The 72,089-nt window shown below is 45.1% G+C and overlaps 6 protein-coding genes across 6 annotated transcripts; 3 read left to right on the top strand and 3 right to left on the bottom strand.

Moving 5' to 3' along the window:
- Nucleotides 1-6,465: 6,465 nt before the first annotated feature.
- On the top strand, nt 6,466-7,527 carry PtA15_6A433 (uncharacterized protein; the record flags this gene model as incomplete). Its single annotated transcript, XM_053170138.1, has 3 exons — nt 6,466-6,675; nt 6,944-7,216; nt 7,315-7,527. The coding sequence occupies 3 exons, from the start codon at nt 6,466-6,468 to the stop codon at nt 7,525-7,527; spliced, it is 696 nt and encodes a 231-aa protein (XP_053021359.1).
- A 19,837-nt stretch (nt 7,528-27,364) lies between these two features.
- Nucleotides 27,365-28,444, top strand: PtA15_6A432 (uncharacterized protein; the record flags this gene model as incomplete). The annotated part of the gene is made up of 6 exons (XM_053170137.1): nt 27,365-27,398; nt 27,524-27,558; nt 27,687-27,786; nt 27,922-28,012; nt 28,170-28,282; nt 28,395-28,444. 6 exons carry the CDS (start codon nt 27,365-27,367, stop codon nt 28,442-28,444), a joined length of 423 nt encoding a protein of 140 aa, XP_053021358.1.
- Nucleotides 28,445-41,047: 12,603 nt separating this feature from the next.
- PtA15_6A431 (uncharacterized protein) lies at nt 41,048-43,823 on the top strand (the record flags this gene model as incomplete). Its single annotated transcript, XM_053170136.1, has 6 exons — nt 41,048-41,495; nt 43,056-43,299; nt 43,383-43,507; nt 43,576-43,601; nt 43,687-43,704; nt 43,776-43,823. 6 exons carry the CDS (start codon nt 41,048-41,050, stop codon nt 43,821-43,823), a joined length of 909 nt encoding a protein of 302 aa, XP_053021357.1.
- A 4,179-nt stretch (nt 43,824-48,002) lies between these two features.
- On the bottom strand, nt 48,003-48,294 carry PtA15_6A430 (uncharacterized protein; the record flags this gene model as incomplete). Its single annotated transcript, XM_053170135.1, has 2 exons — nt 48,003-48,067; nt 48,201-48,294. 2 exons carry the CDS (start codon nt 48,292-48,294, stop codon nt 48,003-48,005), a joined length of 159 nt encoding a protein of 52 aa, XP_053021356.1.
- A 389-nt stretch (nt 48,295-48,683) lies between these two features.
- On the bottom strand, nt 48,684-52,119 carry PtA15_6A429 (uncharacterized protein; the record flags this gene model as incomplete). Its single annotated transcript, XM_053170133.1, has 9 exons — nt 48,684-48,903; nt 48,981-49,029; nt 49,104-49,406; nt 49,481-49,534; nt 49,602-49,880; nt 49,943-50,233; nt 50,294-50,376; nt 51,717-51,929; nt 52,004-52,119. 9 exons carry the CDS (start codon nt 52,117-52,119, stop codon nt 48,684-48,686), a joined length of 1,608 nt encoding a protein of 535 aa, XP_053021355.1.
- Nucleotides 52,120-61,739: 9,620 nt separating this feature from the next.
- PtA15_6A428 (uncharacterized protein) lies at nt 61,740-62,936 on the bottom strand (the record flags this gene model as incomplete). The annotated part of the gene is made up of 5 exons (XM_053170132.1): nt 61,740-61,790; nt 61,879-62,066; nt 62,158-62,196; nt 62,279-62,314; nt 62,726-62,936. 5 exons carry the CDS (start codon nt 62,934-62,936, stop codon nt 61,740-61,742), a joined length of 525 nt encoding a protein of 174 aa, XP_053021354.1.
- Nucleotides 62,937-72,089: the final 9,153 nt, after the last annotated feature.

The following is a 72,089-nucleotide window of genomic DNA, read 5'->3' as shown; positions in this document are numbered from 1 at the left end:
TTTTGGGTACCTACAAACAATACCTTCTTCGAGTCCTCCATTGCCACATTTCCTTATTTGAATCAATCTTCTATTAATCCTCCTGAACCCGTACGCACTACTCCAACAACTTCAAACTCTGTGAACAGAATTCTTAACAACGGGCCGGAACCTACGGCAACCAACAATGATGCTCTTTGTATACCTGGACACAATGAGGAACTGACAAAAGATTCGAGCAATCCGCCAGTGCGACGGTCTATTGACAGACTACTGAATACTGAAGAGACTTCTCCCATGATTTTCAATGCTGCTTTGGTGCTTGGCACGGAATCTGCCGAGAAAATCATTGAGGCGCAGTCCCCTGAGAAGACGGGACTCTCAACTATAACTCAAAGTCAGCTTCTGCTGCGAAATTATGCTCGGGCAGTTGCGCGCAAGGACAGGGACCAATGGGCAGACGCTGTGGATACCAAACTGTCTAACATCTGGAGCATGAAAGTTTGGCACTTCAAACACGTGCCCCCTGGCAGAAAGGAGACTGATGCCCGCTGGCTGTTTGACATTAATAGAAACCAGGATGGAACAATCAAAAAATACAAGGCAAGGTATATTGTCCGCGGTTTCAGTCAAATCTTTGGTCAAGACTATCACAATACTTGGGCTCCTACGGCGACTTTTGCTTCACTCCGGATGCTGTTCACGGTGGCTACTGCGAACGGGTGGTCAATTGAATCTTTCAATATTACGGTGGCATACCTGCACGGCGAGATTGATGAAGACATCTGGATCAAGATACCGGACGGCATGATTGTGCCGGAGGAGCACCGTGGGAAGTCTCTGAAGCTGGACAAGGGACTTTATGGCACAAAGCAGGGCGGCAGGTGCTGGTGGAAGCACTTTGTTCAAGTGATGCAAGATATTGGGTTCACCATCAGCCATTATGATGATTCATTCTATCACATGCAGCGTAGCGGCGAGACAATTTTGGTTTGGATTCACGTTGATGACGGGGTCGTGACGGCATCCTCAGCTGCCATCATGCTCTCAAGGCCAAGCTCAGGACAACCTGGGAGGGAGCAATTCACAACATTGTAGGAATCAAGGTTGAACAACCATTGGTCAACAAAATTGTGCTTTATCAACCATTCTTGACACGCAAGATACTCGAGACTTTTACCACCGATGCAACTCTTCCGCGTGCTGTGCCGATCAAAGACACTAAGTCCCTAACGTCATCACAGTCGGATGAGGAAGTTATTAATCCCAATGGGTACTTGTCCATTGTTGGCTCGCTGAATTATCTAGCCGTAGCTACGCGTCCGGATCTGTTGTTTGCCGTTGGTTTCTTGTCTTGTTTCTCTAAGGCTCCTGTCAAGCGTCATTGGGCGGCAGTGCAACAAGCTCTAGGGTACATCAAAGCTTATGGGTGTCGAGAACTCGTGATCGAGCCTCATAAGGATGATAACAGGATGCTAACGTGGGTGGATGCTAATTGGGGTGGCGAGTTCGCCAGGTCTACTCACGGCTCGGTGACAACTCTCTTTGGGTCGCCGATACTCTGGGCAAGTAAGTGGCAACCATCTGTTGCAACATCAACTTGTCATGCAGAATTCATGGCACTTGGATGGGCTGCACACCACTTGGTGTGGTTGAAGGAATTGTTCTTTGACATGACCAATCAAACCATCACCCCTACATTGATGTGCAATAACAACGCGGCAGTAAAGATCTCCAAAGACAATTCAGCCAACAAAAGGAAACGTCACTCAGATCGTGAATATTTCTATGTGAATGAACAATTGCATCAAAAACGGCTTGCCATTGAATGGGTTCCAACGGACCAACAACTCACGGACGTCATGACTAAGGCACTTGGACCCATGCCTTTCGAGAGGATCTTAGCCAGCCTCAAAATTTCACCCTCGGGACGTGGCATACGCGATGGCAAGTATCAGGGGGGATAGCATGCGCTAGCTGCAACAATCATGCGCCCCCCGCAATTGTCCGTCTTATTTGTTAACAAGAGTTTGTTTGATTAAGATAACGACACCCTTGTGTTTCTCTTTTGCCTTAAACCACAGGTCCCGGACGCCCTTGTGGATTTCCTTCTCCATTTCTTTTTATCATTTTTTTTTTCTGCTTTAATATTGTTTGTTCATTATCTTCTGAGGTTTTTTTTTCTATTGAATTTTTTTTCTCCTATTGTTTTTTTTTACTCTTTCTCATCTTCTGCTTGTTTTTGTGCTCAAATTTTTGATCAATGGTCGGAGTCTTTTCGAGGGGGTGGCTGTTACGTGTTGGGTATACATTTGTTATTAGCATATTAGTTGTAGTGATGCTTTTATTGTGTTTTCTGTTTGACTCTAAAAGCCTCCTTCCTGGGATGCCAGTGAATCTTCTTTTCCTCACTCTCTTTGCTTGTTTATCACCAACATCCCAGGTAAGCCCGTATATCCCCGGCCTGCCGCCTGCAACGTCAAGACTCAACACCATGGCGACCAAGAAAAAGGCCCAAAAGAAAACGACGACCCACCAGGCTTCAACTGAATCTTCCACCTCACCCTCAGCCTCCCGGCCTGGTGTGATCTCGCAAGAGGCTGGGCAGCCCAGCTCTTCTATTCCTGTCAACATTGATTCTGACGATTCTGATTCGCCTTCAACCCCAATCGCCAAAAAGCTCAAGCCACTGCAAGAAAAACTCTAGAAACTGCTTGCAGTTGAGATGCAGCAAGCTTCAATCAAGGCTCAGCTCAAGCTGGAGTCAAGCACTCAAATTCCGTGCTGGTGCACCTTGATCAAGTGTGTACCTTGTTCAGCATTTCAATGTTGAACATGCTGTAGTGCTCATGCAGTAGGCTGAGGCAAATGAGCATCTCCCTGAGCACCCTTTTGTTTTCTTTTATTAAACACTCCATGCGCCATTGAATCCAGCCAGAATAACATAAAAAGGGTATGTACACATGAAAGGGATATGTACAGATGAAAGAAATATGTACACATGAAAGGGGAATGTGATGAGGTGTATTAACACATAAAAGGGATATGTACACATGATGAAAGGGGTATGTATGCATGAAAGGGGTATTCATGCATGAAAGGGGGATGTGCAGTAAGGGGTATTTGCACATGAAAGGGATATGTAAAAATCAAAGGGGTATGTAAACCTGAATGATGAAAGGGGTATTGAAAGGGATTTAAACAACTCAAAGGGGACATGTAAACATGAAAGGATCATGAAAACATGATGAAAGGGGTATGTACACATTGTGAAAGGGATACATGCACATGAAAGGGATATACACACATGAAAGGGGTATGTGCACATAAAGGGCTATGTACACATTATGAAAGGGGTGAATGCATGCAAAAGGGATATGTGCACATGAAAGGGGTATGTGCACATGAAAGGGGAATTTTCACATGAAAGGGGAATTTGCACAGGTATCAACTCCTGTGCTCAGCTTTTTGTACCTACACTCACTCTTGCATAAATGAGGCAATGTGCATGGAATCAATCAGTGCTTGATTCATGCATGAGGCACAGCTTGCCTTGAGCTCTTGCATCTCAACTGCAAGCAGTTTCTAGAGTTTTTCTTGCAGTGAGCGGAAGCAACCCGAGAAAGACTCCTCTCCTAAGAAATCCGCTACCGCTACCAGTACCAACTGCAAGTCTGATTCCGATCATCCCGACAAGAGAAGAAAGACTACCAGCAAAGTTTGGGATCATTTCACTACTCAAGGACAAGGTAAGTGAGGTCTTATATTTTTGTATTGATATGTTTGATAATGAGAACACTAATCACTTCATCACAGGTGAAACTATCAAGGCGATCTGCAAATACTGCTAGACCGTCATGTTGGGAAAAAGCTCCAGTGGAACAAACCACTTACGCCGCCACGTCAAGCGATGTCAGAGCTTCACAAATCAAGAGAATCAGTCGCTCCTGAACTACTCAAGAGCATCAGGATTGTCAGAAACCCCGTGGATTTTCAGTCAGAAGACCTCTAGGGATCTCCTGACCCAGATGATCATTGCCGAGGCAAACCCCTTTTGATCAGTTGAGAAGCCTCTATTTCGCAAGTTCATTGCGTCTCTACAGCATAAGTTCAAGTTTTATGGGCGAATGACTGTCAAGGCCGATGTCATGGAGATGTACACCTCAATGAAATCAGATGTTGCCACCGAGCTCTCTCAAGCAAATTGAATTGCACTTACTACCGACCTGTGGACCTCCTTGAATCAAAATAGTTACATGGTAATTACTGCACACTTCTTGACACCTGACTGGAAGCTTGTCAAACGAATCATCTCTTTCAAAATCTTGCCCTCTCCGCACACGGGATTTGCAATATCTGAACAGCTTATCGCCACAATGCTTGAATGGAAAATCCAAAACAAAGTGGCCTTTTTAACTGTTGACAACGCAAGCTCAAACAATGTTGCGGTGAAACGAGTCCAATCTGTACTCCTCAAGGATCGTGCGGACTTGGCTTTAGATTTGGACGGCCAATTCTTTCATATTCAATGTGCAGCTCACGTCATAAATTTAATTGTCAAAGACGGCCTCAAAACCTCATCTTTGGCCATTGATAAAATAAGGGATAGCGTTAGGTATATCAAGTTAACCCCGGCAAGAAAGCAAGCCTTCAAAGAAGCTATTGAGATGTCATCGATGAATTTGACGGCCTGGCCATCTGTTGACGTACCGACTCGATGGAATTCCACCTACCTGATGATCAAGTCATCCCTGCCTTATAAAGCCGCATACAAGACTCTAGCGATGCAGGATGCAAATTATCTCTCCAAACCATCCAATGACGAATGGGCTCAGCTCGAGACTCTTGGCAAATTCTTGAGCATGTTCCACACAGGTGAGCAACTGTTTACAACAAGAGTTTATATTTTGTACATTACTGAGAATGATGATCAATCTTTTGATTCAGCTACTTTGGAACTTGGTGGAACCAAGTATCCAACTGCTACTTTAGTTTTCAGACACTTCAAACAAATCCATCAGGGAATAATCAATGGAAAAACAAGCGAACACATCCAAATTGCCAAGCTTGTTGAACCGATGGAGTCAAAATTTCTGAAGTATTGGGATGGCATGAAGCAATTTGCTTCCATCACCCAGATATTTGACCCCCGCTACAAAACCGAACTCATGGAATTCATGCTAACCGAGGAGCCCGGTGCAAATGCAGCGGCCAAAGAAATTGCCTCGACCAAGAAGACTTTGTACAGCTGGTTCACCAGCTACAGCAAGAATAATACCATTGGCTCAAGCTCTTGTTCAGCAGAAAAAGCCGGCATTCAGTGCCACAGCAAAGATACTGCCGACTATGCCTTCAAACGTTATCTAGCCGGGAAAAAATTAAATCAAGTTGTTTCAGCCACATCGGAAATCGACTTATACCTTCAGGAGCCAACGGTCAAAATAGAAACGGACAGTGCCCCAAAGCTCAACTTGCTAGAATGGTGGAAGGTGAACGAGCTCCAATTTCCAACACTGGCCAAACTTGCAAAGACAATTCTCATGGCCCCCATGACGTCAATAGCTTCTGAATCGGCCTTTTCAACCGGGGGTCGTATCCTTAGTGACTTTTGCAGCAATCTAGACCCCACTACCGTTGAAGCTTTGGTTTGCGGTCAAGACTGGATCAATCATTCATCCAACAACGAAAGTCCAGATGATTCCTGATTTCTTGTCTCTCACATTTTTTACATACATCCAAGTTTATTAAAGACAGAGAAACACAGAAACAAAGATCAAGGGTTCCCCCTAAAAATTAACCAAATCAAAAAAAAAAATGCAAGGGTTTCCCCTTTCAAAAAAACAAATCACAAAAACAAAATCCAAACACCACAAACTGGACCCACTATCCATCCCTGTCTAGCAGGGTTTAAAATAGTGGGTGGATGACCCCCAGCGCGCGCAGTAAAGGCATTATGCAAAGGGGGGCCACCGAGTAGAGCCCCTCAAACTGTGCAAGTGCAACAACAGAGGGGGTTGAGGACAAACCGCACGCTGGAATTACAGCGGCAGAGGATGCCTGGGGCAAACAATACTAATCATCAGGCTTGATTAAATAGCCATTCAGACACAACAAACCTGCCCAACTTCTCCCCTCCAGCTCAACGCCTCAACCCTGGTACCCAGTTTCAACCATTAGGCCGTTGCCAAGCTCCCTACACACAACAATGTTGTGCCATGATGGCCATTGCGGGCAAAAGCACTCAATACATATGTAAGCATGAGCACAACGATGAACTCTGCCAACTGTTGCATAACCTGACCAGACTATACTATTCTCTGACCACCGCTAGGCGGTGCCCTCGCCATTGGATGATCTCCCTGGGCGCTTTTGTTGCTCTCGCCAGGCTGGGGTGGTCAATCAACAAGTACTAACTCGGCGCCGAGGTAGCTTCAGTGGCTTGTTTGTTGTCTGGTCCCTCAATCTTCCACAATTGCTATGTGTATTATGGCTGACTTGATTTCTCTCATCCAACAGCTGTCTCGGCGACACAATGGTGGCGACCTCGATAGCAGGAGAAGCCCTGGCCGAATGTGCTGTGTCTGCGACTCTCAACCACGACATTGGGCTGCTGACGGAGCGGAGCAGGTGCTGCACAAGAACAATGCGGTGGTCAAGCAGCTCCCGCTCTGTCTTGAGTGCAAGGACTACCACCAGGTTGACATCTTCATTGCCTGGAATTTCTCCGTGCTCCCTAGGCAGTTCCCCAAGCCCCTCCATTGCCAAAGCTACTTCACCCCCTGCTGCCAGTGGTTGAGTGAGTGGTTTCTCCTCCTTAATCTTTTATTTTGGTAGTACAGTAGTATATGCTCATATTTTCGACGGGGGACAGAGCGATAGGCAGAGAGCCCCGCCGGACAGCCTCCTTCAAATCCTTGAAGGAACACACCACCACATTTGAGTTTTGATCCCGGCTCATGGCCAGCTTCTCCGTCTCTACCTTCTACACGCCTTCCTGAGCTCCCTCAACTTCTCCACCTGGGTCCACCGCCAGCTTCTCATCAGTAAACGCGCCGTCCGCAACCACTTCCTCTCTACCCACTCATCTGCCGCCGCCTCCTGCCCCCCATCGTTCTCTAACCCTCCATGTCCTTCCTCCTCCTCCCAACAACACCAACAGCATGATATCAACTTGCCAGCGGCGGCGACTGCTGGCCCCCTTTCCCATACCTTTTTGCCCCACAACCCGCTTGACCAGGTTATCAAGAAACTCCACTCCTGGGTCCTTCCTCCTCCTCCCCCCTCCTCTCACCATGCACCCTCATACCCCTCTATATGACCTCTGTGCGTTCTTAGCTCTTCAAGAACCCCTCCCCCTCTGCTGCAATGTTTATCATGGGCGTCCCCAGCCTCCGGAGAAAGAACAATAACTCAGATGAGGGCAGTGGCGGTGGGCAATGGCAGCGGCCGGGCCAAGCAGCCGGTCCCAAGCTCCCTCACCGCCAGCCATGTCTCCTGCCCCATTGGCGCTGTCTTTACCTCACCCTCATAAACCACTTCTGCTGTTGAGGATCGGGAGCAGGAAAAAGAAGATGAGCATGGGAAGGGGCTTGATGCCTGGCCTTGGGCTTGACGAGGTCAGGAAAAGCCGCTGTGGTGTTCAATCTGGTTCTAAGCCTCAAGATCAAGATTATCAACATTTTCACACCTCAAGATATTCATCTCAAGATCAAGATCCTCAAGACTCATCAAGATTTCTTTTGTTTCATTTTTTTTCTCTTCTTCATCATTAGTATTATATTATTATTCAGTTTGATCAAACTTGACTTTATTTGTTTTGGTGTTATTTTTTTTTTTTTTTTTTTGTTGCTTCTGACTTATCACCTCTTCATATTTCTTGGTCCTAACACATAGCTATGTGGGTTTTGTCTCTGTTTGTTGTGCTGTTTTCCTTTGTTTGTGGTTTCTTTCCTAGCTCTCTGTTGTGTGTAGTTAAGGATGTGATGACATGTCCTGTGGCATGTCACTCCCCAAAGTCCAAGTTCGAGTTCAAACTTGGAGGATGGGACGGCATGGGACTTGCTCTGATCCAAGAGAAATTACATCACCTTTTTTTCTGATCCGCTGGCAGTATCCCCAGCACTATTCCTGATCCTCTTATCATCATCATCCGATCCTCAACAAACCAACCACCGCCGACGGTATTCCATCCCCGTCGTCTCTCAAAAATCCCCCCCCAACGCTATCACTCTTTTTGATCCTCATCTCATTTCTAGGACCACCCACGAGGGCAGCCTCAACAGCACCTATCCCCTCAACGCTCTGCCTACCGCCTGGCACGGTAGGAGTTCCACACCGCACAATCAGCAGCGCACCTTGCATCCGGCGCACAGTGCCAACCATGCTCCAGGAGCAGCACCATCAACAGTCCCCAGCTCTTCCACCTCCAATTCTGACTCCACATTGCTGATGCTACTTATACAACTACTGACAGGGACAGCTGTCGCAGACAGTCACAGCTGTGTGAGGACGGCTTATCTTCAAGGAAGCTTTGACCTTTTGCAGTTTTTTTTTACTAATCTACTTCCCTCCCTACTTCAACTTTTCCCTTTTGGTTTCAAAGTTCCAACTCAAGTTGTGACAGATCCTCATGACCGGAACTTGAGAGGATGCTGACATCATCAAAAAGTGTATTGACACCCCTGTTCTATTTTCAAGTCTTTTCTGATCTTCCAACTCCCCAGTATGATTTTTCATTTGTATTTTTTAGTCTTACATCTATGCTTTTAGTCATCTATGGTTTCATTCTCCTTTACCAGTATTTTTATTGTCAAATTAAATATTTCGTTGCATGAACATGTTTTTCCTACAATGATGAGCTGAAATAATGGCACAATTCAAGCATCTGAATAAATCAAATTTACTGAAACAAACAAAGTTATACAGTTTCAAGTCTGTCTAGAATGGTGTGTTGCTACTTTACTCTAAAAAATCCAGGGCTGTAGAGTAAATTAGTGCCCTGCGCTTATCATTTTTGCAGTTATTGTTAATGCTAGCGCGCGGATAGCCGCATCACATTTATTGTAGACTGGCCACTTTTGTATGGCTGTTAGCCTGTTACTAATAAATTAATGTGTTGTTGAGCAAAGTAACACTTTATCAAGAAAAGTAGTGCATTATTGAGCAAAAAAGTTTAGCATAGAGGGGCCAAAAATTGCTACAATACCGTTACGTTAACAATAACTGTAAAGTAGCAACCCACTGTGGTCAGAAAGACACTTGAAAATTCTCTCAATTGGTGAAACTGGTGTCAGGTTTGGCTGGGGAAGGGACTGCACTGAACCCCCTCAAGGTACATCATCAAGCAAATGTGATGTGCTCCACATTGCCACCAATTAGTATCAAAAATCAAAGACTACAAAAAAACCTTTCAGTAAAAAAACTTAGTGGTTTGATTCTCATCCAAGTGTTAAATTTAATTGTATCCAAAAGCCCCCCATAGTTTTTTTGATCAAGCGTGGAGAACTACTACTGCAGTTCTTCTTGACCAGCCCTGTTTGACTATCATTTATTTTAACTTTGTTTCCTCCTTCCTCCTCTCACTTTTATGGAATCTGCACTCCAATAATGATATCTCACACTTGTTTGAAGTGCGTTCCTCATTGTGGTGATGAATTCAAACCTCTAGGATGAGCTCTGGCTGCCTTCCTTTTCAATGAAATGCAGTCACAGGCGTCATATTCCTCACTTCTTGGGATAGCCTATATACTTCAGGAATTTCATTATGCTTTTCAATATAACAAATAGTTGATCTCTGCTGATCAGCATATACACAATTTCTTTATCATAAGCTAACATCTTGCTCTAGCTGAGGAAGAATGTGTCAGGTTGTGGTTCTGCTACTCTTAGCTTTATCATACCTGCTGGTGTCACTCATTCATGACCTGTCATTTACAGGTCTTACCCTCAATTAGGGATCTTCATGTGACACCAGTGGATGTTCATTCACCCACCTGCAGCCATTCATATCCAAGCGTCCTTAGTACAGTGGTTAGTACACTTGACATGGATATAAGAGACATGGGTTCAACTCCCATAGGACACATAATATTTTATGGAGTTTCACAGAATGGGGGGTAGGGGGGTGAGGGGAAAACCTTTGGTTTGCAGCGGCGTAGCCGCCTTGGCCTCTAGTTAGCTTTAAAAACACGGTGCTACTCCTATCTAAAATATATACATGAATTAAGTGTGCATTCTGAAATATTAGTGACCTCAAGAGAAATAAGTGCCTCCGGGCCTCTAAAACCTAGATGCGCATGAGCTGGTTGACCTGCCAACCCAACTACATTACTCAGAGCCCATGGGCCAACCCAAGCCCAGCCCGACTACATTACTCAGAGCCCATGGGCCGGCCCGAGCCCAGCCCGAAGGCTGCTTCCTGGGCCATGGGCTGGGCAGAGCTTTGGTTCATTTTGACCCGGCCCAGCCCAGCCCGCCTTTCAGCGCGGGCCGGGCCTGGACACCAATTTTGGGCCCGGGCCCGGCCCACTTGCAACCTGACCTCAAGATGACACCAAATAGACAACAGGGATGGATTCTATGGCCAATTTCACCCCTAGCCACCACTGGAAGCACCCCTGGGCCCCTTTAGTGTGGAAGTTACACCTCATGGCACGGCCAGCCCCAGTAACCCAGCTGTCACCTGCCTCAACCCAAGTTCCACAGTAGTACACTTATACATATCACATGATACAAACATACATCTCCCTGTCAGGCTACACTCATTACATATTAACTACATACACTCCTTTATATACATAGTATGACATCATTTACACTGTTTCTGCAGCCTCAGACTTTGTGTATACACTAATTCCCCCTGTATGAACCTTTCATCTCAGTATTTCTAGCTTGGACTTCCATCCGCTTCCCTGTAGGTGACAGCACCAGCTCGTGGTGCAGCACATCAGGGGCCTGGTTAGCTATCATTCTCACGCAATCCAAAGACAGAGTGCACAGCTGTGTCGTGGCACCAATTCTTACGTACGCACATATGGCAGAGTCTCCTGTGGCCACCATGGACTTGCGCGCCACAGAGGTACTGCATTGCTGCAATATTAGGTCATATACGTTACAGGCGTACTTCCCCATAAGCGAGCAAAGGTCATGGCCCTGTTTGTTCACGGAGCAGGTGCCCGATGAGCCCATCATCTTTGACAGCTGAGAGGTAGCCGCGTCTACATAGCGCTCTGGACAGCCGGACACGTGAAGGGTAGCGGTGAACAAAACCGGTTGTCTTATGAAGAAGCGTGCAGACACATCCAGCGTAAGGGAGGAGAGAGATGCTATAACATATAGTCTTCTGCTCTCTCGGTCTACCTTCAAACGAGAGTTGCCAGTCAGATGCCTTAAGACCGTCTCTAATATGTCAGATTGGGTAAGCCCAAGCTCACGGCTGGGAGACTGAGCGCTGTAGCCTGACACTAACGTAGTAGTATGGTGTTGCGTAGAAGATGGCTGCGTATGAGCCGTGTTTCTCCTTCCGGGTACCTTGCGTTGTATTCCACTTTGGGACCGCTGATATGGCACATAAGTGGAAGACATAAGGGTAGGTGTGACTGCAGCTTGCTGCTTATGATATGGAGCGAGTGCCTCGCTCGGGCACAAGCAGACGCCATGAGTACAGAAAATATGTATTGCTATAGGCGCACCGAGACCATTGAGACCACCACCTAAAGAGTAGAGGGTGAATCCCTGGTAGCATCTGCTCTAGGCAATCTCGACTTGCCCCAATCCACTCCTGCTTCCACTGAGGTGAAGGTGAAACCTGTTATGCGCCCTCGGCCGAAGCCTAGAATGCCACCTCCGCCCTCTGCAGGAGCTCCATCTGGGCACTTAACTAGCCTGGTTAGTAACTACAGGAGCATAGTAACAGAGTCCATAGTCAAGAAGGCTACTGTTCCCAAGCTGGCGAGGGACACAGTGACTGTAACCAAGACTGCCCCGCCTACTACTGTCGCGGAAGGCTGCGGGCTAGACGCCAAGCCTAGTGCTGAAGCACCTGTTCCTAGGAAACCCATAGTCAGCGGGTCCCCAGGCAAGAGCTCTGGTGCCAATAAGCTACCAGACAAGACTTCTGGAGCTACGCCCTCTAAGGTGATGTATCGCATGTCCGCCCTTACCACCAGCAAGCTAGCTCAGTGTTTTTGTAATCTGGACTTAGTGTCTGAGTCCGGAGACAGCGTGTTGTGCAAGTTGTTGACTGATAACAGAAGGGCAGAGCTTGCAACTCCATCATACCTTTCACCATTCAGCAAAAGGGTTTCATTACCACTTTTGAGTCTTACACCAATAATTCATAAGCCCCCTCCACGCGGGAGAGATCACAGTGCTACATACACCACTGCTCAAATTCAAGCTTGGGTTGATGTGGGCCCAACGGCGCGGTCGGCAAAAGGTTGGCCCGGGTGGGCGCCAGCCTGCCCGCCCAGACTTTGAACGCAGGATTGGATTGTGTCGAAGATTGGTTGGGCCCCCCTTGACCCGGCCCATCCAGCACCGCGGGCAGTCAGATGGGTCGGCCGTGTCTAACCCAGCCAACCCATGCCGGCTCTGATCAGCGTGCCCACGGGGGAAGCTGGTTGGGCATGACAAGAGCCCAACCAGCTTTACTCAGCGGGTGGGCCAACGCAATCATGGCTGGCGCTGAGCAGCGCGCTAACTTTGTACTCTGGTTGAGCCCGCGTTAGGCCAACCAAGAAATGTTTTTTTTTTTTAAAAAAAAACACATATTTTCTGAGCCTCTTTCCATGTTTGGAAAAAGGCTACATAAGTGAGAAATTACAAAAAAAAAAAAAGAGTCTTGTCCAAATCCACAGACTTTGTCTCACAAAATTTGGAGAAATGGGGTTGATATGAGACAATAAACCGCATGATAAGCATAGAAATGTGTGATGTCTTACACAGCGGGCAATTGGATGTCGCACGCAGCCCGCAGCAACACCCAAGCCAAGGGGACCCCCTTTACGCGGGTGTTGCTGCGGGCTGCCTGCGACACCCAATTGCCCGCTGTGTAAGTCAGCCAGGCTGGTGCAGCGAGCTGTAATTCGCCGGTCTGCGAAGTGCAGTGATGTGCTGGGTTCGACTCCGGTAGCAAGCCATATTTTTGCTACCTGCTTACCGGACCCTGACCGCGGCGCCCACGGCGGGCCAACTTGAGGAATTCGCCGACCGCGGGCCCCGCAGGGCTGTCGCGGGGGTCGTCTCCACATCGCGTCCGACGTCAAACCGCGGTTGGGGGCGCTTCGTGGTGTACACATCTCTCAGAGCATCCACCACCGTCTAGGTAAATCTTTAGGTAGCCAGCAAGTCCCGCGAGGCTCGGTTGCTTACACCCGGGGAAATCACGCGGATTCCACGAGGACTCCATGTGGTGGCCGCGCGCGAGGTCGGACCAGCGGCTGATGGTCCACACGTTCATGTGACCTCCACCAAGTGGATCACGGGGGCACCTCGTGATGGCCCCGAGGATCCCACGGATACTTACAGATGTGTATCTGTGGAATCCACGTGGCCACGTAGGCGGGCCTTAAAAATTTGGTGGGAGCAGCTCGTTAAAAATTGTCATCGGTGGGACTCAAACTCAGAATCAAGGCAGGGAACGTGGATGAGAGGGAGTGCCACACAGCACATGCATTTCACATTCTTCAACTTCACTTTTTTACACGCTATCAAGCCCCCAAACAATGGTTTGCAAGAGGTTTTTTTGTGAAGTTTTTTTTTTTTTCAATTTTTTTTCCTCTCTTCAAAATCAAGTTTCCTTGGACTTTCAAAACCTCAGGACCAGCCTGAGGTGGTCTTAGCTGGAAGTAAAAAAAAGAAAAAAATTCCGTGGAACCGACGTGAGCAACAAGCTGACGTGGTCTCCACGCGTGCCAGGAAGGCACATTGTGGAACCAATGGGGAAAAGTGTGAAGCCCATTGGTTCCACGTGAAAAAAAAAAAAAAAACCGTTTTGTGGAACCGACGAGCTTACCAAGGGGTTACCAAGCCGATCCTTGTTGGTTCCACAGATTACCCTCCTCTCGTTGGTTCCACAAACGGGCGGGGCACGAAGTACCCCCGCCGTGTACAGCAATGTCAGAAAAGCTTGCGCCCAGCTTTTGGACCGCTGATTTTAGCCTCAAAGCCTGTATGGCTCCTGTACATCAGGAATGCCATCAGAAGAAAAAACCCCAGTTTCTTTGTTTTCTACTTTGGGGCCTTGAGGGCCCCACCATTGGATTCCTGGAGTGATTTTACTCCAATCCGGCCCTTCGCCGCCCCTGCCTCCCTTGCCCCTTGCCCGGCCCGGCACCCATCTCAAGCAAAACCAGCTGCCCAAACGGGTTTTGTCTGCCTGTACAGTGAAGCTGTACAGGCCTGGGGCTGAAATGCAGAAGGCATTTCAGCCACAAAATTTGGCAAGCTTTTCTGACATTGCTGTAGCTAAAGAAAAAAGCCTCCCTCGTTGCTAGGTATTGGCTCGGTAGGCAGCGCACGTTTAGATAAAGACACCATCACCACCCTTGGGTCCATCGGGGCCCGGGCTGCTCTGTAGTAAACATAAAACACAGCACTCTACTTCATGTATGTATCTCATACATATTCCAGGTCATCAAGTACTGGTCATCGAAAGACCAATGGACAGGTCTTTCATGAAAGACTCATCATCAAAACACTGATCATCGATAGAAGGGTCATTGAAAGACCGTTCATCGATAGGCGGTCTTTTGATTCTATGACCGTTCTATTGATGATCAATGGGTCTTTCAATGTGACTGTTCTATTGATGACCAACCCGTCAAAAAACCGGTCATTGATAGGGCGGTCTTTTGATCCTGCAATTGTTCTATCGATGACCGACTGGTCAAAAGACTGGTAATCAATAGAGCGGTCATGTGATTCTACGCCCAATTCTATTACCGTTCTGTTAGATAAATAATTCTGGCCGGCTGCGGTAGAGTTATGCAGTGTGTGTGCTCATCTTGCATGCGCGGAAGACAAGTTAAGTTTGCGGCCACGTGGCAAGTGTGTGAATCCTCAGACTCAACAAGAACCACGACTTCCGACCGTCCCAACTGTCATAGTACTGGACAACCCTTAATCCACTGTCAAATCAATCCTACCTGTCAGCCGGCTACGCAGCGCAAGCCAGCGTAACACTTGTATAAATAATTATAAATGATATTTAGAATTTTTTGTGACAGACAACTAGTTGATCTGTCACTTATAATATAAAGATATAAATACATATAAGTTTAATCTGAAAAGTAGTGAATATTTGAAATATAGTCAGGGTGAATATTAAACTACACCCGTGCGCGTGAGCTACATACAAAAATGTCAATGACATCCAGTTGACAGGTGTCACTTATAATATTGTGTCTGAGAAATAATATTCTCCAGACAAAATAAGGCCTTATCCGAGTTCGAGTGCGATAAACCAAGTTCTAGAGAGATAAGCCGATAGACCTCGATAACCAACCGCCCCATCCGAACTCGAGAAAGATAAACTGACAGAAAAGCAACAACCCCATCAAGAATCGAATGTCATTGAGAAATACTGTCCGCCCCAGCCCGCGAAGACATTCGAGTGAAATAGTATCCCCATCAAATCAAGATAAGGAAAGAATATTTAAGGAGGTCTGTTCGACCTCATTTCATTTTTTCCTCAGCTTAAGACAACCCACCGATATTCTAATACCAGTATCTCATCGATTGCCTCTCAGCTTTCGATCGATCTCGTCTTCGAACATTCGCCGTCTCTAGCCTTCCGTAAATTCTCGATCATCTCTCGCAGCAATAACAGATTGGTTCCTTATTATAAGTAAGTAAGAAACCATTTCTCTTTATTGCCGCTATTTCCTTTTAACTGTAAGACTGGGAATATAACTACACCTGCTAGCAGGCCCCAGCTATTATCTTAGGAGGGATCTAAACAACCCCTGTTCGCAGGCCCCTCCTTTAAAAATATATATTTCTTTTATTTATTCCAAACAAAACAACCTCAAAAACCTACCCTTTTATTCGCTATCACCCGGTGTAGCTAGAAGAAAGCTGTTCTTGGCATCACTGAGGCTGACAACTGGGGGTCTGGCCGGGAACGATCCTCGTAATCCTCATATTACTCGGCTCCTATCATACTCTTCTATATATAAAAAACCAAACCAACAAAAAATTATTCTAATTCATTTCTTATCTTTCTAATTCTATAGAAATAACATAAAAAATATAAAAATATTGAATTATTCTTTTATATCTATTTCTTCTAGTGAACCTAAAAGAAAACGCCGAACTGATCGCGTATTACCTTTGATATCTCAGGTTACGCAAAGAAGAAGCAGAACGCAATTACGTTCCTACTGCTTGGGAGTCTCTCACGAAAGAGGAACAAATCCAACTTGCGGTCTACCACGCGCACATACACGAGCAAGAAGACATTGAAGCTCGACTAGCTATCAACGAACTAGTTCGCAATCACCGCGCTTATCACCGCGAACAAAGGAGACTTAGAAGAAGTAAGCTCTATTCTTTTAAGTTTACTTATATCGAACTAACATTCTAATCTCTTTTTCTATTATTAAGTGGCTTCCAATAGCGAATCTATCCGCACCGCAGTCGGCGATATTGCTGCTACTCCTGGTATCGATATCGCTACTGAAAAAGAAGTTGATCCCGTTATAAGTTAGTCATCCTTTCTGAATAACCATATATAAACAGAAAGACTTATAGATAACTAATCAAAATGACTGTACCCACCAGATCAAACAAACCCGAACTCAGCGGACTCCTCCCCGATCCAACAAGACAGAGAGGAAGAAATGCTCCAAGAGCGCATCAAGAACATGAAATTCAAACAGTTGAATCGAAAGGACGCACCACCTCCGATCCCGGAGAAGGATTCGTCGAAGGATTCGGCGATGGATCTGGACATACCCCCGTCCACATCCTCGGCGGCTATCCCGGCACCCCCTACCACAAACGGTACTCCGGCGCTCCCAGCCGCGCCCAAAACATCCTCACCATCGGAGAAGGAGAAAGCGGTACGCCTGGTCAGAGAGCATATCGCTATCTGGAAGAAATGTCTCGAGGAAGGATTACTCGGAGCGACCCCGAACCTCCGAGCCCTCTTAACTCAAGCGCAAGAAAGCCAAAAGGCACTCCAGAAGATTATGCCGAACGACGAGATCGAAGCTTTTGTCAAAGGGTGGAACCCTTGGACCAAGAAGAAGAAGTACTTCCCAGCTCCTTCCAAGGAAGAAAGATTCGGCAAACGCCGCAGCTCGACTTCGATCAACTTTGAGAATCCTCACAAATGGAAGAAGGTATTGGACATGCTCAAGATAGCCAAAGGGTTGTACAAGAACATAAACTAAGTAATAGTATTGTTACTACATTGTTAGATTCTTTAGATGTCGTCAACTTAAATATTTCTACCTTAGATGCTAATAGTGAATCAAATTTAAAAACCATTGTAAACAAATTTGATTCATTGTTATCTGATCTTAAAAAAGAATTCAATACTAATTCTTCTGAGATATTAAATTGTATTGAAAAACCTTTGCCCATTGAGTTCCAACCCCAACATTTGGAGATATTTAAAAGATTGCTCAGAGAAACTGAGGATCTTAAGAAAATATCTACTAATACTGATGGTATTGTGAATAAAATATCACTAAGTATTAAGGAAAATGGAAAAGATTATTCATATGAATTGTTGAGTAAAATTGAATCAATGATATCTTCTCATTCTGACTATGTAATATCTTCATTGAAACAAGATATTATCATAAACCAAAAGAAAAATGCAGATGCTTTGGATGATATCAAAGATCTCTTAATACAACAAGGATCCCGTATGAATAATGTTGAGAATTTAGCTGAAGCCATGCACAAACAAGTTGATCAAGTCCAAATTGAATTGAAACAATTCAAATTAAATACAGAGAAAGTTTTTGCAGAGAAACCTGAACCTGTATTTACTCCAAAACCTGAACAATACACTCATAAATTTAATAATCCTTTTATGCGTGATTCTGCTCCCCACAAAGCTCAGGATAATAAATCTGGAAATCAAACTGAGGGAGAGATACCTACAGGGCGTAATAATGGCTCACCACCTAATAATGGTCCACGTTACGCTAATAGTTTCAGAACTATGGATAATGCTGCTATAAATAAATTACTTCCTCCTATAAAAGATTGGCCCAAGTTCACAGGTCAAGGTGACTATGATCATATTAATTTTATCAGATATATAGATCATATGTTGAAATCTTATAGAGCAGATGATGAAATAGCAGTAGTGAGATTACCCAGATTATTTGAAGGTGTTGCTCTAGACTGGTTTGTTAATAAACAAGAAGAAGTTGGAGATCAAACTTGGGAAACTTGGAAAGAATTGATCAAAGCCAGGTTTGGCACTAGAAATTGGAGAAATGGAGTGAGATTAGCTCTAGATAATGATTTCTTTGACCCTGGACATAATATTCCTCATGAATGGTGCTTAATTCAGAAAAGAAGAATAGATGCTATACATCCTTCTGCTACATTAGAAGAAAGGAATGATAGGATGCTTAATCAACTGAAATATACCATACAACATCCTATGAGATGTAGGTTGGGAGATAGATGTGTTGATCTAGCTGAATTCATTACTACCTTGGAAGAAGTAGTAGAACATATGGGTTTTAATAAGAAATCTAGACATACTCTAAGAGAAAAGATGATTTCTTCTCAAGAAGTACCTAGAGAAGATAAAGCTACTCCAGCTAAAGAGCAGGTTAGAAAACCACCACCTCAGCCAGAATGTTACAATTGTGGAGAGTTAGGACATAAAAGACCTGATTGTCCCAAACCCCGTAAAAAGATCATGAATGTAGAAGGAGCTGAAGTTAATACCTCAGACTCAGAAGAATCTGATAAGAGCTCAGGAATAAATCTGGTTATTAATGATGAGGAACCAGATTATAAAACTCTTGTTATTCAAGCTGATATAGGTAATGAACTTCATATCAATACCATTCATGGAGATTCTCATCTTACGCAGAAATGGCACCCTAGTATGGGAGTAGGACATGTCACAGATGCTAAGATTTTAACAAATAAACCTGAGCAAGGTAAGAACTATACTTTAGGTAAATCCAGCTACACTACTGTTCTTTTTGCTGGAACTGAGGTAAAAGCTTTACTTGACATTGGGGCTTTCTGTTCATGTACTAGCCAATCCTTCTTAGATAAATGTTATTCTGAATGGAGAGAACACTTATTGCCTGTACCAAAAGCCAAATTCAGCAGTTGTAACTCAAACATGCATCCTATAGGAATAGTTTCTATGCCTCTAATATTCCCTCACACTAAAGGATCAGTGAGACTTATTGTTGAATTTGTAGTATTGCAGGATGCTTTATGTGATTATCTTATTCTAGGAAATGATACATTTTGTATGTACGGATTTGATATTTTCCAAAGTAAATATAGGCATTATACTATAGGTGGTGATTGGAAGAGAAAGTTCCAAATTTGTAATATTAATTCTATTATAAGTGATCCAGTTACTAAAATGGATCCTGAAATACAGAAACAAATGTTATGTTTTAAAGCAGATTATTTAAATCAAGCAGCTGTTAATAATGAACTTAGTGACAGTCAGAAAATGGATATTTTGAAAATATGCTTTGATAATAAACAAGCATTTTGTACTTCAGATGAACCTATTGAAGATATCAAAGGTCATGATATGAGCATAGAATTAACTGTACAAACACCTTATCCCCCTATGTTAAGGAAAGCAGCTTATCCCTCAAGTCCTAAATCCAGAGAAGCTCTTGAGAATCATATCAATGAACTACTAGATCTCAGAGTTATCAGAAAAGTTGGTCATAATGAACAAGTAGAAATGACTACACCAGTTATGATAGCTTGGCATAATGATAAGTCTAGGATGGTAGGAGATTTTAGGGCCTTAAATACTTATACTAAAGCAGATCATTACCCTATACCAAGAATTGAACATGCTTTGCACAACTTATCTAAAGCAAAATACATTACTACAATGGATGTTTTGAAAGGATTTCATCAAATACCTATAGAAGAAGAAAGTCGTAAGTTTCTCAGAATAATTTGCCATCTGGGAGTATTTGAATATCTCCGTATGCCCTTTGGTATTAAGAATGCTCCCTCTCACTTTCGAAGGATGATGGATTCTATATTTGGCCAATATATCAGACAGGGATGGATGATGGTATATATAGATGATATTATAATTTATTCTGATGACTGGGATGATCACAAAGAAAAGGTAAGAATGATCTTAGAAAAATCCATTGAAGTAGGATTAAAAATGTCCATAAAAAAATGTAACTTTGGATATGGGGAGCTCAAAGCCCTAGGACGTATATTGTCTGGTCTTATGTTAGCAGTAGATCAACACAAAGTGGCTGCAGTATTACTAAATCCCATGCCAAGTAATAAAAAAGAAATGATGTCTTTTCTGGGATTTTGTAGTCATTATAGGCAATTTGTTCCACAGTTCTCTAATATTACCAAGTGTTTGTATGCAGCTTGTAATGAGGATACAATATTTGAAATGACCTATGAGAGAGTGCAGGCTTATGAACAGTTGAAGAAACTATTGACTAGTGCGCCAGTATTAGCTCAACCTGATTATACTAAACCATTTATATTGTACATTGATGCTTGCTTAGATGGGTTAGGAGCAGCTCTTCATCAAGAACTAGAGGCTAAAGCGGCTGCGCCGCTGCGGGGTCATGAAGGCGGCTGCGCCGCTGCAGCACTTAATGCAAAAGGGGCCAAGAAGATTGTTTTGTACAATAGGGCAAAATTTTATGTAGTGTTTTTGACAGTATGATTTTTCAAACCAAGGAAGGTGATGGCAAACTGGTATAGTCACCATCTATGTCAATCTTGTTTACTCAGTCTCATGGAGACAAGTCAAGATGTCAAATTCAATACAATTTCTCAGAGGGAGTAACAGTGAGTTCTGGAACAAATGAGAGCCCTAGGGTAATAAGTTCCATGAAAGGTTTTGATGATGTGATGATTTATATATGAATCAGAATCATTGAGTTATCAATTTGAACATTTCTTGCTGCAAATTGAGTTTCCTTTGTCTCTACTTGATGTGTTGCATAAGACTATCTCCATGGTTTATTTAAAAAAGCAAGCCTATTTATATCCAATTTTCAGTGCCTGATTAGAAACTCCTATGTGCAACATGCACTCATTTCTCAAAAGACAGATTCAATGGCACAGGCATATGGAACTAAAGTTCACTGATATAAATGTTCATTACATGGTAGTTTTCACCAATCAAAACAGTTGACCTTGAGTTTAGAAGTATTCACAGACTAACACAATCAACCTGAATCCACAAAATCGTTCAGCTGATCCCCCCCCCCCCCAAAAAAAAAAAAAAAAAAAAAAAAATCAATGTCAGTGTCGATGAGGATTGGTGGTGCCTACCGATGTGAGCAAAATGGGAAAGCAAGTGGAGAGACGGGACTGACCAAGACAACCAAGCCTGCCAACGCCACCGAAAAAAAAGAAGAAATAGTGAGACCGCGCAAATCAATAGGTACATGCATCCGATTCGAGACCAAGAATATATTCTGAAACGATGAAACGTCTGCCTTTGACCCAGCTATAAGTGAACGGGTCCAGATTAGCTTTGGTATATACAAGCAGAGAGGACGCTTTGGAATATGTGAGCGAGGTGAGAATGTCGTCTGCTATGCCTGTACATGTACAACACGCATCACCAAATCATCCTTTGTCAGCTCATTTATTCTTCTCTCGGAGTAAGGACGGGAAGCTTAAATCTTCGTTGGAGTAGCCTGACAGCCGAAACCCATCCGGAAGAACAGCGACATGCACGCGCAAGACCACGATTGTTTTTTTTCCATTTTACATCAGTATATGTCCATCAAACAAAAACAAGGGGAAAAAAACTGAACTTGTAGTTGATAAATTGTCCCCACGTGTGGTTTGTCGGTCTCAGTCTTGAGAGGGACCGAGTTGCGAGCATGCGCGAGATCTATAGCTTGGATAATCTCATCCGGCCGATCTTTCAAGGCGCGAAAGCCCAGCACCGAAGACGGAGCAGTATGAGCACATCTTCCCCAAAAATAGCTAATGCAACGAACAAAAAAAGTAGCTGACCGGTATCGTATAAAGTATGATCTGATTTCAAAAGAATGAAAAATAAATAAAAACTCAGGTAAATGCAGGGGGGAAGAGAAAGAGAGAACTCAGGACGAAGAGCGCGAACCATAAGAGTCATCGCGTTCCCAATCCCAGCCTTGTTCAGGAGGCTGGCCCATTCGATGGATGATGATGAACCGGACCTGCTCTTTAAGCAGGTCTCCGATCGGCCGATCAAGGTCCGCGGGCCCGCCGACCCGGATTACCTTCCTCACCCCCATGAGCACTATACTATGTCTTCTCATGCATATAAGAAAGACCTCAATGCAGGCTCACCTCACCCCACGACGGCTCAAACTTCGTCTAAATTATAAATGAGCCAAACAAACCTCAAACTACATTGCGACAGAAGACACCCAAAAAACGCGTCTTTGCAAGTTGAATGAGTGAGTAAACTCAGGAAACCGACTCAGATAGACGACAAGGCCTACGTCTTGTCGTTACGCAATCCTTTCGGGCCAAAGCTGAGAGGGAGGATTCGTTGGGGTGCAAGGGTTCCAGGGGAGGTAGGGAGAGGATCGAGTCTCGCAGGGTGTCTAGCTAGTTTAGCTGGAGTCGTCAGTATTGGTAGGGCTGAGTCGGGCGTGGCAGCCCGGGCTGGGCGACGGGGTAGGCGGGCGATGCGGGAGGAGTGAGTAGACTTACTGGCGGGCAAGGGTTGGATGACAGGGATGTTGGGTATGGCCTGAAAGGTTGCTAGGGCCGAGGGACCGCGGTGACATCACATGTGGGGCAGTTGGGTCGATAGGTTACTTCGCCAGGCTGGTCGAAGCGGAGTTACACGGCGGCCAGGTGAGGGTCTGGTTACTGCGAGGCGTTGGTGGGCAGGTTACGTATAGGCATTGTCCGTAGGCTTGACGTGGCGTGGGGGGGTAGTTCGCTGGTGTTGAGTATTGTGGCTTTCGGGGTCTAGGCGAGGATGGGGCGGTCGACGGGGCTGAGGTTTGGCGAGACATAAAAGGGTGGCGAGTTTGCGGAGGGTTGTGTTCCCCAGCCGAGTGCTTCACTCGGCTCACTCCCTTCCGCTGTCGCATTTGCACAGTTTGAGGGGTTTAAAAAATTGGTGGCCCCCCTTTGCATAATGCCTTAACTGCGCGTGCTGGGGGTCATCTGTGTTTTGTCTTTTAAACCTGCTAGGCAGGAAGGGACAAATCACACATTTTCTTTTTATTATATCAGTTGTATTTAGATATTGTACTATAAATTTTCTCTAATTATTTAAGGCTTGTAATTTTTTTGTAAAAGCCTTTTTGTAGGGGGAACCCTTGATCCTGAAATCTGTGTTTTGCTGTCTTTAATAAACTTGGATTTCTTATAGATGATCAGGTTGTTGAGAAACCTATCCTTTTCATATCTAGACAAATTAAAGATTCTGAAAGGAGGTATGGGGCTAGTCAAATGGAATGTTTAGCACTAGTTTGGGCTCTCGAAAAATTGCATTACTACCTTGAAGGTTCTAACTTTGTAGTAATCTCGGATTGTATGGCTGTTAAGACTCTAATGAACATGAAGACTCCTAATCGTCATATGTTGAGGTGGCAAATTGCAATACAGCAATACCGTGGTCATATGACTATAATTCATAAGGAAGGTAAGAAACATAAAAATGCTGACGGATTAAGTAGATGGGCTTTACCAAATACTCCGGATAATCCTGCGTATGATCCTGATGATGAAGATATTTTTCCCATATTAGGTATTCATGTGTGTGATTTGGATGAGGCTTTTTATGACTTAGTCCGTAACAGTTATGATCAAGACTCGAACCTGTTAACACTGGTAGAGATCTTAAAAAATGATAATTGTCCCCCTGAGTTGATTTCTAGCTTACAATCTGAATTACTGGTAGATTATAAGTTAGGAAAATGTACTCTGTTGGATGGATTACTGTATTATAGAAATAAACACTCTAGTGTACTAGTACTCTGTGACAAAAATCAAATAGTTGATATACTAAAGGAGTGTCATGATAGTATAACTTCTGGGCATTTTTCAGAAGATAGAACACTAAAAAGAATTCGTAATACAGCTTGGTGGATCAATTGGAAGAAAGAAGCCCAAACTTATATAAAATCTTGTGACATCTGCCAAAAAGCTAATAAGCAGACAGGAAAAAGATTTGGCCTTCTACAAAAAATTGCTGAACCTAAATCCCAATGGGAAATTATTAATATGGATTTTGTAACTGGTCTCCCTCCTGCTGGAGCTTATTCATATAATTCTGTATTAGTAATAGTAGACCGTTTCTCTAAGAGAGCACGTTTTATACCTAACCATAAGGATGACACAGCTATGGAAATTGCTATGTTGTTCTGGAATAGAATCATGTCTGATGTAGGCATTCCTAAAATTATTATTAGTGATAGGGATCCAAAATTTACATCTGAATTTTGGCGCAACTTGCATGACATGTTAGGGACAAAACTTGCTTTTTCTACGGCTTATCACCCTCAGACTGATGGATTAGCAGAGAGAATGATTCAAACTTTAGAAGATATGCTCCGCAGATTCTGTTCATTTGGTTTTGAATTTAAAAATCAAGATGGTTATACACATGATTGGGTTAACCTTCTCCCTGCTTGAGAAGTTGCATATAACAGTAGCAAACACTCCACAACTAAAGAGGCTCCTTATGTCTTAGAACGTGGGTGGATACCTAGACTGCCTAAAAATACTGTTAATGACAAATTGCCATATATTCATCCAACTTCTTCAGATTTTAAAAAGATGCTAGATGCGGCCCATGATCATGCAAGAAATTGTGTAACAGAGGCTGTAGAGTACAACAAGAATAGGTGGGACAAGAGTCATAGAGAACCAGAATTTAAGGTTGGAGATAAAGTAATGTTATCCACGGTAAACTTCAATAATCTGGGAGGGAATAGAAAACTCAAGCCTTCTTTTGTTGGACCTTTTGTCATCAAACAACTACATGGGAAAAATGCAGTTGAGGTAATTCTGAGTGAAGAACTTTCAAGAAAGCACCCAGTATTTCCAGTAAGTTTAATTAAACCATGGATATCAAGACCTGGAGAATCTATAGATGTTCAACCTACTATTCCTGTAGAAGAACCAGTTGAGAATTCAAAATTACAAGTGCAGAAAATTCTAAAAGATAAGAAGGAACGTATTAATGGTAAAGATGTGCGTCTGTACCTTGTACGGTACAAAAATAATTCAGCAGATAGAGATGAATGGTTGCCTGAAAACAATATTCCAGATGGAACTATTCATCTCCGTAATTATAGACTTTCGAAAAGGTCTAAAAACCTCTGATTTTTTTCTATAGTCTCATCTTAAGGGGTAGGAAATGTCAGCCGGCTACGCAGCGCAAGCCAGCGTAACACTTGTATAAATAATTATAAATGATATTTAGAATTTTTTGTGACAGACAACTAGTTGATCTGTCACTTATAATATAAAGATATAAATACATATAAGTTTAATCTGAAAAGTAGTGAATATTTGAAATATAGTCAGGGTGAATATTAAACTACACCCGTGCGCGTGAGCTACATACAAAAATGTCAATGACATCCAGTTGACAGGTGTCACTTATAATATTGTGTCTGAGAAATAATATTCTCCAGACAAAATAAGGCCTTATCCGAGTTCGAGTGCGATAAACCAAGTTCTAGAGAGATAAGCCGATAGACCTCGATAACCAACCGCCCCATCCGAACTCAAGAAAGATAAACTGACAGAAAAGCAACAACCCCATCAAGAATCGAATGTCATCGAGAAATACTGTCCGCCCCAGCCCGCGAAGACATTCGAGTGAAATAGTATCCCCATCAAATCAAGATAAGGAAAGAATATTTAAGGAGGTCTGTTCGACCTCATTTCATTTTTTCCTCAGCTTAAGACAACCCACCGATATTCTAATACCAGTATCTCATCGATTGCCTCTCAGCTTTCGATTGATCTCGTCTTCGAACATTCGCCGTCTCTAGCCTTCCGTAAATTCTTGATCATCTCTCGCAGCAATAACAGATTGGTTCCTTATTATAAGTAAGTAAGAAACCATTTCTCTTTATCACCGCTATTTCCTTTTAACTGTAAGACTGGGAATATAACTACACCTGCTAGCAGGCCCCAGCTATTATCTTAGGAGGGATCTAAACAACCCCTGTTCGCAGGCCCCTCCTTTAAAAATATATATTTCTTTTATTTATTCCAAACAAAACAACCTCAAAAACCTACCCTTTTATTTGCTATCACCCGGTGTAGCTAGAAGAAAGCTGTTCTTGGCATCACCGAGGCTGACACTACCTGCCTGTTCTTAGCTCCGACTATTGCTCATCTTCAGACAACCAAGATTCAGGAGGAGCTCGGAAATAATCAAGTGGAGGTATACCCTATTCCGGCATTTGATTACTTTTCCTTCCTTCCTCTCCTTTTGTTTGATATTGATCATGTCTCTCTTTTTCAGGCTTGTTATTATTTCTCTCTCCTATTTAATCTCTCATTGTCTAAATTTAGAGTTGCAGATTGGACTAGAACATCAACAGGTACTTAATGAATTCCCTCTTTTATCTCATTATGTTTCCGTGCTCATTTTCTTTCCAATCCCTTTATTGTTAAGCTCTTACTACTATTAGCATTTGATATCAGTTGCAATAAAGTGTATGATCTCAAAAACCTACACGTTCAATCGATGACCGACTGGTCAAAAGACTGGCCATCGACAGAGCGGTCTTTTGATTCAATGAACTTTCTATTGAGGAATCAAATGGGGCACAACCTCAAGGAGGTGTAGCTGGGGTGATGATGAGATTGGTGCTGGAGGGATGTATGTACTTAAATGTATGGGGTACACATGAAAAAGACATATGGCCCATGGGGGTGCGGGGGGCAGTCGGTAGACTTGTTAAAATTTCCCTTACAGAGGCTCTGTAGCGATGGGTAAATCTAGCGAGCCCTAAAGATTTACCGAACGACTATTTAGCTAACGAGCCCTAAAGAGGGCACGGGGGTGGAAAATGGCTTACATACTCGGTAAATATGCCTTACCGAGCGGGCTTACAGGCTGCCCGCGCCGCAGCGTGGACGGGGGCTTAGTTAAGTTCGAGGTTGGTGAGGAGTGAGGAGGGAAGCCCCCACCTCCAAACTTCCTATTCGCCCAGGTCGGCGCCGCATCGAGATGATCCAACATGATTTGGTGATACCCTTTCTCGGTCAGTCTACCACAACGAAAGCCCCCCAAAAAAGGTCCCAGCGCCAGATCCGGGATTAGTTTGCCATCGGGGTATTCTTCAAGTAGGCTGATTAGCAAATACTCGTTCCATGCGTGTATCTCCAGCTGGCCTCCCTCCACACCCAGGATGGCTACCTAAAGTAAGTGGACCCCTTCCGAACTAATGTCCAGGATGAGAAGAAGATTTCTGCCTGATCAGTTTACAAAAAAAAAATGACCACCACTTACGTTGACCGATCTGTTGTTTGTCGGAATTTCAAAAACGCAGTGGATGGTCTTGATCGCAGGTGTATCGATCCTCAACGGACTCCAGAATTATTTCTCTCTAGCTGGAGCTCGAAAAGTGTACAATCGTCGGCCCGATCGCGGTAAACATCCCTCAAACTTCCTACCTCTCATCCATCGATCGGAAAGGACCTTAGAAAAGACAGAAGCCGTGGTTTTGATTTACCTTATGACTCTCTCTCTCTCTCCATCTTGTATTATCGATCGTCCTCGTTCAGTCACCGCTCTACAAAGTCGGAACTTCGGAACCTGGACTATCACCGCTGGTCTGGTCCGATTATATGCTGCCTACAATATTTCGAATCCAGGGTAAGGGCCGCAACCAAACTGATCCACTACTTCCTCTGTGCACGTTCCCCCAAAATCCATTCCAAATCGGCGCTGACTCTTTTTTATTGTTTTCTTGCTTGCTCTCCCCATCACAAAACAAACAAACAAACAAAACACAAAATACGGCGTCATGAAGGCTATACCATTTGGCACTAGGAACTTACGCGATTGCCCTGTCACATTTCTTTATCGAGGCTGTTGTTTACAAGACCACCGGGTGGGGTGCCTTACCGCCATTCATCGTAGCCTGTAAGTCTATTCTCACACCCCAATTACCAATTTGGACCTATCCCCCGTCTTGTCAATCTTCAATCAGTCAAAGTGTTGACCATTCATCGATTGTCCTTCCATTCTCCGGTAGCCGTTTCTCTGGGCTGGATGATTAAGCAATACGACCATTACCTATTTTAATAAATTTATCCCCCTTTTCTTGATTGTCGAAATAGGTGATTCGAAAGATACTAGTAATGATGAGGGCAGGGAACTGGAGCGCAGCCCAGCGAGGTCTCGACTCAAGCTGTAGTAACAGGCCTTGAGACGGGTCGCCTGCGCCCCTTTCCCTTCAAAGGACATCTGAAGCAGACACGTGTGAAGGTCCACCTACTCGTTGTATCTCAAATGGCAAGATAGCCTAGCATAAGTGAGAGGGGAAGTAGAGAACACAATTTGGAAAATACACACATCAGTTGAAAATATTGCAAAAGACCCAAAGGCCCTATGGATAACCCTTGAGTGGTGCTGTAGCAACAAGCAAAAAAGGGCCAGTTGTGAAAGACTCTGTCAAAGAGATGTCAAGGAGGGGCCTAATCAAGCAACTAGGGGCAGACATAACCAGAACCCCCGGGGGAAATTCCTGCTTGACATGGTGGCCTTCCTATATACCTGCTTGACCTCTTGCCACGCGTAGATATCTGGCCGCACTTGTCTCCACAGCAATGTTCTTCCCAGCTCAACACATCACGGACCAAACCAGCTCAAAAGCACCGTCTCTGCCACCATGGCTATCCTCCTCCAATGGAAAGAAACCCACCTAACTTTGACCTTGCACTCTTCCCTTCACCACTCTCCTGGCAACGGTGGGTCGCTACTTTACGGTTATCAATATCGTAACATTATTGTAGTGATTTTTGGTCCCTCTACGATAACCGGACCAATAGCACTGGGGAAATGTGGTGCGATATCGATATTGCACCAACCGGGTGTTTTTCTTTTCAAGGCCGCTATGATATCTATGGGCAGAGCAGGAGGTATTTATCAATATATTGAGCAAGAAAAGGCCATTTCAGGGCTGATTTGGCCTTTCACTGCTCAATAAAGTGTTGCTCTGCTTGATAAGGGCCAATTTGACCCTTAATTGCTTAATAACATGTTAATTTTCTCAATAACACGTTACTTTACTAGTAACGGCTGTACAAAAAAGGCCAGTTACAATAACCGTGACGCGGCTATCTGCGCGCTAGCGCTAACAATAACTGTAAAAATGTTAGGTGCAGCTCGCTACTTTACTCTACAGCCCTGGTTATCTTAGAGTAAAGTAGCGACCCACCGTTGCTCCTGGTCCTGCTCCCTCTCAAATTCTTGCTGCAGCATACTGATCAAAGAGTATGGGAGCAAACACTATTGCTTCAAGGCCCTAGCAACTGCCACCTGCCACACCTGTTTAAGCCGCTTCTTTTCCTCCGCTGGCACCTCCACTGTCTTTACCATAATTCAAATCCATCCAAGAGAAAATTTTCAGTGACAAAACATTGATTTTCCTTAACCATCTTCTGTCTCTCATGAAAATTTCCTGACCATCTATTCCAACTTCTATGATGGTTCTTCTTTTGATCAGATTGATTCAAAATATTTTGACAAATTTGCACTTGATACATTTTTGGGGTTGAAGGTACCCTCCAAGGTCTAGAACCAGGAGCAGTAAAGACATTAATTGTCTGGGAGAACCTTGATATCACACTTCAAACCTTGAAATCCTTGAAAAGAGGACCAATTACCATTCACACAAATTCTCCACCACCAACGGCCTCAAAAAACACAAGTGCAGGCCAATCTGGGGGTAAAATTGTAGGAGCCTTGCTAGCATTGGCCCATTTACCTGAAAAGGAGCAAGGAAAATTTATCGATAAGGCTACCGGTCTGGAGATTGAACAAGCTTCCAAACCTCAATCTTTACTCAAATGGTTGGCTGGAAAGTATCAGGAGTTTGGACTGGCCTTAGAGTTTGTCACAAATCAAAGTAGAAAATTTTCCCAATTTGTCCGTGGTTTTGGTGGGATTGGTGGGGTCCTGAGATACAAAGTTGAATGTGGTTTGATTGCTGACACCTTTGAGGATTTCAGTTTTTTCCCTTCCATCTTTTGTGATAATCTCAAACATTGAGCTAACCCTACTTGCACTGTGATTGAACTAGGGTTAGTAGTGCAAATTTATGACAGACTCAGGTAAATAAAACAATCCAACTCCCCTCTCTATATTTCCTCTTTGTTACCTAATTTTTGGCATCAAGCAAGAAAAATTCAATCACTGTTTTTGGGACCTCTGTGAAGCTCCACTCATCTGTCTTTTGTCATCATTAAATTGTATTCTTTTTGCTCCCCTACAAAGATTTGCTCACAATTTGTTTTTGGATTCTAACACTTGCCCTTCTCAGTCGAGTTCATGATTTATGATAATTCTCTATGTTTAAGATCTGTGCATACACATTCTTTACACTAGACTCTAATTCAGTATCACCATGAAAAAACTGAGGGGAGTAGGTGGTAGGTGACGTGAAGCTGACTCCAGCCTTAAAACCAACCATACAATTATGTAAAAGTGGTAGAACCCCCTGATGATGACAGAGGGACCTTTGTTATTCAAGGGGAGTAATGTTGGAGTACCGCTGCAATTTCAGTATATTTTACTGAATGTCACCTGACACCTATTCACATCAATTTTTTCATGGTGCATGATGCTCCGCGGTGTGGGCCAACTTTTCACCAAATTAACTGTTTCAGGGTTCATCCTTATCCAGCTAAATTCTATCAACAGTCCAAGATACTCCACTTCTGGTTTGAAGAATTCACACTCTTCAGTTTTTAACAAAAGTTGGTGCCTGCTCAGGTTTTCAAGGATGCTGTTGACTGCCTCTACGTCATTATTGGAGCCTTTTTGTCCCGGATCATGTGCTCCCTCTTGGAGCCGGACAGGAGGCTCCTGAAAACCAAGATTTCCATTGTGTTGGGTCCCAGTGCCATTAGATTTGGGTTCAATGTTCCCATGCCTGCTCTGTTGATCTCCAGATGAATCTTGGTTTCAAAGTTGGAGATCTACGCAAGGGTGGAGAAGACGGCATGTGAGATGACCACTACTAGTCAGACATCCTTCTCCAAGCCCTGCTGGTACTAATACAGATCAATGAGAGTTGGAACCTCCCATTTGGCGTCGGTGGGTAGGACAATGTGTCAGAATTCTGCACCTCTTGTCCGCTCACAGTCTCTCATCTCTGTTTAAAAAATTTCCATCACTCTTTGTGATGTCTATTTCATGTTCCATCTCAATCGAGATTTCTTTCCATCCCCAGTGGGATGTCTTTCCATCTCAAGTGATATGTATCTTCTCCATCAAAAGTGTGATGTTTACTGTCCATCTCAAGTGGTATGTCTCCTTCATGTCTAATTTAAATAAGTCTAGGCCCCTTTGGCTCTTGCAAGGGGCTCTCTAGTTGTCTCAATATATATCTGCTCCTGATATTTGAAATATCATCATTGATTCAGAGCTTCTTCCAACCTTGTGTTATGGTCTGTTCTATGGAGAGGAAGATGGAGTCTGGGGTCTGGGGTTCTGGGGGTTCTGGTTCCAAGATGGTAGATTGCAGGATGAGGAAGAGGCTTGGATCTCCAGCCTCTCAAACCTTGAGTATGGCCCGTGACATGTAAATGTAGTCTATGTACATGTGAGTCTGCTCTGCGGAGCCCAAACTATGTTGCATAATTTATGCAAGAGTGAGTCTAAGCTCCAAAAAAACTGAGTACAGGCTCCAAAATAATGAGTTGATACCTGTGCACATACCCCTTTCATGTGTACCCCTTTCATGTGCACATACCCCTTTCATTTGCACATCCCCCTTTCATGTGCACATATCCCTTTTTATGCATTCACCCCTTTCATAATGTGTCCATACCCCTTTATGTGCACATACCTCATTCATGTGTGTGTATCCCTTTCATGTACATGTATCACTTTCACAATGTGAACATACCTCTTTCATCATGAATTCATGAACCTTTTCTCTTTTGAGTTTTTTACATCCCTTTCAATACCCCTTTCATCATTCAGTTTTACATACCCCTTTGATGTTTACATATCCCTTTCATGTGCAAATACCCCTTACTGCACATACTCCTTTCATACATAAAAACCCCTTTCATGCATACATACCCCTTTCAGCATGTGTAAATATCCCTTTTATGTGTTAATACACCTTCTCACATTACCCTTTCATGCTTACATATTCATTTCTTATGTACATATCCCTTTCAGGTGTACACACCCCTTTTATGTTATTCTGGCTGGATTCAATGGCACATGGAGTGTTTAATAAAATAAAATAAAATAAAATAAAATAAAATAAAATAAAAGGGTGCTCAGGGGGATTTTCATTTTCAAGGTTGAACATTTGCCTCAGCCTGCTGCATGATCAATACAGAATGTTAAGCATTGGGATGCTGAACAAGGTCTACACTCAAGGTGCACCAGCACGGAATTTGGATGCTTGCCTCCAGCTTGAGCTGAGGCTTGATTCAAGCTTGCTGAATCTCAACTGCAAGCATTTTCTAAAGTTTTTCTTGCAATGAAGGGATATGTAAACATCAAAGGTGTATATAAACCTGAATGATGAAAGGGGTACATATTGAAAGGGATGTAAAAAACTCAAAGGGGACATGTAAACATGAAAGTTTCATGAACACATGATGAAAGGGGTATGTACACATTGTGAAAGTGATACATGTACATGAAAGGGATACACGCACATGAAGGGGGTATGTGCACATAAAGGGGTATGGACACATTATGAAAGGGGTGAATGCATAAAAAGGGATATGTGCACATGAAAGGGGTATGTGCACATGAAAGGGATATGTGCACATGAAATGGGTATGTGCACATGAAAGGGATTAGAGATGGTCGCTTTGAACCCGCTGCGGGTATCCGCTATCCGCTGGCGGGTATCCGACAGACTGGGCGGATACCTGCCATCGGATGCGGATGTCTGAGATTCCGGCAAAATACAGCGGGTACCCGTGTATTCCGCCGGGTATCCGCTCTCCCTAGGGTATGGGAGCTGCGCCGGTCGGCAGCCATAAAGCCGTTTTATGTTGCTGTCAATTGGGGGGAGTCCCTCCCGGTCGACAGCAACATGCAACAGTCTACCGGGATGAGTCCTTCCCGGTTGACAGGCATATGTATCAAGCAGTTGACCGGGAGAAATCCCTCCCGGTTGACAACTAGACATACCAGTTGACCGGGAGGGACAACTATACACACCAGTCAACCGGGAGGAATCCCTCCTGGTCAACAGTCATATCACGCAGTCGACTGGGAGGAGTCCCTCCCCAAATCCAGCAGTCAACCGGGAGGAGTCCCTCCCAGTCAACAATTGACAACTAGACATACCAGTTGACCGGGAGGAATCCCTCCTGGTCAACAATTATACACACCAGTCAACCGGGAGGAATCCCTCCCGGTCGACTGTCATATTGAGCAGCCGACCGGGAGGAGTCCCTCTTGGTCAACAGCCATATCAAGAAGTCAACCGGGAGGCGTCCCTCCTGGACGACGGCATTATGCAGCAGTCAACCAAGAGAAGTCCCTCCCAGTTGACAGCCATATAGAGCAGTCGGCCAGGAGAAGTGCCTCCCGGTTGACTGACATATGCAGCAGTCAACCGGTAAGCACGTTTTGAGGGGTGGGTATCCGCCCCAGAGAGCAGGTACCCGCTGTCGGATGCGGATGCGGATGTTGAGATATGGGTTAAAAACGCCGCAGGTACCCAGATGCAAAGTGACCATCTCTAAAAGGGATATGTGCACATGAATGGGGAATTTGCACAGGTATCAACTCAGTATTTTGGAGCCTGTACTCAGTTTTTTGGATCTTAGACTCACTCTTGCATAAATTATGCAATTTGCATGTAGGCAACCTGTAAGGACTCGGAATGAGTCCTTCACTGGATCAAGGGAGAAGACACAAAAGGGGGCGCTGATGCCTCTCGAGGCAACTCTATTTCACGGGGCTGGATTGCAAAAGGGATGACAACTAGCCGGGAGAGATGTGGGAGCAGGGATCTCTCAGTACATGATAGATGGGAAGGGAGGAAAGAGAAGGAAAAGGGAAATAACAAGAAGAAGTGAAAGGTGCTTGCTTACCTAGCCGGGAGAGATGTGGGAGCGAGGATCTCTGCCAGCTAGGACGTGGAAGGAAGCACGGGTTGATATTGCTTAGATGCTGTGACATCTCCTTGTGAAACCCCGCAATGCGCTGGGGCTTCACACAACCAGTGCTTGATTCTTGCATGAGGCACAGCTTGCCTTGAGCTCTTGCATCTCAACTGCAAGCAGTTTCTGAAGTTTTTCTTGCAGTGGCACAGCTTTTCAGTCTTGTTGGCTTGGCCCATGATCTGGCAGCTCTGTTCAGGTACAAGACAGAGAACTTGAACTTGGATTGGTTTTTGGAAAACATGGCGGGGTTAGAGACAATTTACAGTGCTACTTGGGAGCAGTATGTATCCACCTTTTCTACTTGTTTCCTGTCTAATTTTTTAGGAACTCCAAACATTGTTCCTCTATGTTAAGGTCAGGGTCTGGGGGAGAAGGGCTGGAACGGGGTTCTCTAGCTAAGTAGGTTGATTGCTAGATGAGGAGAGCTTGATGGTATCCCCCCCAGCTCTCCCTAAGCCAGGAGAGCCGTGACCACTGCAAAAAAAAGTTGGTCAACTGCTTTCAGTTGACATGCAGAGAACTCAAGCCAAGCTGCCATTGTAACTCCACCTGAATGCACAAGTGTCTTTGTTGGCACAGTCACTGTGCAAGGTGCACAGTGACTGTGCATTAAAGCTTGGGTTGAGTCAAACCTTGAGTAAGGCTGGTGTAACACCACAAGCTTCCTCAGTGCTCACAGTTGACACAGTTTTCTTTGCAGTGGACTTGTATTAGAGATGGCACTTGGGTACCCGTTTGCGGGTACCCGGCACCCGCCAGCAGGTACCCGGAACACCCGCTCAGCACCCGCCGGCGGGTGTCGGGTGCAGGTGCGGGTGTTCAGTTTTTGGGCAGGAAAAAAATGGGTACCCGCCCATCTTGGTGGGCCAGATGGATTGGAGGGATTTCTCCACTTGGAGAGGTGGGAGGTGTACATACCACTTCAAGCGGAGCAATCCCTCCGCCCAGATTGTGCACCTCTTTGACTGGAGGGATCCCTCCGGTCAAGAAGGTACTATACCCCCGGGACTCCAGGAGGAATCCCCGGGTCAGCAAGTATATTGATGACCGGGAGGAATCCCCGGGTCAGCAAGTATATTGATGACCGGGAGGATTCTCTCCTGTTCATTGATATAATCGATGGCTGGGAGGACTCCCTCCCGGTCATCAATATAATCGATGGCTGGGAGGACTTCCTCCCGGTCATTGATATAATTGATGGCTGGGAGGACTTCCTCCTGGTCATCAATATACTCGCTGCGATGACCGGGAGGAAGTCCTCCCTCCCAGTCATCAATATAATTGATGGCTGGGAGGACTCCCTCCCATTCATTGATATAATCAATGTCTTGATGGCTGGGAGGACTCCCTCCCAGTCATCGATATAATCGATGGCTCAATGGCTGGGAGGACTCCCTCCCGGCCATCGCGATGAGCTTGCTGACTGTGGTAATCCCTCCCGGTCAGCGAGTGTATGTATTGCTGACCGGGAGGGATTTCTCACCGGAAGTGAGTATATCAGAGCGGGTACCCGCCCCTGCACCCGGCACCTGCCAGCAGGTACCCGGTATACCCGCCGAGCACACACCGGCGGGTGCCGGGTGCGGGTGCGGGTGTTGAGATTTTGCGAAATTTCAGGCGGGTACCCGCACCCGCGGTGGGTACCCGGGTGCAAGAGGCCATCTCTAACATGTATCTAAAAGTGTGACATGTCCTTGGAGTAGGCCATGGTGCGCGCTGGAGCAGCTCATAACACTACTCCCCCCTTAACGCCCAAGCCCCTGGCTCTGCGCTCTCTCCCTGGGTGGCTTTAAAAAACCCCTGTGGGTAAAAAAGCCAACCCTCATCATCACCAAAACCTCTTTCATTGCCTGTGCCGCAACACCGCCTTTTGGAAATTTTTTGTCAAATTTTTTCCTCAGTTCCTGAAAATGCTCAAGGTTGTCTGCCGGTTCCAACAAATTGTCTTCCGCGCCGTATCCCTTCCATCCCACAAGATATTCCACTTGTTTTCGCCGTTGCCTGCAGTCCAAAATTTCCCCCACTTCCCACTCTTTTTCTCCTTTTACCTCCACTGGCCTTTAAGGACTCGAGATGAGTCCTTCACTGGTTGTTGAAGAGGGGCGCGAAGACCAGAGCCAGAAGGCCTCTGAGAGCAATTCTAGTTCACGGGTGTGCTTCTTTGCATGTGAGGGAAAGAAAGGCTAGCCGGAGAGATGTGGGGAACAGGATCTCTCAGTATGTACAACCAGGGAACTGAAGGAGAAGAAGGGAAAGGGAGAAGGCTTAACTAGCCAGAGAGATATGGGGAACAGGATCTCTAGCGGCTAGGAAGGGGAAAACGGACTTGAACTAAGCGGGCAGGAAGTGTCACAAGCTGATGTGGTCTTGTGAAAGGTTCTTGTAAGACTCCAGGGATGGGGCTTACATGGCCCCAGATGTGCCGCCATTCTTCCGGCTATTGTATCCATTGTGTGCTTTCTAAGGACGGACACGTGAAATACAGAATGGACCCCTTTCATAGAAAGGGGCAATGTCAGTTTATACACGGAAGTCAACATCTTAGCAAGTATGGGAAAGGGTCCTAGCCATCTGTGTCCCAATTTTGGGCACGGTCAGGTTGTTGCAATGTTCTTGCTGTCCAGCCACACCATATCGACAACGTCCCAATTTGGGGTATCCCTCACTCCACGGTCAAACTGGGTTTTCATGGATGACTGGGCCAGTTCCAGTCTGTCAGGGCCTCTATAGTGGCAGCGCGCTGAATGAAACCTTTTAGTTTAATCAAGGTTTGAAAGCTGATCTCAGCTGTCACGACAGTCTGTTGGTGCTTGACTTGGCCACAGCACAAGGAGAAAAAGTGTCAGCCTTAGAGATACATTAAGTATCCAAAAGACTGCAATAACTTAGTAAATAATAATTATTATTAAATTATTATTGCAGAATCAGATTCCTCATTATAAATTAAGGGGGTCACCCACTTAAAGTACCCCCTTATTCCTATTCCTTCATGTACTAATTGTATAAATAAGAATTGGCCCCAGAAAGCGCCCAAAAATAGTATTACATACATAAATTTAGTAAAACAAACAATGTACATAAAATTAAACTGTTGTACATTAATGATTAATATTAATCGTGTAAAAATACCCCGTGAAAGTATTATGTAGACTTCTACTGAAGCTCTTTCACATGACAATTGGTTATAAACATGTCATGTGACAGAGTCAGGGAAATTAGTCTATCACAATACAATTAAATTACCCACAGCCAAGCCCTTTTCACGGCTACACCCCTGGATACTCCCATAGGGAGAAAAGGACTCAGTGTTTACGCCCACTGAAGTCCCCTCTATAAATAGAGGCCTATTTGGCCCTCAGGAAAAGATCCCCCAGACCATTCACCGCCCAGAAACTGTAAAGTTTGCCGTGAATATTCTCCCCTGCTACTAATGTAGCCCCTTTTCCTTTTAAACCACCCTTTGAACGCAAAATCCACTGGATTAAACCCTTTAAATTATCAAAAATCCCTTATTAGCATATTTAAAGCTTTATCCTTATAAGTAGTTGCCGTAAGACCTCCGCCTCTGTCAAGCAGCCAATCAGTTTAAGCGCTTACCACCTACTTTTACGCCAAATTAATTCCCTGTAATTAATAATTACATATTATTAATTACATAATTAATCCTTCCTCTGTTACAGAGTGTTTAAACCCTTGTAGTGGCCATATTTGCCACGTAACAAGCTTGGTAATTTATATTACCAGTGTTTACATCAGCACAGTTATAGTGCTAGGGCCCAAAACCCTTATTTTGACGGGTTTTTTGCCCTAAGATCCATAAACAGAGCTGTCATTTGGGGGCCTCATCGTGTCTTTTACCTGCAGTACCTGCCTGGGAAGAAACTGAGTTTTTTCCGGATTTCTTCCCTTTTGTAGCAATTATCCACAGATTTTTGCCGCAGCCACTTCAGTTTTTTACATAAAAAAACCCAATTAAAGCCAAAACAATTGTGAATTATTCCATTTTTGTTTTGTCTCATTGCGCAACAGAAAAAACCAGTAAAGAACATAAAAGTACATGTACATGTAATATACAAAACATATTTTTACCCGTTTTTTCTCCATCGGTCGAGTTCAGTGTCTGCCGAACTTAACAAAGTCCCTCGATGCTGCGGTCGTGGGACTCGCGAAGCGAGCCTCCGACAGCCCCCGGCAGGAGGGACTTATACCGTACCTCCCCATCCTGGCGCACGGGGAATGGGATTTTCACCCCTCTTTTTACTTTCCCCTTTGTACATCTCTCATACCACAACCTTTTTTTGTTTTTTTTTGCTCCAGGTCTGCCCAACATGCTACCGCTGAGACCTATATTTTTTTCCCTTTATGTACTGATACCAGTATGTCCTGAAAAATTAAACAAGACAAAAAAACCTCAAGCCTGTTACCGAGTCTGCAACCCAGAATTGCAGAAATTAATCACAGAACGAGAGCACGGACTCTCTGTTTAATACATAGCGTGTTTCACACGCAGCTAGCTTGAGGATGACCGGAATCAACCGGTCATCGAGGGGACTCGACCCTCTCAATGACCAGTATGTTCCGGTCATCGAGAGGATAAAGCCCTCTCGATGAACGGCACAGTACCGGTCATCGAGAGGGTTGAGTCCTTCCGATGACCGGTCGATCCCGGTCATCGGGTGTGTCAAGTCCCCTCGATGACCGGCACAGACCGGTCATCGAGAGGGTTGTATACTCTCGATGGCCAATCTGTACTGGCCATTGAGAGGTTCTACATATCCATTCGATGACCGGTCTGTACCGTTCATCCAGGGCGTTGTATATATCCCTCTCGATGACCGGTCTTTACCGGTCATCCAGAGGGCTATGCGGTCTCGATGCCGGGTCTGTGCCGGCGATCGAGGGCTCAGAGACTTGACTGTAAGTCGAAAAAAAAACTATATGTCCAAGTCATTGAGCACGGACCTCTTCTGCTACTCGGCTTCAGTAAAATCAAAGTTTTTATTTACTTTGATAATTTATTTCTCTTTGAAGGAGTTGTGTGGCGTAACTCAGATTGTATCTGATGACGCGCAAGAAGCAAGGCTTTGTGCCAAGCAAATATTTAAGGTTTTAAGTTTAGAGGGCCAGGAACTGTGATGGTTTGAAAAAACCACCCAGCCAAACTCAAATTCTAGGCTCTGCGAAAGGGGGTGATAGCGCGCAAGTCCCTCCTGCCGAGGGCTATCGGAGGCTTGCTTCGCAAGACCAGACGCCCGCAGCAGCGAGGGACTTGGGTTAAGTTCGAGTGTCTGCTATCGTGCCAGCCGCCCGAACCACCACCAACCAACCGGATCATAACAAAGCGACCAATCCGAGCAAATCCGCTAAAGAAACTAAAACAAAGAAACCGGACGCAGAGTCAAAGGAAGTAGCGAGCACCAAAAAATCCAAACGCACAGCCTCACTCAGGTCCCTTACTCAGCCGTTTCAAGACAAGAAACGACCGCACCCATCTAAGTTATCCGCCAGGATCATTGAGACGGACTTCAATCCAGAGGAAGATGCCTTGAATCTCTTGAACAATCCGGGAAAGACAATACCGCCAACCCTTCCCCAACCATACAAGGCCGACGAAGGGAAGAGGACAAGGAGGAAAGTCTCGATGTGATCATCGAAAAACCCCCTCCAACCTTGAAAAGACGCCGTCGTTCAAACCGTGACTTAGAGGACGTATTCTCCGTTTCGAAGGCCCTCTGCCAATCCAAGATCAAGAGTCAGTAGACTATTGAATTCTTTTTTTTATAAATCCAAGAACTAGGATTTGTTGGGTAGCTCGCCTTTTAGTGTCTGTAGCCCCCTCCAAGCTTACCTACGCCGGAGCCTTCAGATCTACCACTCCTCCGGCCCCCGACGCTCTTCTTTTCCACCCCATGCGATACTCCACAGACTATAGTATAGCCCGTGGGAAGCCTGCCTCGGGGCTTTACTATAGTATGATCTCCATCTCGCTTCTGCTCGCTGAGCATCGGCCCCCGCCGCCCCTCTTGTATGCAAATACATGTACATGTCCCGGTCTGCAGCCCCGGCCCCCGCGGGACAAGCCGGCCCGCCCGTCGGGATCGACCATGAGTTGAGGTCGTACCGCGGGACAAGGCAACCCGCATCCGGTATCCGTCGGCATCGCCGACCTACCTTTTGAAGATAAGGGTATTGACATTAACCTTACCCAACACAATATCCATCGCGGCACTTCCCCATCAATCTCTCTGCTCGACTCGGTCCCTGATCCGACTACATATTCCAACACTTCAACGGGAAAACTCGCTCTCATCTCTCTGCTCAGCTGTCTGTCCAAGTCAACCTCGAACGCGGACTCTGGCCGAAAATAGACAACTGCCTGTTTTTCAACGCGGATTCTGGCCAAAAATAGACAACTGCCTGTTTCCAATAGTAAGTTCCCCAAATCCCTTCCCGCAAGCTTTCCTTTTGACTCCTACCAAACCATCTCAATGTTTGTCTTATACTTCTACTGATTACTTTTTCCTTAGACTACAGCATGGCCCGCGGACGCCGAAATGAGGCCAACAGTGTTGCTCACTCAATTTCTACTGGGTCCTCCCGCCGTACTCGGACCCGACGATTTCAGATGAGAAATGCCTCTATGGAGAGGCGAGAACGATCAGCTGAACTCCGAGACCGCTCCATCGCCGAACAGCTGGGACATGTGTCGCCCCCTCGTCGTCCTCCTCAAGCAGTGGCTCAAGAAGCTCTCAATACCGAAAATCAATACCCACCTTTTGAGCCACATCTTGGCGGCAATGATGATCGACTTGCTACACCTGAAGAAGACCTCCCAAGTACTGCCCATGCTGCATACCATCGGGCCCGCCGTTATGCAGAGACACGGGAGAGGACCAGTCAACTCTGGAGTCAACTCGAGTCAAGTGTCACAGCTACATTCACTCTTCGTCAGAGAATCACCACCAACTTCACCACGCAACCAAGTGGGTACGAATTACCCCCAGATACCTGCACCTGCAGCCCATCAGAAATACACACGAGAAAGGTTGACCTATTTGACATGCTCTGTAAGTTGTTTTCACATTCCAGTTGTCTAGCCCATTTTGCACTGCTCACTAAACATATCTACTTGTTTGCACAGTTCAACTTACTAGCGAGCCTGTCCCCTTTTGCAAATGCTTGCCTGATGTCGTTCGATTGGTGTATTTTGGATACATTGCCAGCTCTCCCGAGACACCCCGCACCGCGTTCTCAATCCGACTTCTCCAATTCCATCACATGCTTTGGCAAACCTCAGCCTTATCAACTTTGTTGTTTGTCAAAGCGCTCTCGTCATATTTGAATACTCGCCACAAAAAGCCGTGTTACGCTCGTGGCAATAACTTTTGAAAACAAAACCTTGAAGTCCCTTTCTCCAACAGTACCGACCTCTACTCGCGCGTCTTAACCAACCAAACTAAGATTACGAACAAAGGCATGCAACTAACTGCCATCGAGCAATGGGCAATGAAGTGCCCCCGCTGCTTTGGACCTCAAGAAAACAAAATTAAAGCTCACCAAGACGAACCCCACATAATTATTGCCATGGATGGGAACTTCCAGCAGTGTCACTACGCATATGCCAGCAAAGACAATCCTCCCGAGTCAAAATATCCCTCTAGCTTCATTCCTCCTTCAAAGATTGCCCCCGATGCCACCCTTTTCACTTCCACCAAAGCTGCGGCAGTCGGAATTGATGTGAGCAAGTTTCATCAATCTGCTCTTGACAAACCGCCTTGCATTTAATCTGATAACAGGGTTTACTCCTGAAGCCACCATGCGCCGACACACACAAGGCAGCCAATGATACCCGCAATGAAACAGCCTGGGAGAAGTGTGACGACAATGGGTTGTTTGCCAGTGCATGTCGCCATGACATACCACTCAAGTACATCAACATATACAAGACGGGGGAGAAGTATGTAACTCCCTTCCCCTCAATTGCTCATCAATCACATCTGAGAACGGACAATTGTAGGTTATACTATCCGGTGTCAATTCTTCGGACAATCTTGGCCGACTTTTCCAGCACAAAGTGGGAATCCTGTACGACCTTGGTTGCCACATGGAAGCCCATGTTAACAGGGTATGGTATTGTTAAATTTCTTAGTAATTTGACCCGCAGTAGTCTCACTCACTGCCTTCAACATCTGCAGCGGAATCTCTTAGAGGAGTGTCGAGCAGATCTACGGTTTGGGACATCGGTCTTTCATGCATATGTGCATGAATGGTCCTGCCAGGTAAAATATAACCCCCGCCTCAACGAATTTTGGGGGCTTTCAGATGGCGAGGGACTAGAGAGGCTGTGGTCATTTCAGTCCCCCTTGATCTCTACCAACCGTGTTTCCACACGATTGCACCAATTCAATTCTCTTGATGCACGATCACAATACTACACCAAGCTGCTTAATGAGATGGGCGGTAAGATGTTCATCTTTTCTATCAGTGTCAACTTTGCACTTCTCAAGAGAAAGTAAAATGCCTAACTGGTCTCATCTTCATAGCTCACTGGCTTCTGCAAAAGCTAGAATATGCCCATTCAGTATACATTGACTCTATTGTGGCTTTAGCAAAGCTTCATCAAGAGCCTAACCGTCACACCCCAGGGAGCAACTATACAAACTCTTTTTTCGAGCAGCAATGGCGTGATGAACAAGCGTACCATGTTACAACTAACCAGTCATCTGAACAAGCACAGGTTGAACTTGGACGTCTGTTATGTATGGAAGAAGAATTGAATGACGCCTGGTAAGAATTGATCACACCAAGAAATGGGCTTGATATTTAAATGACAAACAATATCCAGCTTATTGCAATGTTTGTTTAACCAGGTCTGCTATTGCAATGACGCCAGAGAAAGCGCTGACACGCGCACGCAGTTGTGACACCGTTGCCAGGAAGCTAGAAGCACAAAGAAGACTGGCCCCCCCAAACAGTGAGACTAGCAACTTGACTGGTGAGTAGCTGATTGGTTTATGCTCAATAATGATCTAATACCCCAAGCTGAGCAGCAATATAATCCAGCATCCGATCAAGACAAGTTGAGCAAGGTCTGGTTTGCTAAGACCAAGCTGTGACGGAGCTTCTTAGCACTTGTGGAAGAGCAGCAACCCTTGCTTCGTGTATGTCGTGCAGGTGAAGCAACCACCCTTGGTAAGTTTGCACATTGTCCATCAGTCTTCACTCAAAATTCAAAGCTGAAAATCACTCAAAATTCAATTCAGGAACCCGAGGACAGCAGAAACTTTCAGAAGCCCTGCGCAAGCAAGTAGCGCAGCTGCGCACGGCCCTCAATGATTACAACCACTTAGCTCGCAGTTTTATCCAAAGCAATCCAACACATGCCGCCCCGCCCATCATCGACTATTCTGCACTGCTTGCCCTTCAGCCGGATGACACGTTCTGGAATGACGGTTTATTCACCAATGTGAATGAGGCATGGGCAGTTGACCCCCTGACTCAACGAGGTATTTGAGCGCTTGCCTGTAGAAACCGTGCTCTTGAAGAAAAACAACACCTTGCATGGGAAGTTAGACGCACTGCCAGATGGGCTGTTGAACATCACAGTCGCTTGTTATCTTTATTGACCCTCTTAGTACACTATCAAGACAAGTATGAGCAACAGACTGAACCAGTACCAATCCCACCGCCGTTGGTTCCATTTGTTAACCATTTTCTCCTGGAGAGCAACAAGTTTGATATATACAATATTTGTGCTGTTGAGTTACTTATTCATCAGGCTTATGTTGAAGTATGCACATTACAGCTAGACTGGAACAACAAACTTATCAAGGTGTTTCAAAGGACAATGTCACAAGATGGAGACGAGAATCTACTCAGCACATGGAACAAACAAGTTTTGCGAATCAAACATGCAATCACTAACAATCTTCTCTCAGGCATCCCAGGCGACTGTGCTGATCTTGTTCCATTTATGAATCAAAACGATCACCTGGACTTGCCGTTGCCTCTCGATGAAAATGGACCAGATGAAGATGACAACGAGCAAGAATATTTTGAAAACATGGAACATATACTCTCTGAAACAATGCGCACCAATCTTTTCCATGAAGCAGCTGAAACTCCTGTTTCTGTTGATAACAGAACAGATCATCAATCTGGTACTATTAATCCATATGCACATGCACCTTGACATGATTGTTTGTTTGATTTCTTGTATTGTTTATAGATTCTGCTTAGTACAATGTCTTGTGTTTGGTATTGAAACATGCCTATTCAGCTCCTGTTTCAGAACAAAAAAAATACTGAAATAGTTTTATGATCATCATGTCTCTTCTCTGTAATATAGCTAAAAAGGCTATAAAAAAAGCTGAAAGAACAAAAAAATGAACACTTGAGTTTCATTCAGGAATCAAATAACTTTTTGTTAATAGCTTGCAATGATCTTAGGGGGATGAGCTAGGACAGGTTTTTAGTGGTTTTCCATACATAGCAACCCAATAGAGATTTGTACCTCCTGAGGCAAAATAGCAACTCATTTGGGACCCCAGGTGGGTGGTGCTTTATGGATTTGGGGTGCTAAATGGGGGATAGCAATCCGGTCTGTTTCCCGGGGTGGAGATGCTCTCAATTATGTGTGATCTCAATGTGTGATCTCAATGGCATTCCTGGATCTTCAATTCAAAACATGGTCAGAAGATGAGAGGCATGAACTAAGAAGTGAAAATTTGAGGTTGGACATGGAGTTGATTCCCCATGCTGTGATGAGGTGTTGTGGTGTTGAGTAATTTGTATATTTTTGTTATGTGATGGCTCCTCATACTACAAGTATTTGGAACACTAGTTTTTTTTTTTTTTTTTGTGATGGCTTCTCAGACTACAAGTATTTGGAATTGAATTTCAATAAATTCAGTACCTTAAAAAAGACAGAATGTTGGCTGAAATGAATTTCAATTGATAACTTCAAAAATCAGTATGCTAACCAGATGCAGTTTGAACTTTCAAGATATGTCTGCTAAAGCTGTGAAAGCTCCTACTCCTACTTTTACAATGTTTAAGGATTTTTATGTTCCAAATAATCATACCAATGCCAAGGGCACTTTGCTGACCTTACCAATCCTTGAAGCAGCAAGGCTCCTGTTTATGTGGCTATCATTTGGAATTCCTGAAAATCCCCCATTGATATCCATATGGTAACCAAGCACTTCTCAGCTCTGAGACTCTGACCTTTTCCTCACCAATGACTCAACTCTACTTGAAATGGGTTGCTGGACTGCCATCCACACTGCAGACAAAGCTATATACCATCCCACTGAAAGGGGCTCTGCCTTTGGCCAACTTCACCTGCCAAGTACAACTACAAAACCTTGGTGCATAGATTTTTGAACAAATTTTGGATTTGGTTTGCGGGAAAACTGGCTGGCAAAGTGGTTCTGCATTTCTTAATACCACTGAGTTCTACACAGCCGTTAATTTTTTTTGATCCCGTTTCATCATGTTCTGCTTATCCATACTCACTGCAGAAATCAACTGCGCAGAACTGGTTGTCCGTGGAACTGACATTGGTTTTCATGGACGCAAAGAGCCCTTTGCTCAAGTCCAGAAACATAACATGCTCTTATGTACTTCTGCCAGCGGGCAAGGCCTTCGACCCAATTGCACAAAGCCTGCAATCTGATACTTCTGCCAGTGGGCAAGGCCTTTGACCCAATTGCACAAAGCCTGCAATCTGACAGCACTAAGGGCAGTGATCTAATCACTCCAAGAGCAATCATAACATCACACCAAGACCAGCAATCTTATCCAGTGACAATATTCCCCTCCAGAGGGGTATTCAAGACAGAGTGCAAATGTGGCGAGGTCCTGACCAGGCAGAAAGGGCTGAGGCCACTACATTTATACTAACTAGATCCGGTAACTTCTTCTGCCCTGATGTGATTGTTTGCAGTTGCGTAGCGCATGGGTTGAAAAGTCTTCATAGAGCTCCATTCACCCAGTGACAAGATTCCCCTCCAGAGAGGTGGATGAAGAAAGCTAATCAGATTATTAGTGTCTTGCCGCGAAGTGTCCTTTCTGGAGCAGCTTCATTGATGCGGCTTGCACATTGGACATATGCCAAAGCATTTTACTCCAGTGTGTTTGCTTGATGATGACTTAAATGGTTAAACTGTTCCTTACAGCAAACTCATTTCCAACTCGTCAACATGATTGTCTCAGGGATTCAGAAGTCTATAATATTTGAATCTGATATCATTCTAGTGATTGGACCACACCTCCAAAGTACTCAGACAACACTTATATGTGCTCGAGCAAGTGGATCACGACTTTTTGGATATGTATTTGAATTTTGCAATACGTTCCACAAGGTTCTTCATGTATAAGACCTTTCTTCAAGTAATGAGTGTGCAAAAGGATTTGGAACACATCCTCGCAAGGGTTCTAAGCATACTTTTGACCATCTCCTCGGACTGAATCTATTGCATTTTTGGCATGACTTCATAATTAGTGGGCACTGATGTTGCTCCGGGGCTACTGGGCCCGGGGCCGTGGTGTCAGAGCTAGGAATAGAGGTCACATGATTTATAACAAACAGCCCTCACAAACATCACTCATTCACGTATGACAAGGCTATCATTCTGGCATGTCCTACAACTATGCTGACGGGTGTGATGTTCGCTTCTGCACCACTATTCCCACCATTTCTGCAGGCATAATAGGCAACAACATTACAACCCAAATTCAACTCTCACTATGACCAAGCAGATTCCAAGTCTGCCAGCACGAAAATCTGTTTATCTGTAGCTCAGATTGAGGTATACCATGCATCCGATGACCGTCCGGTCATCGGATAGAGAGACATCGCTTGGAGTATACCCTCCATACGATGACAATCCGTTCATCGGATGGAGGGTCATCAGTGGGCAACCTTGCGAAGCTGAACAGCTATCATCTGCATCAGTTCTTCTGTGGGGATGGGGTAGCAAGGGTTAGACGGATACTCTAGTTCAATCTTCCGTTTTTTGCAAGATCTGTTGTTGGTTGGTTGATTGACACCATTAAGAGGAGCAGTGCGTACAGTAGATGCTGAATTGGTCGGAACTGGTACTATCTTTATAAACCAGGTGAACTTAGGCAGAGAGGAAGAAGTGATGGTCAGCTTTGTTTGGAGTGAGAGTCAGCTTGTAGTGTAGAAATTCTTGGCTGAGCTCAAGTTCCGCCTCGATGCAAAAATGCCTGAGACTGGTATACTCCAAATGATGTCCCAACCAAGTTCTTAGAGATCGGGATCACCATTCGGAGCAGACACTGCAGGGCTCAGGCATTGGGGACAGATCAGGTTGTTAGAATGAGGGGGAAAAATATACATACGTGGTTGAGAACTAAAGGGTGAAACCACGCGCCTGGATTCGTCAAAAAAGGAGGAGAGTGGTGGATGAAGCGGTTAAATGTTAATTGATTTGGAAGCCACAGCAATGGTGTCAAAACTTGGACTACTTCAAGCCACCACGATAGCGGATGTGCACCGAGTTGATTTCTTGAAAAGGCGCAGGCGAGGCTAGTTGCAGAAAGATGGGAGGTGTCAGCATGAGCAAGGAGTCATGAACGCGAATGAAGATTGTGGATAGGTGACCATAAAAGAACACTGGCGTTTTGAAAATGATAGGAAACGAACAATGCTAGAGTCGTACGCATGTATTCAATCGAGCGGAGAGTCGTGCGTATGTTTTCAATCGAGCGGTGACGGATGGCGATGGTGATGGTGATGGTGACGGTCAGAGGCATGCGACTTCCGCGGGAGGAAACAAAACGGTAGTAGGAGCCTAGGAGGGTTAGGTTTCATGTACACATGCCTGGTATCATTCACTAGCGTAGCGCACAGTCGAGGCGACTGCGGCACACCCCAGGAGGTGCCCGCGCGGTGTATGTACCTGCCTAGCGCACCCGGAATACAGCAGATGATCGGAGCGACGACGCTCACAGGACAAGGGCTTGGTAAGGTTGAAAAAAATAGAGTTGCTCAGCTGCGGCGAGCGTAGCCACTGAGCTGAAATGGAGCATTGCCAAGGAGTGGCTACACAGCTAAAATGGAGTATTGCTAAGGGGCTGGCAGGTGAAGCATAGCGTAACAGAAATAGAAATTAAGGATTAATCAGGGAAGTGAAATGTAAAAATTATGATGAGGAGCAGCCATAGTGGTCATTGTTATGATCAAAATCCTCATCAAAATCATCAACATACTTGTCATCCTCCTCGCCGTCATTGAATGACGGGTCACTATTTTGATCAGAGTGGTTGGAGTTGCCAATGGCCTTTTCAAACCCCCCGGCAGAGATATCTTCACCAGAGTGGTTGTCATCATCATTCAAGGTGTCAAGGCCATGGGTATGGTACCTGTCAACATTCAAGATCGGAATGCAGCTATGAATCAAGGAACATTGACTGTGTAAACATGTGATTGGGAAAAGGACACAAAGATCAACTCAGTGGGCAGAGAAGGAAAAACATCACAAGGTGTAGCTGTCAACAAAGTATTTGGAAGCTAGAGCAGATTAGAAACTATCAGACAACCAAATTATCAAGACCGTTCCCACTTGGGCCAAGCGGACTCGGTTGCGGTGATGCACTAGGTGATGGAGAAGGTCCAGGAGTGTCGTATGATTCCGGAAAGACTTTGTCAGGAATTGATGGGTCAAAAACAATATCAATAAGCTGTTTGTCAAGGGCCAGGTGGAGCGCAGCTGAGCGCTTGGGACCGAGCCCTCGACTTGGTCTCTTGAGCCAATTGACATCAATCTTTGCAGCGGGGTCCAAGACCAATCGGTACGTGAGCTGAGCAAGATTATAATCGGTTTTGGTCCAGGGCCATTGTGTGATAACACCGTCGGTCTTCTCCTCTGTGAAAATAAGAACATGTGTTGCTTGTGAGTGGCGTTGCAAGGCAACTGAAGGCAGAGCCAAATCAACGTACTAATCAACTCAGACATTCTTAAAACGGCGGAGACCGGACGATCAGGAGAAAAGGCTATAAAAAAAAGGAGATATAAAGTAGTTAGTTTAAGTTGTGAAGCGTTTGGAAGTGCTCTACACACCTCCTTTTTGATCTTTTCCACCTGATTCACCCGACTGGCCATTCTGCTTGCAATTATTGTTTATCTGAGCGATTGCAGCAGCAATGTCGCTGACCTGGTAACCTGTGAGGTAGGACTGCATCCGTGCAGCATAGCTCCGTGGTCCGTCGACCCTTTTGGCTCCTTGGACAAAGTCGGTTGCCCCTGGGGTACTCCGTATAAACTGAAAAGAATGTCGTCCAAGGAACTTTGAGACAGCAAATACAAAGAGTTCGCAGCTGAAAGTAGTGGCAATATGCACTGCCTGAAATCAAACTGTTAGTGTTAACATGGAAACACAATCAACAATTTGTGCTAATGACTTGCCTTTGCGTCCCAGTCGTCCATGAAGTTCTCAACTTCAGTCGCTGCAACTTTGAGTGATATTGGTCGACGTGTACCAACCTGATTCCCACTGCCAACTACTTCATCATCCACATCATTGTCATCTTCACCAATCTTGTTTGCATTCGGTTCGTCCTGCCCCCCTTCAATATCTCCATCAGTAGTAGCTTGTACTGGTTGCTTGAAGGCTTCTTGCTGCTCGCGAGTTAGCTGTTTCCACAGCACAGAGACGCTACCCATAGCGGGAGAATACTTCACTCCTCGGTGACCTGTTGAATTGATTCCATCAGTGATTGTTCGATAGTTGTTAAACAGGACAGTGAACTTACGGCCTTGAAAGGTAGCTCTTGCCTTTTTAGTCTTCATGAACTGATTCCAGCTACTCGGCTTCTGCATGGAGAGTACGCGTCCTCTGTTCAATTGGATTCGGAGAGATTAGACAATGTGTTAGAGCTGTTGTTGTTGATCAGCAGATAAAGTATTTCAATTAAACACGTACAAATGGGAATGGACCATTGACATAGATACACCCCGTTCGATTGCTTTGATAGTCATCATCATGCGCTGCTCCTTTGCATACTGAGTGAAGAAAAGTCAATCGGCATCAGACATTGATTTCTTTGAGCCTTTCTTAGCATCCATGATAAGTTGAGCTTCAGTTTGCTTCATCATCTCTTCATAGGAGCGGGGTGCGAGTCGAGAAGAGTCAGAGGGCTGAAGTTTTTTTCTCTTGCGGTTGTTAGGGCGGGCATCCATGCCGAGTAGGGGAGGAGGAGGGGAAGCAGGTGCAGGTGCACGTGCACGTGAATGAAAAGCAGAGGCATGCATGGTCTGGTGTTGAGAAAAACTGGGGTTGGGTTGACTTAGTGCACGATCATGATACACTGCATCCTCCAACTGGTTAATAATATGAGGGTTGGCTGGTAAGGGATGTGATACACCATTCTGAGCATGAAACGCATTAGAATAAGAAGTACAAGAAATTGGATTGGCTTGGGGACGGGCTACACCAAAGTGAGGCTGTGAAACGCTAAGCTGAGCAGAAGGAGGGTGATTTGGATCGATCTGAGGTTCTAATGAGTAAAGATTGGCAGGTGTTTCAGAGGAGTAGTGCGTGGACACAGGATGGTGATATTGTGACGGCGCAATAGCATTAACTACAGAGGTTGGGGAGGAATGATGAACATGATGAGTCTGCACTCGAGAACTTTGATTGACTTGGGAGTAATCATGAGTGATGTTACAATAATAAGGGTTTTGAGAGTTTGGAGGGCAGGGACTGTTGCTCGCTGAGTAGTAGTGATTAGCATTGCGGTCAGTCATGGTGGGGGGATGTGGCTGCAAGTGCGGAGGATGGTGTAAGTTGCTGCTGTTCTGGGAAGTATTATAACTACCATTAGTATTGTTGTTTCTCGAATGAAACATGACGTTACTGAAGTTCAGGAGGAGATTTCAGTGATACGGATGCAATGGGATGAGCCGGAGCAGGAGAAAGAGATCAGAGCTTGCAGAGGGAGGGGGGCGGAAGCGTTGGAGCATGGAAGGTGATGGAACATGTCCATGGGTGACTTGTGGTTGCTGCGTTTGTGCACAGCAGCTCCCAGCCGCGCATCAAACTTGTATGTAATTTCTATGTAGCAGTGGAACCGGTTGGTCAGACCCAAACCCCAAGAAACAAGGGACCTTTTGTGCGCTGCAAGATGGGGTAGTACTCTTGGTTTCCAGCAGAGTAGATGCTGACGGGGGAGGGACCCTGCCCCCGTCGGTAGAGGCCGGTCGCGGGGTGCCTTGTCCCGCAGACCGGGGCCGAGGGGGCTGGCTGGGGCTGGGAGTTGCTGCGACAATACGCAGCATGCAGACGTGTCGTCATAATGCCGACGGGCCGGCTTGTCCCGCGTGGCGCCGGGGCTGCAGACCGGGGCCGAGGGGTTAGGGTTTAGGGTTAGCGGGGCTGGAAACGAGCTGCTGCGACAATGCGCAGCATGCAGACCTGTCGTGTGTCGCAATCTCGACACATGTATTTACATGTATTTGCATACAAGAGGGGCGGCGGGGGCCGATGCTCAGCGAGCAGAAGCGAGATGGAGATCATACTATAGTAAAGCCCCGAGGCAGGCTTCCCACGGGCTATACTATAGTCTGTGGAGTATCGCATGGGGTGCTCTTTTCAATCCTGCGCCCAAGACAGCCAGGCTGCCGATCAAAACAGATACGGCTGCCGTTTCCGAAAGCTCTCGTGTGGTAACCGCTGTCAACTGATGTCATCTCTCAAATAACTATCTCGGAGTTGAACCAAGAATCCGACTATCCTGACATCCAGCTGCCATTCGCAAGACCTCGACCGTCAAACTCATCACTCAATTTCAAAGCAGCTGTACTTCAACTGATTAAATATTTTATTTGCACCTCACGATCGAGCTCAGGCTATCCCATCTGGTCGGCCTCTTTCTGAAGTTCCGAGATCAGATGATAACAGTGATCACGAGTTCCTTAGATGTTAGTACACTCCAAATAGTTTATTCTATCAACACGGGTTCTAACTTGTCTCACTCATGTGCTAAAAGCATCAAACCACCCAGAGTAGAAAAATGTAGTTCACAGGATCAATCATATTCTGGAACATGAGGCTTGTACAAACAATCTCCTGTCTTAACAGATGTATCTAAAAGTAATAAAGAACTGGCCATCAAACTTGATAACATAAAGGATCAAAGTGTGTCAGTCAAAGACAGTAAGTCCATTTGTGATACTTTATTAGAAATCAACAAACGTGAGGACTGGTCCGAAAAGGCTTTTGATAGTCTCCTTGCTCTTGTACATGATAAACTGGAGGATAACAAACATCATAGGAATAAGTTCATGAATCAATTGACCTCTTCAGATATTAAATACAGTCAAAATTATATTGAAATGAATAACAATTCTTTTTTGATTTGTTCTCTTCTTTGTCCTCTGCTGTGCGGTGAAGCAACAACAAAAATGTAAAAATATGACATTCAAATGATTTACCAGCAACTGTAGGAACTTCTACAACACCCATTGCTCCCAACAGCTTTCCTTATAGAAATAGGAGATCAACCTATTAAGGACATAAATGAGAGAATTTACCAATGGAGGAAAAGAATGAAGAATGCTTCACTACTTAATTAAGCCAGCCACTCAATTTAATAATGCTGATGTTGAACAATCCAGTAGGAACCCTGTTCCTCCTGCCCAAGTATCACAAGCTGTTGATGATGTTTTCAATGTTAACCAGAAATGAACTGAAATGGACCCTGGTAGATTGAATGAATTGTTTGAAATTTCTGTAACCAACCATCATGACCAAGTAGTAACAAGACAAGATATTTCCCATGAGTCCAGTAAAGTTATATTACAGGGCTTGTCTAAAATGGAAGCCTGGCCTAATTTCTCTGGTGAAGGAGAGTAAAATCATGTAGAATTTATTGATTGGATAGATGCAATTCAACAAGTTCTAGGATTGAGGATATTGTTATTACCTCCAAATTGAACAACATTTTTACCGGAGTAGCCCATGCATGGTTTTCAAGTTTCAGATCCATGGTTGGAGACAAACCTTGGTCCTTTTGGAAAGATGCTATAAAACAGAAATATGGAACCCCAGCATGGAGATGTAGACTTATTATTATTTACCAAAAGGACAAATTTGTTCCTGGTGCCAACTGGATCACCAGACAATATAAGAGAATCATGGCTTGTGATCCACAGACAAACCATGAAAGCCTTATGTTTAAATTGTTGTCCCATTAGGAAGGAGATGTTAGCTTTGCAGCTCAAAATGCAACAAAGAAAAGTCAAAACCTTCTTGATTAACACGCTAGAAGGGTTTGCAGATATATCCAACATGGTAAATCAACAAATGAAAGTACCACACATAGACAACACTCCAAGTAGACCCACCCCAGAAGAAACTCCAGTCAGACATAACACTAGAGAAGTTCCACCACACATGTCTGGCAATCCTTTCACCAGATTTCAAAACATAGAAACTCCTGTAAATATACAAACAATTGTACCCATTAAATCAGATACAGTGGAATCAAACACATCATTCTCAAACAAAGATAAAGATGAAGGAAAAGATGTAACACACATCAAAGGCTGGCCATCCTTCAAAGGAGAAGGAGAATATGACCATCTAGACTTTATTGATACAATTGACTTGTACAAAGAAGACTTTGAATTAAGTAATTCTTTAGTAATTCTTCCATTACTGGAAGACTCAAATAGTCTTTTCAAAGGTTGTGCCAAGCAATGGTTTAATGATGTGTGCAGGCACAATGGGAGACAATGCTGGAATTGGTGGAAAGAGCAAACCATGGGAAACAGTTAATATGGATTGGGTAACTGGACTTCCACCAGGAGGAAAGAAGAACTACAATGCATGTCTATTTATAGTAGACAGATTTAGTAAGAATTCCATATTCCAACCCTGCCATAAAGATAATAAAGCCATGGATACAGCTATAATATGGCAACAGGTAATATCATGGACAGGACTATTCAAAAACATCATCAGTGACAGAGATCCCAAGTTTACATCAGATCTATGGAGAGGATTTTACCGCTTATTTGGCACCAAACTCCCTTTCTCAACAGCATACCATCCGCAGACAGACGGGCTAGCAGAGAGAATGATTCAGACGTTAGAAGACATGCTAAGGAGATTCTGTGCCTATGGGTTGGAGTTTAAAGATTCTGATGGATTTACTCATGACTGGGTCACACTATTACCAGCTCTAGAATTAGCCTACAGGACATCAACTCATGCATCTACAGGAAAAACACCAGCTATCCTAGAGAAAGGATGGAACCCCAGACTACCACAACACAGCCTGAAAAAGGACTTGGTAGAAGTGCATCCCACAGCAGCAAGCTTCAAAAATATGCTGGACAAAGCCTGAAAACACGCCCAACAAAGCATGGATAATGCATTTGAATACAGCAAAGAGAAATGGGACAAAAAGCATAAAGTACCCAGCTTCAAAATAGGAGATTTAGTATTAATATCAACTACAAACTTTACTAATATCAAAGGACCTAAGAAGCTTAGAAATGCATTTGTAGGCCCATTTGTAGTCAAAGCATTACATGGACCAAATGCAGTAAAAGTGGAACTATATGGAGAACTAGAAAAGAAACATCCTACATTTCCAGTAAGCTTACTTAAACACTATAATGAATCAGATGCTGAATTATTCCCTTTACGCAAGGAAATGCCTGAAGCAGAAGTACCTCCACTTGAAGAGTCAGAGGAGAAGAAAATTCATAAGATCTTGAAAGACAAAAAGATCAGAGGAGAGAAAGATAAATTATATCTTGTGAGATACAGGAACCCAATTCATGAAGATGAATGGCTACCAGAAAAGGACATTAAAGATGCGGATAAATATCTGAGAAGATTCAAGAACTCTAAAAACAAAGATTAAATTATTTCAGAATCTAACCTTTTAAGAGGGGGCGAGTGTCAGCCTTAGAGATACATTAAGTATCCAAAAGACTGCAATAACTTAGTAAATAATTATTATTATTAAATTATTATTGCAGAATCAGATTCCTCATCATAAATTAAGGGGGGTCACCCACTTAAAGTACCCCCTTATTTCTATTCCTTCATGTACTAATTGTATAAATAAGAATTGGCCCCAGAAAGCGCCCAAAAATAGTATTACATACATAAATTTAGTAAAACAAACAATTTACATAAAATTAAACTGTTGTACATTAATCCAAGTTTCTTAAATCCACACAAATGTGGAAACCTAGATCTAAGTTTTGGCGTATTTGTAATTTAAAAAGAACACAACAGAAGAGCACACAATTTGGACAATACACACAGCAGTTGAAAGTATCCCCAAAGACCCAAAGGCCCTATGGATGACCCTCCAGCTGTGCCAGAGCAACAAGCAAAAAAGGACCGGTTGTGAAAGACTCTGTGAAAGAGCTGTCAAGGAGGGGCCTAATCAAGCAACTAGGGGGCTTCCAGGGAGGGGGCGGACGAAACCGGATCCCCTGGGGGGACATCCACTTTGAAGAAGCCCTCCTTAAGTAACCATCATCCCCCCTCATTCGCCCGCTCACTGCCTCCGCACCACCGCCACGCTCACTCATCCTCAGCCAAGCCACGCGGCGTCAACAACTACCCTTCCAGGCCGCGCTACTGGCTGTCAGGAACTAGCTGTATCACCATATTTCATGATTGTCCAATCCGTATCCCCGCAAGCCTCGATGACTGCAGTTTTTGACATCAACAGTTTGATTGGCCGTGATGGCACACCTGTGACTGCGATGGAGGCTGCTCTCCTGGTGCAGGACCTCAACTACGTGCAAGTCCGAAACACATCCCATCTGCAGGGCCTCAGCTGCTTTCTTTGACCCCGTCTTTGTAACAAACAATGCAAACTCTCGCACTCTTGCAGACCGGGCTCGGCCAGCTAAGGCAGGAGATATGGGCACTCGTCGGCTCGGACCTCCAACAGCTCAACTCAATGGCGACCGACTTCCTCGCCTCGCTTCAGCAGGGCAAGCATCTCCGGCCCCTCATCGTCCTCTCCATCGCCCAGGCGTCCGCCCCCTCTGCCAGCCGCTGCCGCCCGTCTCCCGTCGCCGCCAGTCAGCCTTAACAAGCCAATCTCTCCTAGCCACGTCCTCAACAACACCAGACCCACACAGCCACAACCATCATTATCGTCATCGCTTCCCAGAGCTGGCCGATACTACCCACCCAACGCCGGCTCGCCCAGATCGCCGAGCTCATCCCCATCTCCCTGCTCTGGGTCGACGTCATCAACCAGGCCGAGAGCCGCAGGGGAGACCCCCTCCGTCCCGCGCAAGTCGGGCAGCAAGCTCACCGTTCACCAGCAACTTCGTACTCGCAAGAGCCCCGCGCTCCCTCTCGAGATGAACTGGGCCCATAGAAAACCCAATGAGACGACGAATGAGATCTTATGACTTCATCAAAATCCTCCCCAGCCTGCATCTCTTGATCCTCCTCCTTCAAAACCTCAAGTCAATAATCCAGCTAAACAAGCGACAAAAGGAACCAAACAACCACTCCAAATCCAAGGAAATGTTCCAGTGCGCTCAACATCTCTTGAGGGTTTGCCAAGAGTTGTTCAAGAGTAAATTTGAAGGGTGAGATATCATGTTAAGGCTAATCAGTTCTGCAAGAAGAGAACTCTTGAAGCTGATGCACTAGCGTACATTGCTTCAGGTTGATCACTGGTTCAGAATATGAACCCAACTCAATTATTCCAAACCTGCTGGATAGTTTGCTGGCCTTGTTGACCATTGTAATGTACACCTGCCACTTACAGCCCCTGTTGGAATTACAAACCTTACTCAAATAATCATCATTACCCTTGACATCCTCATCCTCATCACTGGTTCAACAAAATGAGCTGACCAGAAAGATCAAGCAGTCCAAGACCAACTTTATCCAAATCACTATCTTTGAGCTGTGGCTAACAGTCTATGAGGTTCTGGTTGCACTCACCCCAAAAGGAATGCTGCCCATCATGGAGGTTTCACATTTGGAGCTACCAATATGATCAGTTCTCTATTGATCTTATCATGACTCACTCTTTTTTTCATATCCACATATCTTCCATCTTTTCTTAATCTGCAATTTCATCTGGGACTTTTATTGAGGTTGGTGTTCACTGTTGCTTGTGATCTGGTGCTGTCATTCATCAATCTGCAGTCATCTAAGGACTGTACCACCCTGTCAAGTAAGTGTTTTTTTTTTTTTTTTTTTTGGGGGGGGGGGGTTAGGTAGGCTGCACACACTGCATGCAAAAAGAATTCATGTATGTAGGACAGGTTACACCTGCCTGTAATAACATAGAGGACCTTTAATTTCACAGGTCTCCTTGTCATGCAGACAACATGTAAGCACAATGGGGTATATGTCACTTATGCAGTGACTGTGCAGAGGGGTTCACAGAGCTTTAACTCTCATGATAGCTATGCAAAAACCTGTCATGCAATCCTGACAGTTCATGACATGCCCATATCTGACATGATTTGCAACATGACCACACAACCTGTTGCAAATGAACTGTTTTTGGACACAGTGACATGGGACAAGTATAATAATTTAATCAGGAAGACACTGACACACAACAAACCAAGTAGTTATTGATTGTTCTTTTCTTTTTTTTTCTTTGGGGGGGGGTTTAACACGATTAACAGTTGAAATGTGCTATGCGCATGACATGCATTTACATGAGATTATGCAATATTGTACTTATGCAATATGCAGATTTGGGGTATAACCCTACTTTGGAATATGCAAAATCCACTTCTGCCATATGCAGCTTTGGGGTATAACCCTACTTTGGAATATGCAATATGCATTCTCACTGTATAGACTAGCTCAGGAATGATTGAATTCAGGGTCTCCTATTCTCCCACTGTGGATTAAGGAGGTGTGTTGAGGGGGCTTTCTGGGAGGTTGTACATGGGACATGTAAATAATTTATCCAGGAATACACTGGTACATAATTGCTTAACAAAACAAGTAGCTCTCAACAATCACTGTAGCCATATTTCATAGAGTGCACAAAATAAAAACCTAATTAGCAATAAAAAAACACTTTGGCTATTTCATTTTCTGGTTGCAACTGAACCTCACCCCAACTGCAACACCCACTCCCCTTGCCTTGCTGGGGTCAAACCTCATCCCTTGCAACTGGGTCAATTGGGGGGGAGGGGGGGGGGGGGCGGAGGAGGTGGCACTTTGGGAGTAACCACAGATAAACTTGAAGTTGGGAGCACCAGGTATTGAGGATGAGGGGGGTAGGCTTGGCCATAGTTTTATGATTTTGCAGTGCGGTAGATCATAATGGAGGCCTTACAATCACTGGATGGCAAGCATGGTTCAACAGGGTGCAGGCGGGGCCATTCTGCAGAAAAAGGGGGATAGGGGGGTGGGGATCTTAGATCCTGCAGCGGCGTAGCCGCTTTGGCCTCTAGTGATTAATATTAATCGTGTAAAAATACCCCGTGAAAGTATTATGTAGACTTCTACTGAAGCTCTTTCACATGACAATTGGTTATAAACATGTCATGTGACAGAGTCAGGGAAATTAGTCTATCACAATACAATTAAATTACCCACAGCCAAGCCCTTTTCACGGCTACACCCCTGGATACTCCCATAGGGAGAAAAGGACTCAGTGTTTACGCCCACTGAAGTCCCCGCTATAAATAGAGGCCTATTTGGCCCTCAGGAAAAGATCCCCCAGACCATTCACTGCCCAGAAACTGTAAAGTTTGCCGTGAATATTCTCCCCTGCTACTAATGTAGCCCCTTTTCCTTTTAAACCACCCTTTGCACGCAAAATCCACTGGATTAAACCCTTTAAATTATCAAAAATCCCTTATTAGCATATTTAAAGCTTTATCCTTATAAGTAGTTGCCGTAAGACCTCCGCCTCTGTCAAGCAGCCAATCAGTTTAAGCGCTTACCACCTACTTTTACGCCAAATTAATTCCCTGTAATTAATAATTACATATTATTAATTACATAATTAATCCTTCCTCTGTTACAGAGTGTTTAAACCCTTGTAGTGGCCATATTTGCCACGTAACAATTGAGACTCCTATAGTGGACTCGTGATCAATAGATCACGAGTATCCCAGAAAACGTGTGCAACATTTGATCCATCCTGTGAATAAAAAAGCCCAAGACCTACCCTGAAGATAGCAATGAGGCCGCACCCAATTCAAGGGCCAACATGATCCGGAGAATCTAGCCTTGGCCCCTGACTAACAACCGTGCCTTACCAATAAAAAAAAAATAGAACTATGCTTTGATCTTGTGCGCAGAACCAGACGAGATCATCAGCGTAGCCCCGGCCGATAGGCTGAGGGACTTGGGGACTAGCGAAGAAGTTTGTCGCAGACTCTTTGACTCCTAGGAGACAGAGAACAATATAAAAGGTGGGCCTTCGAGCAAGTGAAGGCCCCCCAGAATCGTCAACCACTTCATCACACTGCCAGCCTCGACCCTGTCTACTCAAGACTTGTTTGCCCGCTAGCTCTCCGCTGAAAACCTGACCCTATTCTCTGTTTTTTCCTAAGGATTCCCTCCATTGAGTGAGTCCTTTGTTTCCTTTATTCTCTATTGGAGCAATCTCCAATACTCCTGGTAACTGTATAGTTCAAACACCCCTGCTTTGTATCCACCTTTTCTACTTGTTTCCTGTCTAATTTGTTAGGAACTCCAAACATTGTTCCTCTATGTTAAGGTCAGGGTCTGGGGGAGAAGGGCTGGAACCGGGTTCTCTAGCTAAGTAGGTTGGTTGCTAGATGAGGAGAGCTTGATGATCTCCCCCCCCCCAGCTCTCCCTAAGCCAGGAGAGCCGTGACATGTATCTACAAGTGTGACATGTCCTTGGAGTAGGCCATGGCGCGCGCTGGAGCGGCTCATAACACTCTAACCATTATGACTGGAGCTTCTGCAGAGGTATTGGGGGCCGTCAGAGATTCTGTTAGGTAGGCTTCAGCTCAGAGGCGGAGGGCTTGTTAGATATCCAGTGCATTTGCCATGTTGGACAGTTGCTGGTTGTGTCCATTGCTAGTGGGGTTGGAGGTGCAGAGAAGGTTTTGGGTTTGGGTTGGTTCTGTTGGTTCTGTTTTTTCTGAAGGTTTTAACTTTTTGAGGCAAAATGATTTGGTTTCTGTTGTTCTTATGGTTTGGTTGTGGTTCTTATGGTTTGGTTGTTGTTCTTATGGTTTGGTCATTGTTCTTATGGTTTGGTCTCTTTTTCTCTGCAATATAGATCCTGAAAAAAAGTTATTGTCTACTCTGTGGTGAGGAAGAGAGAATCTAGAGTCTGGGGTTCTGGGGTTCTGGATCCTAAGATGGTAGATTGCAGGATGAGGAGCCAGTTTAAATCTCCAGCCTCTTAAACCTTCAGAGTGCAGTCCGTGACATGTACATGTAAGCTATGTGATAATGTACATATTAGAGCCTGTGCTGCAGAGGGCATGCTACAGCTCATAGCACTAATACCTGTATGGTATTTCCCTGTATTGTTTCACCATTACTAGGGGGAAAGTGTGCAAATTTGTGAAAGATTTTGTGAAATATCAAAATAAATGACCACTATTTTGGCACCAGGTGCATAAGTAAAAAGAGGGAAGGCAAGGGTCAATTATATTGCTTATTAGTGAAAAGAAAGAAGGCAACAAGAATTTATACCCTGCCATTATGACTAAATAGATGCAAGAGAACACCTGTGCAGACTCAAGAGTTGCATTCTGAGGCGCCTAGGACAAGAAGGGACAGAGGAACAATGCCAGTGTGTCCTGACGGTATCCACAGGTACAGAAAAACCGCGGGCGCTAAAGCCCCAAACATAAGGAAACATAAGAAAAGACTAAAAAAAAAAGAAGGAATATACGGCGTCATTGTTGTGTTGGATGTACATGTGTTGGTAGGATACCCAAGCCTAGTATGAGGGCGAAGATTATGAGAGGCAAGAGCCCAAACCCGTTCGGAGGGTGAAGGTTGTGAAACTGAAGAGCCGAAATCAGTTGGAACGGCGAGGGTTGGTTGAACTTGGAACCGGTGTCCCGGGAGTCAACGGCACGGCTACGGTTGCGGGAGAACGCCCCACCTCCATAGCCAGCTTATGTAGTTCGACGTAGGGCGCCCTTTCCCCGCCAGTTTCCACATTTGATAATCCTTTCTTGTTTTTATTTTGATCTTTGCTGAACACGTGAAATGCATTGGTTCGAAGCTAACTAACGAGACTGAAAGTAGAGTTCGTTCATGATTGAATAACAAGTAGGCGCCTTTTGAGTTCGATACGAGTGAATTCATGAGTTCATTTGCTTTGGCATTGGTAGGCTCGTTATTTGTCTTCAGAAAATGAGAAAGTACAGCTATCGAGGCTACTCTGGTCTGAGCAGATAGGTCTTTCGCAGGCTGACTCGAGAAGATTTCTCCAATGACTTTGTCGAGATTTTCGATAATATATGTATAGTCATTCTTATTTTTTGCGTCCACTAGAGGTTTCAACCTTGGTTCAGGCTCCCCGATTAACTGCCACTGGAGAGTATCCCACATACCTGCCCGATATCCAGGTTGATGTAGAATATAAAAGATGATTAGAATTGCAAGTCCTACTTTGTTTTCTGATGTGCAGTTTGGATGACTAACGGAAATTCTTACTGAGACCTTCGTTGGGGCAATGGAGCTCTGAAAGATTTATGTGCCAGATAAGATTTTAGTGAGTCAATGTCATCCAGAAAGCAAAAGAAATTTGTTTGTAAAAACAGACCTTGCGCCCATTGGATCCCTGAATTTGGGAACGCGGCTGCACTTAAGAAAAGCTCAGTCAGTCGAGAATTCATGCTCTTCGTAAACTGGGCATCGTCGTGGTGCTTCAGCAGCAGAGTGTAAAAAGCATAGATAATTGAATCAGAAAGCATTCCGTATGTCTGATGGGGTCGAATAACTGTATTTTCGAGTGCTAGGCACCATTCCTGCAGATGTGCCAGAGACATGGATTCGTGCCGCAGAAGATAGCTTAACACCGATTTCAAAAGTTTAATGTGGTGAGAGAGGTACTCTTTCTTGTATGCTTTAGTGCTGGAGAATTGTCCTGTGAATGTGGAAATTGCTTCTTCATGAGACAAGGTGAAGTTTTAGGGTCAAGAGATAAAGATGATCAAGTAAGTGGTGGGTAGGAGGATTCTTTCAGAAGTCCAAATCGGTATGAACATACCTGTAGGTGAGCCATAGGAGTCGAAAGTGCTCCAGAACCCGGGAGTGCTGCCAGGAAATGTTAATCCCAGTTCTGGCTCTTTCTCCTGATCTTTCAATAAACGACTTTCACAAAGCCAAATTTTTGATCCGGTGCTGTCAAGGGAGGCGTCGATGTTGCTTATGAGCTGGCTAATCGAGGCAAATAGAAGCAAATAAGCAGGAAGCCACATGGTGATTGATCAAAGGATTGGTGGTCTGGCAGTGCTACTGCTTGTGGTCAGGCAAGCTGGGCTTTGATACATCTCAGCGAACCCAGCTCATGGGTCCCTCATGTACCATATCCATGATGGTTTTAACTGTACCCGGGTGCGGACCCAAGAGGACCCAAGCAGATTACAAGTACAACTTCCTTTTTATCTTAGCCTGAAACTCGGATTATGTATCCTAAAGGATTCTCAAAGGAGTTTCGAATGATGTGTACGTAGCTGTACCCCGTCTCGAGGTTGAATACATACATACATTCTTCTTTACCATGCCCCAGATTGATTTTCTGGTGGGTCGTGTGCTTTTTTGTAACAAACTTGGATGATAATTCGGACTTTTGTCCGTTTTATCTGGCTGACTTATCATGTGTTTAGATCAATTAGCTTCGATCGCTCATCGGATCGACCTGATGTCATGCGATCTGCATGGCGATGACGTATTTCTCTTGTTGCGTCATCGGAGTTGTTGTTCTTTCGGATGGTTATGTTTTTCTCTCTCTCAAAGTTTGTTCCCTTTCTTTCTTTCTTTTTCTCATTGAGATATTCTATGTCACTAGACTTTCAAGGCGGCTGCGCCGCCGCTCGTCGCTGGTTCCCCGCGCGGGCCTCCGTACGCCTCACCAGGCCCCCCCGGCGCCCGCGCCCCCGGCGCCCACTCCCCCCCTGCCACCCCCCCACCCCCGCACTCAATCCCCCCCTCGCACACCCCAGCTGTCTCCGTACTACCCTCAGCCAAACCTCGACCAGCAGCTCGAAGGCAACGACCCACCCGACCAATACTGATCGCCACCAAACCCTGAGAGCACCACAGGCCCCGGTATACTGGACCCGCACAACCATCACCGCAACTATTCATCCACTCCCTCCGACCACACGATGGGCCAAGGCATAACTACGCAGACGGCCAACTCCTCCCCCCCTCGCCCCCCATCAATTCGACCAATTTCCCTCGCCAATCAGCTGCCAACTATACCCAACACTAACAAATCTAATCCCAATCATCATGATATGGCCAGTCACTTGGCTCGAAAGTCTCCCCACTCGCGACACCTTGACGTTTTGTGGAAAGTTCACCGCGATATCATCTGTAAGTCCCCTTCCCGCAGCACTTAAGCCCGTCGCTAACGAACTATTCCAGGTTTTTGAGTATCAATCCACCCCCTTTGAAGCACAGCTCACCCGATCCTCGTTTCTCACCTCACCTACCGTCCCAGCGAAATTTCCACGGGCATCCATCACATTAGCCCCTCTTGATACCACACGACAACAACTCGAAGACGGCAAGATTTACCGCCTTGAAGGTCAAGTCGCCCTAACCGACCAAAACGGCAACCAACAATTCTACTATCATCCCCAACGAGTCACTTGGAAACGCCACACACAAGCTCAAGCCTCTCCCGCAAAAATTACAATGGAAGGCACCGGGACTATCCGACAAGTTACCCTCCCACCAAATCACTCGGACAACACCACCCAAACCTCATCCCTTCCATATCTAGAGCTCATCATTGAGCACCAAACTAACGTTAGTGTCATATCTCAAATTTTAAGACGATTACTGACGCCGTCGACTCATAGGCCTATTCCGGCGCAAATTTCTACGCCAAATACATCATAGAAGGAACGTCTGCCCTTCCTTCCGATATCATACCACTCGAACCTGGGGTAAAAGTTCAACTCAAAGGCACCTTAACCGACCGATGTGCGATTACGGGGCTTCTAATAATCAAAGTGAGCCACAACCAAACCCCAACAGTTCACATAACTGACATCTTCCTCAGGTCACGTCAGGCTACGTTGGGCTACCCCCATTATTCTCTAACGGTCCTATCCGATCCGTCATAGATCTCACAGACTGAATCCCCCGCCTATCTGTAGCCAATCACCCAAAGACCAATCTGAAGCGACCTCTACAATCGAGATACCCACAGACATTTACACCAACCCTATCTACCGCGGTTCAACTCATCAACTTTACCACATTCGCCATATGATAAAGCAGAACCCCCCACTTTGACAAGTCCGAGCTACGGGTAAAAGCACCCAACAACCCTCCCCGAAAGACTTTCACATCAACTACGCCACAAGAAGTACGACACGCGATTTCTCGTGCATTGCCTTCGATTTGCTTATCTCCGAATTGTTGTTCTCACATGACCGCTCCATACCTGAGCTTTCCGTGCAAAATCACCATGTTTTCTGATTCCCCTTCCCATTCCAACTTGTGCCTACAGTTTTTGTTTCATTCAATTTGAGTAATGTGCAACACCAGATGATATTGACCCGATCATCACCCAATGATACCTCACGCGCAACTGTGCTCCAGCTCTATTGAGTCTTCCATATCAGTCGCAAGAAAATCAAACAAAGCAATTACACAAGTACAAATTGTAGTGTTCCGAAGATAAGAATTTTAATTAAAAAATAAAACAATTCCGGAGATTAATGGAGGAATATAGGAACAATGCAACAAAGTGAAAGAAAATAGCAATTGCTAACAAGAGTGCGACTCTTTCATCCACAGACGGCCCCAACATGTGAGATTTCAAGTACGCCGCCTCCCATTGTGACCTACAGGTGGCCTAGCGTACGACCTGACTTAGCTGCATTCATCTCTTCGCAAAGAATGAAGATCGCACTCACCAAAAATAGACTTGTGAACAACATTCACAAGGCCTTCCTTCCTGTCAAGCTTACACACGATCAAATTGTCCTTATGTGTCACTCTGGACAACGCAACGTATAATTGACCATGTGCGAAACATGAATGCTTTAACATGACACCCACTCGCGCGAGTGTCTGACCTTGCGACTTATTAATTGACATCGCGTAGGCCGGAGTTATGGGAAATTGATGTCTGAAAAAACTCAATCCCGACTTCTGACTCCCCTCGTGATGGAGTTTGATTTTTGGCAACATCACCTTCTGTCCTTTGAATGGCCCGGACATCAAGACACCCTCTATTGATCCTGTCCCAATCCTAGTCAATATGAGACGAGTGCCATTACATATCCCCGCGGAAATGTCCATGTTTCGCATGACTAATACCGGCATTCCCACCTTCAAGTCGATGATATGTTTGGGGAAGCTAGGTATGCTCATCTTGTTGAGTACTTCCTCCGGCAAACTGTCAACTCCTTCGGGATCTGGCATATCAATTGATGTCGCCCTAACAAACGGCCCGGCGAGTCTCAGTGCCACTTCACGGTTCAACTTGCGAACGTCGGCATTCAAGGGTGCCAAGATACAGCGCTCCGCTAGGTAAGGCAGGTTAGTATCCACGCTGAAGTTATGCCTTGAAGTCATATCACCGTAGACGAAATCCACGACCGTCTTGTTGCCTTGCGCCTCGCTCGCCGCGTGAGTTATATTGATTTCAGAGACTTTGACAACGTGGTAGTCTTCTGTTTGACCGATACCTTCACCTAAGCTGAGCAGCGAAGATGCAAATTGACGATTCTTCTCGGCGTCCTCAGGTACCGTTGAGTTCGCCGCGATTCGCATGTTCTGCACGAGTTTGAACTGCTCCAGTTGGCCCCAAAGGGGAGAAGACCTTATTGTTGCGTCATAGGACGGCGGAAATTTGTCAAATTTGACGACTGGGAGGATTTGCCTGAAATCGCCTGAAAAAATTACTACTTTCCCCCCAAACGGCAAATCAGAGCGGCAACAACGCCTCAATGATCTGTCAACGGCTTCAATTGCGTACTTGTGAATCGTCACGATTTCATCCCATATGATTAAATCCGTAGTGCTTAAATCCTTGCCTAACTTATGGTTAGGCTCAAAACTGCACTCTAATTCTGGCTTGAGATTGATTGGTATCTTGAACGCAGAGTGAGAGGTTTGACCTCCCTTCAGCAAGAGAGCAGCTAATCCAGACGACGCTGCCACGACGGACCGTTTTCCCATGAGGCGACATAGGTCGATGATCGCATTCAACAAAAATGTCTTGCCGGTGCCTCCGGGGCCGTCCAAGTAAAACAAACTCGCCTTCTTAGCCTTGACCGCGGTTCTGATCTTGCGAAAAAATTGGGATTGTTGTTGATTGAAAAGGCCTTCTGAGTGGTCGAGGCGAATTGCTACAGCCGCGAGAGACTCGAGTTCCCCTGGTATCTCGTCGAACTGTTTCATCTTGCGTTGATCCGTCGACGACACTATCATCCCGGCATCCGCCAGAGTCGAATTCATTTTTCCTAGCATGATTGATAGTTTAAACAAACCAAAGACCCTCCTTCTTGACCGGCTTAAAGGAATCGCGTTACGATCCCCTCGATCCAATCTCAACAGGTCGTCAGTCATCAAATCCCAATGCTTATCGTACAGGCTTGTTGGGTTCGAAGGTGGCGAGTTTACCAGCATGAGTGCGAAGAAGTGTCGTAAGGCATTACCACTCTGATATATAGATGCTTCCTCGAGAGCTTTATCATACAGATAGTCATTGATCAACAACCCGAGCAGGTTGCAGGCATCTTGGTAAGACGCTGCGAGAACCCCATCAACAGTTCTGAGATCTTTGTGGGACAAGGGCCCTCTTCGGTGGGAGAGGAGAGTGCGTAAGTAAAACTTTTCCCCCGCCCGAAACGACACGCTGAAGATCCTCCCAACTGAAATCGTCTTGTTTTTTCTCGGCGTCCAGACCTTATCCACCTTGCTCCACGTGAAATACTCCGGTATTTCTTCATACAACAAGGTTCGCGCTTTTCGCCCTTCGGCCCCAACAGCGTCAGTCTGGTTGAGGTCGAAAAAAGCCAATAAATTCGTCTTTTCAGGTTCTTGAAATTTCAATTTGTCCGCTATCTCTCCTCCGTCCCTGAAATATATCATTTGTTCATCCACATCGTGTATTGAGAGGCGCATGACTGGGGGCCACCGAAAAGAAAGGGGAAACTTGAGTCAACGCCATGCGGCTAATTTTATGTGCCAGCCAAAGTCCCACTAAACACATTAGACAAACTGCGTACCTTCTGGTGCGCTAATGAATCTCGCGTCAATAAATGCTTTATTCTCGTCATTATCCCTTATCTCCATAGACGACCGGTCATGTCCCTTTGTGATATACTTGTAGAGATATTTCACCGCAGTAGAGTCCACCGGTATTTCGACGTTAATGTGACAGTCGAACTTCAACAAAAGGTATTTGTTATACGGAACAACATTAGAGCTGTTGAAGATTTGTTTGTTTTTTGCAACAACAAAATCAGTCACCCTACGCCGATATACTGGGTACGCCCCACTGATTGTGATTGTCCTTGGTGTGAGTGGTTTTGGATAACCCGAAGAACAGCCTTTCTTCGACCAACACGGGCGTCCGGGACAAGGGCCGTGGATCATTAGCCTGGAGACAATATCGTAGAGCTTGGGCTCACTCAGTGGGTCAGGCACCTCGGCGCAGACGAGAAAATCAATCTTCTCGGGGGTGTCCGGCCTATCTTCTTCCCTCAGTGTGACCATTAAGTGGAGATGGGGAAGGCCCCGTTTCTGGAATTCAATGACCCCCACGTATGAAATTACCGCTCCCAACCTTCCGTAATCAATAACTTCTTCAATTAGTGCGTCGACTTTCAATTTGAACACACGGTCGACAAACACAGGATGGTCAGCCGCGGACGCCAGGAGTCCGATTTTGTCGGTTATATCTTTCCACTTTGGATTAGCAGTCATGGTGATGAAAAGTGACGGTGGGCCATATTTCCTTACGATGGCCATCGAGTCTTGGTACAATTGGCCCATCGCCCTCGGGCTGCCGATAAAAGTCAAGGGGAGTATGACTCGCCGGCCCTCAGGGACCTCGAAGTTCTCAATGGATGTCATAAGGGACTGGTATTGATTTGCTTTCAAGGCGAGTTGATGGTTTCGAATGAAATTAAGACGGGAACCTTCTACGCATACGTACATATCCACGACAAATTCCTGAAAAAGCGTACGGCCATGGAGAATGATCGAGTATCGACCAACTCTTGCAAACAGGAGGAATGCAAACCATTCCAATGACTTGACGCGTCTATTCGTTTCTATTTCGAAAGCACCACTATTAAGACAATGTCATTGTTCTGATCCGAGAAAAGGACTCACTTCGAGAGGTTGTACAAACATATACGTTATCCCACTGTTGGGATCCGTAAGGGAAGAATAGGGGGTATCGAAGAGGGAAATAAGATGAATGTAAATCGGAGATATGCTCTAATCGTCCGTCTTTCCGCCTCAATTGAATATGACGGGTCTTGTTAATTTCACCTCCCCCTTCGACAACGATCGCAACTTCTTCCGGACTTGGAAGATTGTAACGCTTCGGGTTCGTCCCCGGTTTATGAATCGTCGTTAGGGCAAGCGTCTTTGACGGTGAGTTTTTCAAGACGGTTCTAGCACTCTTGTAAACTTTCGCGTATGGGTTATATGAATACATAACCTTCATCAAATCTGACACTATGTCTTCCTGCATGACGAATTTGGCACCAATTGGGTTTCGTCTGCCAGAGGCTTTCTCGATTCGCAGCCGGGTTTCTTCTTGTCCGCCATTCCCGATGACGTAAATTTGTGCATAGCCTGGGTTGGAACGATTGAGGGGCTCGACACTTGGAATCAGGTGGCTCAGACCGCCCGAGATTTGGAAAACATCGATGCCTAGTTGACCGCGGACGGTTTTGTCGACATTAGCTCCCAGCGACGTGAAGCTAATGCAGTTATTGTAAAGTCTGATAAGAGCCTGAAAGTTGATAGCTCCTAAAGAATAGTCAGCCAAGAAGTTAACATCCCTTTTTGTCAAATGTGTTACATACTCTCGTCTGTTCCTGAGAACAACTGTTCGAGTATCGGAGGCGTTTCAGGGGCAGCTGGATCCATCATGGGCAATATGACCTGCGATTTCTGACAGCACATCGTGAAGTCTTTCTCCGTCTTCCCACGGTCGAGTTTCGTCGATTCTTCATTGAAGTGAAGGGCACCACAACCTATACAGATGATTATGCACCTTCCAAGCGAGTGGGGAATCGTAAATAGGACTTGGTTCAATATGTAATTCTCGTTGTTGTCACATTCACGGGTAATAGCCTTGAACTTGAACGGCATCGTAACTGGGGATAGAGATGTGATAAGATGTTGACGAGATGAGGCCCGATAGTTAATGATTATCTGACAATTCAACAAATATAAGGCAACAACGAAGAGGGCTGTCCAAAAATTTATCGCTAGAAGACTCACACACAATTTACGGAGAATGTTCCTAGTGAGGAGAGTGAGGACTATGAACTGGTCAATCGTGTTACGCACCAACCACTCGAGTAACTTGGCAGAATTAGTCCCGAGAATGTCTCAATGAAGGTTGAATGTTGAAATCGCAATGTCAACTGGCCCCCACAACTGGTATCAAACCAACACCAAGAGGCCCTGAACGTGCATGACGGTAAGGCGAATGTGGCTGGACCAGTCATTTGATGATGAATGGGCCTTCAGGTCGTGACACTCAAGCGAATCCAGTTGGCCCAGTAGATCTAAGAATCCTAGCTCATGAAGGACAACTAATAGCAGGCAAATCGCTAGCAAGGGTATTGGGGCCTATCCAACTCGAATGACCGGACTCGCATTGACATGTTTGGTCCTGGTTGTGAGGCGCGGGCAAAAAGTACGGTTGTTATTATTTGGCTCTCATCTAACTAACAATATCCACAATTTGGCCCGCTTTTTTTTTACAAGACTATTCTAAATTTTTTTCTATTAACTGTGGCTCTTTATGATAAGATTTTTATGTTGATTTTTGAACTATGCGACACGACAAAAAAATGAGCAATGAAGGGAAAATGGATCCGTACAAAGTAAGAAAATGGCCCCGGAGGGTTCGATCTTCGGCTCATGGGCGCAAGAATTCGGGCAAATGGACTATTGATCTTCGAACTTTTAGTTCTCCCGGTTGGGGTTTGCTGCCGTCGGTGGCCCGGTGAATCATTCATTTTTAGACTTTTTACTTCCCTCGGTTGGGGGTTGCTTGCGTGGGCGGCCTGGCCCTTTCCTCTTGAGGAGCGGATAGTCATCTTCTTCGACCTCGTCTTCGTCATGGTTGTCGTGGTTTTCATCATTGGCAACTTGGACCTCGTCGGGGGATGCTTTTTCTTTTCCTTTGCGAGAGATCGGAGTGTGTAGCAGCCCAGTGGTGCCAGATTGAGATGCGCAGGGGATTGGAGAAGATTCTGAGTCTTTCTTGAAGGTGATACTGGTGGTATAATCATGGTCAGAACTAATCCGATCTTGAATGATGAATTAAACTAACAACTTCCTTCCACGCGAGGCTGGAGTCGAGGGTCCTACCCCTAATTTGCCATTGCTACCCTTTGACTGATGACCACTCGTAACACTCACGCCACCAACCTAGAATTAATTCTTGAACAATTAGTATTAAGATATGGAACAGACAGTATCAACTCGACGCACAAGAATGATGGGCATCTTTGCCTTGATATCCCAATCGACCAAAGATCCAACGATCGACATTTCCCGTCCCACAGTGTAAAGGACATGGGTTTTCACCATTTTGCGAGTAGCTGGGACTATATACTTCGAAAGAAAAGCTCGGTGGGAGCGTGCCTAGACTGGGTATTAGTACCAAGCGTCGACTTGAAATGAAAATCTGACTTACAACAGGATCCCAATCATTGTGAGAGACAATGACTTTGAGTTGATCTTCCTCTCCAGGGTTCGGGCTGGGAACTTCAGCACGTTCAACAATTACGCCTAGGCCGACGATACCCGTCTTATTCGTGAAATCGAGGTTCAAATCAGTCGCTTTGCCAATTCGCATGATGGAATCCTGTGTGTAAGTCACGGTAGGAGGACTCCCGTTGTTAAGAGCGATCATCCGAGCACCCGTGATCGAATATATTATCCCTTGCTCAAGTGCATTAGCGACGGCCGTATTGGCCATTAATTTGACCTCGAAATCGACCTCTTTATCGCCTCCAACCCCTGCGCATTGGAAAAAGGTCCCGGTTGTCAGGAGCCCGTATTGGTTTCCTCTGACAACGTCTATTTCAGACTTTTGAGGATGGGAACGAGTAAGTCACAATCCGGTCAGGTTGAAGATGGTGGGGTGCTTACGTCGGACAAGGCTTCAAAATGTCCGGATACGA

This window comes from Puccinia triticina, chromosome 6A, assembly GCF_026914185.1.
Source record: "Puccinia triticina chromosome 6A, complete sequence".
Classification (NCBI taxonomy): Eukaryota; Fungi; Basidiomycota; class Pucciniomycetes; order Pucciniales; family Pucciniaceae; genus Puccinia; species Puccinia triticina.
This window is presented reverse-complemented; position numbering and strand designations above follow the sequence as displayed.